Source organism: Piliocolobus tephrosceles, chromosome 3 (genome assembly GCF_002776525.5).
Source record: "Piliocolobus tephrosceles isolate RC106 chromosome 3, ASM277652v3, whole genome shotgun sequence".
Classification (NCBI taxonomy): domain Eukaryota; kingdom Metazoa; phylum Chordata; class Mammalia; order Primates; family Cercopithecidae; genus Piliocolobus; species Piliocolobus tephrosceles.
The window spans coordinates 175,708,533-175,779,600 of record NC_045436.1 but is presented as its reverse complement, the minus strand read 5'-3'; the positions used below and the strand labels follow the sequence as shown (position 1 = coordinate 175,779,600).

General features: G+C 51.6%; 1 protein-coding gene across 1 annotated transcript; it reads right to left on the bottom strand.

Annotated features, from left to right (window-relative positions):
* Positions 1-13,640: 13,640 nt before the first annotated feature.
* WDR1 (WD repeat domain 1) lies at positions 13,641-56,740 on the bottom strand. Its single transcript, XM_023206909.3, has 15 exons — positions 56,408-56,740; positions 55,868-55,989; positions 43,599-43,689; positions 38,180-38,327; positions 36,901-37,081; positions 27,637-27,714; positions 27,292-27,372; positions 26,712-26,945; positions 24,392-24,479; positions 23,004-23,160; positions 21,347-21,434; positions 18,129-18,239; positions 17,013-17,186; positions 16,563-16,707; positions 13,641-14,795 (listed from the first exon to the last, which is right to left on the bottom strand). The coding sequence occupies exons 1-15, from the start codon at positions 56,421-56,423 to the stop codon at positions 14,689-14,691; spliced, it is 1,821 nt and encodes a 606-aa protein (XP_023062677.1). The 5' UTR covers positions 56,424-56,740; the 3' UTR covers positions 13,641-14,688.
* Between the last annotated feature and the right edge of the window lie 14,328 nt (positions 56,741-71,068).

Genomic DNA, 71,068 nt, shown 5'->3' with positions numbered 1-71,068 from the left:
TTGGGGAGGTGAGCACGGGCTTTACAGGGAGGTGGGCTGGATTTGAGTCTCACTTCAAGTTAGTAATGGGATGCTGGGACTGCCATTTCGCCTCCCTGAAGCTTTTGATAAATAACATGCTGCCTAGAATGAGCCCAGAACTGTCCCCCCAGGAGGAAGGAGACCTGGAAGGTGTCATTGTCCTCTGCTGCCTGCTCCTGCCACCCAGCACGGTGTTAATAACTTGGGGGTCTCCTCCCTTTCATTTTTAAGTTCCTATTACAATATAACAATGATGTTGCTTTATCAATAAACGTATTGGGCTTTGAGTTGGACACTGTGCTAAAGCAGGTAGTCTTATTTAATCCTCACAATGACCCGATGAGGAAGATTCCATGATGGCTGCATGTTCCAAATGAGGAAACAGGCACAGAGAGGTTCAGCGACTGGCCTACAGTAGATGCTGACAGTCTGAGATGTTCGAGTCTGGCGGCTAAAGTTTTTTATGGAACTTGCTTCCCTGAGACGTAAATCAAGGTTATGGCCACTGAAATGGAGGAAACAAGAACTGGCATAGTTTCCAGATCTCGCCATTGTGTTCGTAGAAACCCTAAAAACAAAACAAAACAAAACAAAAAAACAAACTCTTGGAAAATTAATGGTAGTTTAGCACAGTGCCAAGATACTTGGTGCATATCCAAAACTTAGTCATGTTCCTGGTTAATAGCCCCAGTCCATGGAAATCTAAAAATAAAGAGCCCATTCACAATAGGAACAAAAATAAACATAGGAAAAATTTGGCATGAGAGGTGTAGCACGTGAATGAATAAAACTACTAAACTTTATTAAGGGGTCAAAGAAGATTCAACCTTTGGAGATATGGTCTGTGTACATCATAAATGTTATAAAAATTTTATTTCTTTTTAAATTACCTATAGATTAAAATAATTCCTCTTTTTTTTCCAAATCAAAGTTGGGCATGGTAGTAATTTCTAAACAATTTGAAAAATTCCAGGTACAATACAAAGAGTGCCTTCTGAGTTCATGGCAACTGCCAGTATCTCAGAAGTGAGGAATCAGTCATCCTGGGTACCTGAGTCAGTTCTAGATTTTATTTAAGACTCAGACATCGATGGTAGTGAGATCCTTTTTGTTTGATGTATGTGGGTGCACTCAGATCTAAATTAATCAGTTAAAATAATTATTTCACAGTTTTAAAATATCTAAATTGTGAAACCTATCATAGGTTTAGAAATGCCTATCAAATATATATACAATTAACAAATGAATAAACACATGTAAATGAGCACAGAGCCCCTGAAATCTGAAACTCTTGTGCTCTGGGATCCCCTGCCTGTGAGTGTGGGCGGAACATGTAGCCTGCCTCTAGTGATATGGGGGATGGTAAAGGTGAGGGGATGTAGGTATTCCACACATGTGATTATGTATTATGTTACATAAGATTGTAACATGAGTCTTGGCTGGGTACGCTGGCTCACATCTGTAATCCCATAACCACGGGAAGCTGAGGTGGGTGGATCACTTGAGTTCAGGAGTTCAAGACCAGCCTTACCAACATGGTAAAACCCCAACTGTACTAAAAAAAATACAAAAATTAGCCGAGCGAGGTGGTGCGCACCTGCAGTCCCAGCTAATTGGGAGGCTGAGGCAGGAGATTTGCTTGAACCTGGGAGGTGGAGGCTGCAGTGAGCCAAGATCATGCCACTGCATTCCAGCCTGAGAGACAGAGTGAGACTTAGTAAAAAAAAAAAAAAAAAATTGTAACATGAGTCTTGCTGGAGACTCTGTCCCTTGCTGGCTATAAAGAAGCAAGATACCATGTAAGTCTCCTTATGTGGTATCCATGTAGCAGGAAACTGAGGGGCAGCCTCCAGTCCTCAGCAGGCAAGAGACCAAATGGTGCTGACAATCACATGAGCTTGGAGGCTGATCCTTCCCCAGTTAAGTCTCAGATAAAACTGCAGCCCAACCAACCAACGTCTTGATCATAGCCTTGCAGGGTAATCAGCATATTCATCACCTCAAATATTATTTCTTTATGCTGGAAACATTCAGAATTCTCTCATATTTGAAACCATTATTGAAAACAAATTGTTAACTCAGGGCCATAGAGTGCTGCTATAGCTTACTCCTCCCATGTAGCTGTAACTCTGTATCAATTAACCAGCCTCTCCCTATCCTCCTCTCCCCATCATCCTTCCCAGCTTCTAGTAGCCACAGTTCTACTCTCTACCTTTTTTTTTCCTTTTTTTTTTCTTTTTGAGACAGAGTCTCGTTCTGTCACCCAGGCTGGAGTGCAGTGGCGCAATCTTGGCTCACTGCAAGCTCTGTCTCCCAGGTTCAAATGATTCTCCTACCTCAGCATCCTGAGTAGTTGGGACTACAGGTGCGTGCCACCACACCTGGCTAATTTTTTGTATTTTTAGTAGAGAAGGGGTTTCATTGTATTAGCCAGGATGGTCTCGATCTCCTGACCTCGTGATCCGCCAGCCTCGGCCTCCCAAAGTGCTGGGATTACAGGCATGAGCCACCGCGCCCAGCCTATTCCCTACTTTTATAGGCTCAATGTTTTTAGCTTCCACATATAAGTAAGAACATGTGGTATTTACCTTTCTGTGCCTGGCTTATTTCACTTACCATATGATCCAGTAATCCCACTACTGGGTATATATCCAAAGGAAAGGCAGGGAAATCCATTTTCCAAAGAGATATCTGCACTCCCATGTGTATTGCAGCACTGTTCACAATAGCCAAGATATGGAATCAACCTGTATCCATCAACAGATGAGTGGATGAAGAAAGTGTACCTACACCACGGAATACAAATCTGGCCATGAAAAAGAATACAATCCTGTCATTTGTGGCAATGTAGATGAGCTGAAGAAAATCCATATTTTTATAAGTAGTTACAGAGAGGGGTGGTCTTGGACCACACTTTGAGAAATGCTTCTTGGATAAAAGCGCTATTATATGGACAAATACATTTCCTTTAGTCCTCAGTTCAAGTAGAGAAGGGCTTGCTTTCACAGAGATACCAGCTAGGTGATTTGGGGAAGAGGAGAGAATGAGAAATCAACTGAGGGCCATCCATTAGCACCCCTTCCGAACAAATTATTGCAATTTACCTCTTTTGCCCAAGAGAAAGAAGCTGAGAACAGAGAAGCTTTGATAGGATTTGATAGGGAGAATGAGACGCCAGGCCACTGTGTCCAGTCAACCAAGCCTCCTCTCACCCTGGCCATGGGCTAGAATAATGCTCATTCATTTGCTGGTAAAAGGAGATGGCTTGGGGACCTGGGTTATCCCTGCAGGGAGCAACTATCTCCTCTGCTCATCTTAAACAAGATAATTGCAAAGCGGTTCCCTGCCAGCCCATCCTCTTAACAAAGAAGGTGAGATAAAAGAGATGGCATTCCTCCCGCTGGGCCCAGCAGGCTTGACAACCAGTGCCAGTTATGGGGAAAATGTCCCTTTCAGCCAACTCGAGATCTTTCAAAACAGACCCAGGCAGTTTCTTTGAGGGCTGAAAGCCAGGAAACAGGGGTTCCTGTTGGCTGAGGCTTGGAAGGAGGGCCTGCCTGGTCTGTTGGCCCATACCAGGCTTCCTTAGCACCTCTGCTGGGAGCCAGTTATCCTGCAGGCTGACTCAGCCTCTGCCCAGTCACGATCTGAAGCTGCTCTCTGCTGTTTTAAACTGAGCACTGCAACCGGTGACTTCAGACATCAGAGATAATGCAGGCATCCAGAAAGCGGGAGAAGGGCTTCTACATCAAGGCTGGCAGGAGGAATGGGAAACGGGCATTCAAGGACTTGGCAGTATGCCAGGCTCTGTACATCAGGACCTCGTGGAAACCAGAAAGGTAGGTTGATAATTCCTACCCACCCCAGGCTGGGCCTCATGTCCTTCATTGGGCTCCCACAGCTATGTGAGCATTCTTTACCAACACGGCACTTCTCTCCTGGAATCCCTTGTGTAACCTCTTCCCCACTGCTCTATGTGTGGCGGCTCCTACCTGTAGTCCCAGCACTTTGGGAGGCCGAGGTGGAAGGATCACTTGAGCCCAGGAGTTCAAGGGTGCAGTGAGCTATCATGGCACCACTGCACTCCAGCCCAGGTGACAGAGTGAGACCCTGTCTTTAAAAAATAAAATAAATGCAGGGACACAAGACAACCTATATCTGTTTTATTCTCAAAGCTGCGTGTGTCTCCAAAGTCAAGTGAGGTGTCTGGTACCTAGTTAATGACCAATGAACATTGGCTGTGAAGGAGTGAAATTACACCACTCGGGCGTATTGACACTAAGTTAAAGCCACCTGAAAAATAGCAGGTGCAAGAAGATCACTCTGACCTTCACGTCGTTTGTTAAAAGCAAAAGACAAGATCCCTACGTGAAAGATGCAACGGTCTTATTCTCAAGGCTGAGAAGTCGAGATGGAAAGAATTCTGTACCAACCTTGTGAAAATAACTCTTACCTTTTAAGCCTCCCCACATCATTTAGTTGCTTCTTCACAACTTACTATTATTGGTCCAATTCAGTATATCTGTAACTGACTACTTCTTGAGGACTTTATTTCCTTATGAGGGTGGCTGTGCTACATAAAACTTGTGTTTAAAAATGTGCATGCTTTCCTCCTGTTCATCTGTCTTATGTCAGTCAAATTCTCCAGCCCAGTCAGGACCCTAAGAGTATGGAAGTGGAAGTTTGCTGCCCCCACAGTTGATAACATGAGTGAATAAATGATTGAGTGAATTTTGAATTATAAAGAAGCTAAATATCTCAGTCATGGTTTTTCTTCCTAAGAAAAGTAATCTATTAAGATGTCAGAGTTGTAAAGCTCTTCTAACAACAGCAATGAAAACCTAGCTCTTTACAAATAAAAAGGAACTCTTTTCTGAATTAGCAGTGTCTGGAGAGATTTTTGGTTGTCACGACTGGGGCAGGGGGTGCTACTGGCATCTAGTGGAGGCCAGGGATGCTGCTGACACCCTGCAATGTACAGGACAGCCCCCACACAAGGAACTGTCCCACCCGAAATGTGAGTAGTTGGTTGTGCTGAGGTGGAGGAAGCCAGCTCAAGGAAGTCGTCTGCCAGAGGGATGCTGTCGACACTGCTTGCTACAGCAAAAGTTGCCGCTGAGAAATGTGCTCCAGTTGAAAGTAAAGATCGGAAAACTGCAGAGCTGGGCACGGTGGCTCACACTATCATCTCAGCACTTTGGGAGGCCAAGGCGGGCGGATCACTTGAGGCTAGGAGTTTGAGACCAGCCTGGCCAACATGGTGAAACCTGTCTCTACTAAAAACACAAAAATTAGCTGAACATGGTGGCATGTGCCTGTAATCCCAGCTACTGGCAAGGCTGAGGCACAAGAATTCCTTGAACCTGGGGGGTTCAAGCAAAGGTTGCAGTGAGCCAAGATTGCACCACTGCACTCCAGCCTGGACAACAGAGCGAGACTCCATCTCAAAAAAGAAAAGAAAACCTGAAAAGAGCCCCTTAGAACCCAGGCATGGTGGTGCGCACCTGTAGTCCCATCTACTCGAGAGGCTGAGATGTGATGATCCCTTGAGCCCAGGAGTTTGAAGCTGCAGAGAGCCATGATCACACCACCACACTCCAGCCTGGGCAACAGAGTGAGACCCATCAATTTTTTTAAACCACTTAGAGAAGGTTTTACAAGTTACATGAGGAAAAGCTAAATAACTAATACATCCATGTGCCAGAAAGTGAAGAAACGATGAGGTCTCTATGGGACATGTCAGCTAAACCCAAGAATGTGTTTGCTTCTTGTGGCTGAGACAATGATCAAGGCACCTTTCCTCCCAGGGCAAAGACTGTGGTTTGTTTGTGGCCATTTAATTTGGCCAAACCTGAGTTTTGATGAATAATACTTTGCAATCTGCAAATGATATTAATTTTGTTTCCAAATCCAATGAACCAGAGGCTGTAATTCAAAGAAGGAAGAAAGGGAGGGAGGTAGGAGACAGAAAGGAATAAAAAGAGGGAGGGCAGGAAGGCAGGCAAGAAAGAAGGCGTAGTTGCCAAAAATCCAAGTTATTTGAGGCATACTGCTTGACCTGACTTTATGCAATAGAAACAAAACCAGGGTAAGCTAGAATTCAGAAGACAAGGGTATCACTGTGTTTCTCCCTGGAGCGCTCTCAGAAGTGTGACCTTTTCTAATCCCAAACTGCTTAAAAAATGATGTCTTCTTGGGGTGCCATTTAATCTGTGACTGGACAAGCTAAGCTGATGATTCTAATACAATTGCCAGTGAGATGGTGTCTGTCTCCATCTGTAAACGTTCTCATTCTGCTCTCAATGGGGCCACATTGATGGTTGCAGCCAGCATTATCCCTTATAACCCTTTTAATTTTTCGGCTGCATGACATGATCTTCTGTGAAGGTAGAACTAGTTCAAAGTATTTCTTATACAAGAGCACAAGCCCTTGGTTATGTTCTTAAGAACTAATTCCTTGCCTGTGTGTCTAAACCGCCCTAGCTAATAAACTCCCCCCAAATGTGGCTTTCCTGCATTTCACCAGCCTGGTGGTGTATGTTGGGGTGGGGGTGTGTTATGCCATTTTATGCATGGGGGCTCAGGGTCTATGATTACCTTGTCCAAGTTTAATCAGTGGGTGAGAAGCAGGTGAAGAACCCTGGGCTATTCTTCTGTTCACAAGGGTAGTGCTTTTATCACCAGACAGCACACGCCTCTATGGCAGTGTGTTTGAGTCCAAACGGTGTCTAATGTAGAAGGTGGGTCCCCAAAGTGCACTTCAGTTTATACTGGCCACTCAGCCCGCATCTGCTTGCATCAAGCTTAAATGTGTCTGACTGCAGCCATCGTGGCTCCCTCAAGGCCACCAAAGCAAGTTCTGCAGTTGCTTCCTGTTGCTATTGTGAACAGAGTTGCTACTCTTCAGAGTCTACCTTGTCCTACTGCAGTACCAGTGAGGCCCATTCATCAGGGATGCTGGGCTATGAATTGGGCTTCTTGTCTTGCAGCCACTTCCATCATCCCAGGGATACAAGTTACTCCAAACCTAGCTTCCCTGCAACTCCATTTCCCATGCCAAAACATGGAAAGGATAATGCTGACATGCCACTAGGGCTGTGGGGACGACCGATTTTGCTGTATGACTGAACAGCTTTGCCCTCTTCAAGTCCCTATGAAGGCACAAACCTTGATAACCATTTATACATAAGACACTAGTATGATGAGCAAGGGGGTTTTTATCCTTCTTAAAAAAAAAAATTAGGGAGTGGAAGAGTAGAATGGTCATTGTACCAGATCAGGTTATAATCGCAAAATGCTGCAACAGAATCTAAGTGAAAAGACCCAGTTTAGGGTCCCTGGGGCTAGCCTGGCTCGTGGCACAAGAAAACGTGCCTTCTTAGCATAGGGTATCTAATGTCTTGGGACATCTCTGGAATATTTCATCTAAGATTCTTTTTGCCTTTTAAAATTAATTAGCTGATTAAGAATTAATCACATGAACTATGCAGATTGCTATTTAATAAAATATTAATAATTTATATAATAAATTGCTTGACTGATAGGTAATTAATAAATTCTGACTCACCCAGCAAGAACATTTTTGTGGCAACAAGGTAAAGAGTAGGATAATTGGATGGCCCAAAACTTAGACCTCAATAAGTGAAAAGTGTGTGTGTTGGTATCAATGCTCCTAACTTCTATCATTATCTAACAAGATTTTCCAGGCAGTGGCACCCTTAGAATCCTATCTTCTCTCAGTTTCCATTTCCTGGTAGCTGCCAATTAGGATGCCAACCATCCCTGATTTTATATAGGATGATGACAGCCAGGGCAAATGAGGAAACCGAAGACTCACAGAAATCCAGGACTCAATAAAAGAATTTTAAAAATTGGAGATTTTTATGGTAAAGAATGTGAGGTTTGTAGTTTTTTAATCTCCACAGGAGAAATGAACAAATGATTCCATGTAAGAACACTGGAAGATACCAAATTCCACCTTGACATTTTCCAGGAATGTCACATCCTTAGTCTTGGTTGACTTCCTGAAAGTGGCCTCTCTAGTCTTGAGAGACCTCCTGCTCCAGGAAGCCTGCCCTGATTTCCCAGCCAGAGATGGTCCTCTGAATTTCTCCTGGCCTTCAACTGGCTTCTCTAGGAGCACAGTCACAATTCATCGTATATTATCACTAATTAGATCCTTATTTCGTGTCCTGCGTTCACAGTGGTAACTAGCATGTATATACTTACAGTTTGATAACAGCCTTTCTTTCACGTCTACAAAAACAACACTAATGCCTAATATTAACTATATTTGCTGTGGGTCAAGCATTCATTTAGGGCTTTACTTGGAGTATTTCATGTAATCCCCATGCAGCCCTATATCTCTACTAAAACCAGGAAAAATTAGCTGGGTGTGGTGGCACCACCTGTATGCAGTTCCAGCTATTCAGGAGGCTGAGGTAGGAGAATTGCTTGAACCCGGGAGGCGGAGGTTGCAATGAGCCGAGATCATGCCACCGCACTCCAGCTCGGCTGACAGAGTCCGTCTTAAAAAAAAAAAAAAAAAAAAGCTTTGCTACTCTAAGCACTAACCCCTTCCTCCTCCACCTTCCGTTAGCTTCCTTCCCAGAATGCAGACGCCACCCTGGAGGGCGAGCTGCCAAAATGGATGTGGAGGCAGCAGCATGACGACAAAGGTGCAATCTGAAGCTGAGGGAGCCACAGGACGGGAGCCGGACAGTGAGGGCTTCATGGAGGCCGTGCACAGGACTGCCCCCATCTCAGGGACACTGTGGTTATTCAGCACTGCTGTGTACCTAAGGGCAGTTGCTAAGTGGTGGTAGCTACAGATCCGGGGAGGGGCTCTGTGAACCAGGGCCTCCTATGGCTCTTGTTGGGTTTGGCCCAATGGGAGGCTCCAAGATACACCCCAGCCTCTCATTCTTGGCTCCCATTCTTGGTGGGTACAGGTTCCCTCCCCTTGTGTCTGCAGGCCCAGCATTGGGAACAGCTTCCTTCTGAGCTACTTCCTGAGTGCTTCCGTCCCTTCCTGGCTTCCTTAATCCTACCTGCACCTCTGCAAAGGGTCCCTTCAATTATCTTCAGTTTAACCCTTTGAGCTGCCATCCATCTGCTGCACACAAACTACACAACTGCAGCTTGTCTTCCTACGTCTTCTGCATCTGAAATAACAAAGAACTTCCATCAGGGCTCAGAGTCAGGCAAATTTGAAGTCCCTGTTCTACTTCCTGCAGTTCAATCATTTGCCCAAAATTACCCAGCTGATAATTGTCTGTTTCATTGTCTGCTACATGGGGATAACATCTACTCCTCATAGAACGATTGTGAGAATAAAGTGGAGTAACAAGGTATGTAACGTTGACAGATTTGTTAAAAAAACAATACAGGATGCCCAGTTAAATTTAAATTTCAGATCAACAATGCTTTTAGTATGTCTGTGCAATATTTGGGATATACTTATACTAAAACATCATTTATCTGATATTCATATGTAACTGGAGGTCCTGTGTTTTATTACTTTATTTGCTTTTTTTGAGATGGAGGATCTCACTGTTACCCAGGCCGATCTCAAACTCCCGGGCTCAAGCAATCCTCCCACGTAGTTGGGATGACAGGTGTATGCCACTGCATCCAGCCTATCCTGTATTTTATCAGGTGAACCTAAGTACTTGTGAAGTGCATAGCACATCGTCTGCACATTACTTGCCTCTAGTGAATAGTAGCAGCTGATATTATTATAATTTGCAATTCCCATATTACTAGCCCCTAACCTAAAACAATACCTCACATAATGCTCAAGAAAACAGCAAAAATGAATAAAGAAATGAACAAATGGAGAAACTGAAAACCATAGAGGCATTTTGTCTGCAGCGAAAGATGCCCAGCTGACAATGGCAGAGAGTCTGGAATTTTTAAGTGTCCTTGATTCGAGCCTAGTCCTCCAAATTGCATTGGGAACAAAGTGAAAGGAACTGCCAGAAAAGGCGGGGGACCAAAACATGGGACCGAGTGGATCCCCAAAGTTGCTGAAAACACCTTTTATCTTTTACCCATCACAGTAATTTTGTCCTTATTTTTAAGTAAGTTTAGATTACAGATCGGGACTGAAGCTTCATATCATGGACATTTGCAGTTTTATATCAGTCTCAGCAATTTCATGTCAATCTCAGTAATCAAACATTTCTCCACTTTGTTTTTGCTGCAGAGTAACTGCATTGAGAAAATCTTGGTCAGGCAGATGGGCACTTGGAATTGATATTTTTTAAAATTCATCTTGCAATCCAAGGAAACTTAATAGAGATGTCAGGAAAAATTATATTCCCAGATCTTCTCCAAAACAACTCAAGCTTAGCAAGGCAAATTAATGTGTCAAGGATGTGTTACATTAGAATTTGGCTCATGAAGAGTGGGCTGGCTCTCTTCCCTCTCCCCTGGAGCAATGGAGTCATGGCTGGGCCTGGGGCCACCTAACCAGGGCTGCCAGCCTCCTAGCCCAGCCACCTGCCCCTCCAAGGTAGATATGCTCACCTAAGAGTTCCTCATAAAATGGGAGTGGACCTGAGTGTGCGGCCCTCAAGACTGCACCTGTGCCTCTGCCGCGCTTTCTGCCTCTTCTCAAACCAAAATGTAGCTGCAACTTCAGCCTGACAAATGAGACAGATAATGGGAAAGAACGAGGACAGACACACCCCAGGACCTGGAATATTCATTTGGAACTGCAAGTTGTGAGCCCAGTGGGATCCTAACAGTTAAATGATGTTTCTGTCGAGATTGGTGGTAACCTGTAGAAATGTTATTTTTAAAAATACTTTCTGAAATGTGTCCACATTTGAAAGATTAGCATAACTCAATGAATCACTTTTTTTCAAATAATCAAAGAATGGCACAAAATTGTGCACAGATAAAAGTTGTGTTCAAAGTGGATTCTGACAGGGCAGCTAAAGATTCATTGATAGGGTTTCAGATTTCACACTGCATGAACCTTTAAGAAATTTTCACTTGTTGGATTTTGGCATAGTGCCAAGGATGAAAATCCAGTTCTCTGAAAATGCTATTCAAGTTCTTATTCCTTTTCCAACTGTGAATCTGTGGGAGACCATTTTCTTTGTGTACTCCAAACAAAAACAACAACAAAATGTATTTCACACATTGAATGGAGAAGGTAGATGTGAAAGAGATTTTCCAAAACGTAAAACAATGTTACTCCTCTACTATTGTGTTGAAAAACATTTTTCTTTAAAGTTTGCTATGGTAACATGTAATGGGTTTATAATTGGCAGAGACATTAATAAACGTTTAAAATTTTTTGTCTTTCCATTTTTGGTAGGGTATATCTCCACATACTCGAAAGCTCTTTGGGGTGTTCAGTAACTTCCTAGTGTCAAGAGCACCACATTATGCTTTACAGCAGGCCCCCAGCTCTCAGAGGTCCAGATACAATGCATGAGGTTCTAAGAGGCTCAGGGTCAAACACTGGCCAGATTCCCATAAGGCTGAACCCAAGAGATCCTTTTGCTAACATAGTAATCATTTGAAGAAAAATTGTTATGCTAAACACTGTCAGTTTGGTGATCAATACATTTTTGTTAATGCTGTGATCAGCTGTAAAAGTGAAAACTTTGCAGCAGGGGTTCGATTCCACCATATCCTGTCAGTCTGCACATGTGCACACACACATACATTCACTTTTCAAAAACTGATTCAGTTGTTCAAATGCATGTTATCTACATGATCATTTCACAAGGGTAGTGCCCTAATGGAAGTAGACTTTGTTCTATATCCCCAAGAGGCTCTTAAAATCTCCATCTTCTAGTTCAGCTTCTTCTTACCAAGAGAGGTCAGTGTGTCAGAGCTGGAAACAGAATCCAACATTCCTTAGTTTGGCTTTCTTCTCACTGCACTGCTTCCTCCAGAGCGAGTGCCAGGTCTCCAAGTCCCTAAGCTGGCCGATGAGCATGGCAGGAGATGCCTGCACCCTACCCTACCCTCTCCATCCACAGGCGTTGATCCTTGCTGGTTATTGCTAATTGATCTCAGATCAATGTGTAGTTTCAGTGCAGCCCGAGGTCTTGGAATCCTGAACAGTGTTCCAGGTGGCCAAAGCTGGTCTGCAGAATGAAGCTGGTGTGCACAAAGGTATCATTCTGCCTTGAACGGAGCTGTGAGGATCGGCTCCATCTGGGTCACGCCTGCGATCCAGCTTCTCTCCTCCCCCAAAATGACTCCTATTTGAAGCTCAGCCTTGTGATCACGGATTCCCAACAAACGATTACCTTGAAAATGCTGCCTGCATTCTTTTCTCTCCAGGGATAAAAAGTGGCTTTAGTTTTCTCCTTTAAAGCTTATTTGTGAGTATAAAGATCTTCCTCCTTGAAACTGATGCAGATCCTGGGTAGAGATTTAAGTCTTTAATTTCACTGCATGAAGGAATAAGAGGTACCCTCCCTTCTGCCATGGATCTTCTAAGCCTCTGGGCCTTGCTTGTACCTTGAGTCTGTGGCCTTTTTTCACAAATGGAACCACACTATCTGCATTCTTCTGTAACTTAGTTTTTAATCATATATTTTGAAAACTTTCCCATGTATGGACATAATATCCATGAAAAAAATTTAACCTGTATTAAAGACGAAAAAATTTAACCTGTATTAAAGACAAATTATGTCAGGTGTTAAACACATCCTTTGGTCTAGTTACATGTTGAAAATTTTTGTGCCATTTGTCTTTTTTGATTTTGTGACTGGTGGTTTTTCCCCCTTCAACAGATTTCAAAAATATATAGTCAAAAGTATCACTTCTATTCTTTACCATTTTTGTCATTCTTAGAAATACTTGCGTTTGTGTGACTAAATTCAGTATTTTCTTGCCCTCCTACGGTTTTTGCTACAAGGACAAGGTAAGCAAGACTATTTTTATCACCCAGTTTTATCATCACCATTTACTGAATGATTCACCATTCCCATTGATGTGAAAAGTGCCTTGTGCCTAACCCAAAATACACATAGAAACAAAGTCACTTGTGGACTTTATTAAGATATGTAATAGTCTATAACTTCAGAAGTTATAGACTAACATTTTATCCTGACTTTTCTAAGAAGCAGTGTAATTATACTCTTTGAAGATTTTTTTTTTAAAACTGGGATTGCAAATTTAGACAACTTTACAATTGTTACAAAAGTACAAAAGGCACTTTCAAAGAACAGTGCCTTTCACTTTGCAATTAATTTGGATGTTTGGGAATTTGATTTTTAACATCTAAATGCATGCTATTTCTTACCTGAAAGCTATACAGGCTGCTAAGAATCTGAGAAGTAGATGGGATGTAGACATCATCTGGTCAGTGTTTTCAGTTGACAAACTTAGGCCCAGAGAAGGGCAGGGATGTGACCCAAGTCACAGGATGATCTGGCGGTACAGCTGGGAGCAGGAACTGAGGGTTCCAGCACCTTCTCTGGGGTTTCCCTTCCACCACACGATGGATCTGACAATCCTGGGTTCCAAATATTTCCTGCCTGAGGCTGCAGGCTGGTAAGACCCCTAAAGCCATGAAAATTCCACAAAGGTTCCTCCCCAACCAGCCGCCCCACGTATCCCCATCACACAAAGTCAGTGACCCACAATGAAGAGAAAAGATATTTAATTATTTCTCAGGCTAATCTCTTAAAGCGCTCAAAGTGTTTTCACAAGTGCAAGGGGAGGGATTGTTCTCAGCCAACATTTACCAGTGATTCCGACACACGCAAAAACACTCCCAATCACGGTGCTTTATACTTACTTTTAATTTCTGCACTGAAAAAGAAAAGGAAGGTAAAAACGATGACAGATTAGTTTACAGTGACTTCATCTTTGTCCTTAAATTAACCTTTGCTCCTGAGAGCAGAAGAGGGACAGAAAGACAGGGGAACATCAAAGCATGATGGTGAAACGGTGACTAGGACACCTCGGTCTGGCTAACAAGGGTTCTAAAAACCTGGACATGGTGCCGTCAACACACTAGTTTGTAAACACTGACAGGCAACAGTTAAGGTACATAAAAAAAAGAAACCAAAACAACCCACAATTCCATTCTTAAAATCAAGCACAAAATCTGACAAGGAAACATATCCAGGGGTTGTGTCCCCCGTCTGATCAGGAGGTGGCACTCTGAAGGCAGCCACACAGTGTGAGTCACACACTAGGGAGAGACAGACATCTGCTCAACACAGAATTCCGGCTTTGCTGAACTGCAATGCATATTCCCTCTTCTCACTAGTACAGAAATGTTCTGCAGGCAGGAACGTGAGCCCCCCCCGGCTCACTCACCTGTACAACCTCCCCTGACAGACAGTGAGAGCCACAGCGGGGCCAGGGGCTCTGTGTGCTTTGGAGGCTACTGCCTCTGGAATGTTCCGCATTCTCAAGGTTTGGTTGGGCTGTGGGTTTTAGTTACGCTCCACACATTGTTTAGGTGCTTGTTTTATTTTTCATGTGCAAACTGTTCCTGTCTAAAGCTTTCAGAAGAACGTGTACAGACACCCTGCAGAGACAAGGGTCATGACGGGGCCCTCCTGCCTCTTGCGGTGGGGCGGGGGCATGGGGGCGCGTCACAGAAATAGAGAAAGGACATGTTCCGCTGCAGTTAAACTCTAGTCCCTGATTCGGTCCATCCAGAGGCGGGGGTGGGGCTCCTCAGTAGGTGATTGTCCACTCCTTGACAGAGGCGTCATGGGAGGTTGTGACCAGTGTGTGCTCGTCCAGCCAGGCCAGGCTGCTGACATGGTGCAGCCGGTGTGCATCTGGGAAGAAAGGGTGTGATTTAACGAAAAGCCAAACTTCTCTGCGTCTATGTACATCTTGGACTAGGAAGATGGAACAACCTGGGCCCTCAAAACAATGGCCACGATCAATGTTAACTCAGGAGTCCGGCGCGGTGGCAGTGGGGCTGAATTCTCTGCGTGGCTCTCCTGAGCCCTGGGGCCGGGTACCTCTTTCTCATGTGCTGCAGGGTAATTAGCAGCATCCCTGGCTCCACCCACAGATACCAGTGGCTCCCTCTCTCCAAGTCTTGACAACCAAGTTCCAAGGGAGTGAAATAACAATGTCGTCTTCTGTATAAAAGCGATGACATGCAGACAACACACAAACAGCTACACCGTATGCATGCCCTATTAAAATGGGGCAGGCATGACAACCAGTAAGAGGCTGGAAAACACAGGACTGGGGGGGCCACTGACTTCCCCTCTGTGACAGTCACACTGTGGGTGACCAGATTCGATTCCCCATCATCTTGCCTCCACCCACCCGACAGTGAGATGGTGCCTGTGTGCTTATGGCTCCTCTGCAGCTGGCTCTGCCCATGATGCCCAGGGAGGCTCCCAGCTGCAGGCAAGGGGGTTCCCACCAGCTCTCTGCTCCCCAGGTCCGGGAGGCCCCCAGCCCCGCCTAGACAGGGTAAGATTCAGCCCCACCCCACCTGGCACGGCACACACCCTGACGCAGGAAGCCTTGGCCTATGGGTGGCCCAGGAGCGCCTTCAACCACCAAGCATGACTTGGCTGTAAAGCCAGGCTTTAGTGCTCTGTCCACATCGCCAGGCTGGCTCTTTTCCAGGTACAGAACTCAACTATCTGTACGACAGCCCGACACCAAGGTCACTTCATGTTTGGTGGCCTGTGATCCCATAGTGAAGACACAGACCCTGACCTCCTACTATCCGACTAGCTCTTGCTGTATTTTTTTCTGGATCCATTTCATTCATAAACTTGTTTGATTCTCACTACCAGACTGCCGACTACCTTATAAACCAGGACGGACACTGAAACCTGCTTTGTGTCTCCTCCCTTCCAGACCGGGCTGCCTTCCCTCTTTGCCTGCCCCGCACCCTGAAGCCTGCAGCTGGGGAATGGGCTCTGGGGGTGGGCTAAGACATTTTTAAATAGGAAAGGACCCCATTAATGTTTAACACAAAAGGATGTCTTTAAGGAGAATGGATGAGGGGACTTGACCACACACTAGGAGGAGAGTGGTAGGGGGGCACTTGGGGAGGGGAGGGTTTGGACAACACAGATGATGCCTCCACATACGTGCACGGCCATGCGAGGACATCATAACCCCCACAGGGAGAAAGATGACATGCAGGACTAAATAAAATTGACTGTTACAAATCATTTCACCTGTTTCCTTTTTAAATGTGGCTACCAGGAAATTTCAATGCTACATGAGGCTCACATTATACACTGGATGTGGCTGTCTTAGGGAGGGCGAGACTCTGGTTCCACGTGGGATTTAAGGGGTGGGTGGGGGAAGTGAAGACATCAAAAGTGAGACCTTCACTCAGCTCAGCAGGTGTCCTGTGCATGGGGCCCCCATGGTTCCTCAGTACAGCCAGCCGCGCAGCTGGTGTTTGCTGGAGGGAAAGAGACCCACACCTCTTCCAGGCCACCTGCCTAGAAGCACAGAGGCCACTTAGCCCTGGGGACCGCAGCCAGGGGATAGCCTGTGAAGTGGCCCGTGGAGCCCTGGACCATCGGTGGTCCCTGCCAAGGCCTGGGGGCGGAAGTTACCTTGGATCTTGACTCTGGTTTCCGGATCACTCAGGGTCCAAACATACACCATCATGTCCATGCCACCAGAGGCGAAGTGTTCATTGTCTGGGGACCAGGCCAGGCAGACGATTTTTGCATGGTGTCCGTAAAAAACATTGTTCTCCTAATGGCAGGTTGAAAACAAGAGAGGTGGCAGGTCAGGTTCAGGCCACAGTTGCCTGTATCACCTCGCTTATCCCTCAAGGCGACAATGGGGACCCAGGTTTCTCAGGCACTAACTCTACGCCAGCGACCCCTGCAAACCCAGCGACTCCTCAGAAGCATGGCACGAGGCACCTGCTACTTGTCGAGGCAAGAAAGCTACAGCTCAGACAGGCTCAGCTCAAGGTGACCAAGTCACGGATATTAACCTCCCACTGCCAACTGCACTGCCCAGCACGGGGACAGAGAAGCCCGCCACCCACTCACCGAGTAGCCGTCAGCAACGCTGAACACTGTGACCACCTTGCTGGCGTCACACACTGCGAGGAAGGCGCCGTCGTGGGAGTAGGCCACGTCGGTCACGGGGCCCTTTGCCTCTAGGAGCTTGCCCTCATCCTTCAGCGTGGTGCCCAGGATGGAGTACAGGCGGACGTTCCCATCCTACGGCAGGGACAGAGGGGAAGTGAGCCACCCCCGAACACACATACCACACTCACCCTTTGTGAAGGGAGGGGTTGAGGGCTTAAGAAAATGTGCTATTCCCGCTGACTGCTGCTCTGCTGGGCCCATGCCAGGCGCTGGGCATAGCTCTTCCCATGGATGGGCCTGAAACCTATGTAGCTCTATGAAAACGGCTGTTGGTACCTCAGGGCACTGCTGGTCTCCTGAAGCCCTTAAGCTGGCGGTGGAGGAAGCCACTCCATGCCCTGGTCACATCCGGCACCTGAAGGACCGGGCAGCAGGCAGACCCACCCGGCCCGTAGCACGGAGGGCACTGCCACGCCTGCTGCAGGACTGGGTTATCGGAGGGCTGCCCTCCAGGGCTGGGGAGCGGAAATGAGCTCTTCTACAAAGCACTCAGGACTTGGCCAGGCAGACTGTGACCGGGCCGCACCCACAAATTCAAGGGCGCCGAAGCCGAACTCAAGGGAAATTGTAAAATGCCTGGTTAGTACTGCACCTTGAAGATGCTGGGAAATTTCTGTCACTCTTCATTTAACCTATGAGCAGAGCCCAGACCCAGGGGATGCTGTTCCTTCATTTCCTGACCTGCTACCCTCTTGTGCTCCCCCCACCACTCATGGGGCTGGCTCTGACACCCAGCTGTCCCCTCCTCGGTACTCTCCTTACCTCACTGTCCAGTCTTGTGGGAATCCGGACAGTGAGGTGGGGGGAAGTGCCAAGGGGGGCAGGGGAAGGCTCCAGCTGTGGGTGGCAGGAGGTGGCTGGGCCCCAGAGCAAGTCCCTCGCCCCCCCCGCCCCCATCCTTCCCCTGACCCCTTGCCTTCCCTGAGACAGCCCTGGTACTCACACAGCTCAGACTGTCCCCAAATCACCCAGATACCAAGGACAGAGAGCATGGAGGAGAGGAAAGTGCCTTACCGCACCCCCAACCGCCACTGTGTCCCCGCCGGGGTGCACGGCCACAACTTCAGGCTCATAGCCGGGGTTGTCGATGCTGAAGCACTTCCTCTGATCCTTTAGCAGGACAATCTGCGGCACACACAGGCAGCTGGTCAGGTGGTCCAGCCCTTCGGGACAAAGCCCTCGGTGGCAGGAGGCGCGTGTCCCTGTCAGGGCTCACTGGAGTTGGGTTTGGCTCCGTCCCCAACCTCTTTGCAGGGCCACCTGGGGCTCTGAGCCACACCACCTGGACTCAGTCCCAGCCTTGTGACCCTGTCAGGTGGGGCAGGAAACACACCTAACTGTGACCTGTCATCACTACACTACTTCCACTGCAGTCACTACAGCACCACCTCTTGGAAAGTCAATTGGCCTCTGAAATTGAGTTCCTCCAGTCAGTGAGGGAAATAAGTGCACTCCACTGAACAGTGCTCCGAGGTGTCAGGAGGGCGGGAGCACCCAGGGCAACAAGACCCCAAAGCTACAGTGCAAAAGCAGATGGCACGCGGGATTCTAGGTTCTGGCTTCTTAGAACAAAAGAAAGAAACAAGAGTTGTTCAGCGCATGGTTCTCCTACAGCCCGGAGACAGGAGAACCTCGTGGCGCCCAGAAGACAAAACACGGGCACCCAGCTGTGCAGTGTGTGCCTCGGACTCCAGCAGACTGGCAGTGGAGCTGGAACGCTCCAGTCTGCAGACTCTGCTCCCCAGTCAAGCATGACTCGCAGGGGTAGAAGCGCAGATGGCAGCACAGCACAGTGGCCGGGAGACCGGTGCCTACTCCCTGGGTCAGGGTTGCTTCTCCTGATGCCCCAAGCCCACTGGGAAGCATGCACCCCCCATGGTGGCTGCCACACCAGCCCCGCACTGCCTTTACTCCTGACCTGCTTGGCGAGAGGACAGAAGACCGTCCTCAGTGTGGGCTGAGCCATGCTGCTCAGCCCTCAGAACTGCCAGGGTGCCAAGTACTCAGGTGTCTGGGCTGCAGTGGGGACGCCCACACGGCACACTGCTGACCAGGCAGGGCTCTAAGACTGACAGACCGAGGCTTGACCCCAGCACAGCTGCTTGCTGGATGAGGGGACAGCCCATAACCATCCTGGGCCTCAGCAGCCAGTGGTGCCTGGCTGTCATGAAGACAGGAGTCAATGTTTAGAGTAAGAAAGGTACTAACAACAGTAAACAAAAACAGCAACAGCCCCCGGGCATGTGCCAGCGCTCTGCTGTGAGCGTTCCAGCCCCACAAGGCAGGGATCGGGTTCCCCGTTTCAGAGGAGAAAATGGGGTACAGCACTTATGCTGCACACCCAAGGGTCCAGTTACCACGGGCTGAGCTGGGACTCGCCCAGAATCCAAGCCTCGGCACCCACACTGGGCCTTTGCCTCTGGTACGTGCAGCAGAGGCTCTGCAGCGGGGCCTTCCTTCTTCTGTCTCCCCTTCTTGTCAATTCTTCCGGTTCTAACTTACTCAACTGCTCCCAGACAGAGTGGCCTTCATCTCTTGAGTTTTGCCTTTATCCCAGTGTGCCCCTACCCAAGCCACCAGCTGTCACGAGGGCAGGCAGCTCCCGCCCCTACCCTTTGGGCTTCTGTTTCTGCATGGATTGTGGGTGGATTGGGATGAACGGTAGCAGCACCCTGACTAAAACCTACTACTGAAGACGCACCTCTGTCATCTGCTTGGCTCTGGGGGTGGCCTTACCTACTCACAGGCGAAGAATGAAGGCCTAAGCATTTGCCTGAAGCCTTGTCTAACATGAGACTTGAACCTGGTTGTTTCCTGATCTAAAATCCCAGGCCCCTCCTAACCCTTTGACTGGTGACAGGGAGCTCTGCAGAAAATTCTGACCCAGAGCAGGGGTTGCAGATGCCCTGGGAGGACTGGGTGATTAACAGCAGATCAGACAGAAAATGCCTCACAAGGAGGTGGAGGGACCTGTAGCCTGTCCCCCACACATTACAACCCTACTGAGGACCTTTCTAACCTCTTGGGTGGCAGGCGCCTGCTGGGTCCGTCTGACCATCCTCGTGGGATCCTTACTCTCAGCCTCAGGGGAAAGGATGGCCTAAGATGACCACAACTTTACAGATGAGGAAATCTGGGTCTGGAGACACAGGGCACTCTGCCCTAGGCCTCATCCCCTCACCCACAAAGCCCCATGTGCAGACCCCTTGGCTGGGAAGAGCCCTGCTGTACAGAGATAGGCCACCTGCCAGCCTTCTAGAACTCCGCTTTGTAGCGTTTCCCCCAGGCCCCGAGGCACTCCATGTGTGGATTCCCTTTGCACCTCCCCAGCCCCACTGGCTGTCCAGGCTGTTTGCAATAATTACTTGGCAGGGATTTCTTATTATCTAGGACACAGAGAAATCCACTCTCCCTAAAGCAATTAAGTTCACAAGGCAAAAGAGGGCTGGAGGGTCCTGAAAGCAGCTTTCTTTAGCAGGGCTCGCCACTCATGCCAACAGGTGCCCCTTGCCTTCCCCGGTCTACATGCCAGCAAGCCTAGGCTCGCCAACAGATAATATCTTCTGCAGAGCAGAATTCTGTATAAAGTGGGTCAGGCTTGGGTCTCAGGTGGCTTTGGTCCGGATATTCCAAAGGTGTGCAGGTGGCCCCGCTGTCTGGGGTGAGAAGCCAGACTGGGGAGTCAGGTGACACCCTTCTGCATGTGGGAAAGTACCAAGCTGCTCTAGGCCTCAGCCTCCTCATCTGTAAAAGGAACCAAGATGGCCTTACATGTACTTCCTCATAATCACCTGGATCTGGGAGTGCTGGGGATGGGAAACTAAGGCTCAGAGAGGGTGAGGTAAATGCTGGAAGTCACACAGCTACAACGCAGCAGGGCTGGGATGTGTACAGGAGCAAAGGCAGGCCCACCTCACAGAGTCTCTCATAGACCTTACAGGCTGATGGGCATGCAGAGTTGTCTGAGGCTAAGAGACAAATCCCAGCTCTGCCCTCTAACCAGCTGCGGCCTTGGACAACCAACTTATCCATTCTGTGCCTCCATTTCTTCATCTGTACAACTGACAGGATGGCGGTGAGGATTAAATTTGTGAGATCCCTTGGTGCACTGCAAATGAGCGCTCAACCAAAACACTGACTAGAGCAACTGTCAAACGGGACACAAGTCAAATTCAGCAAGCAGGCACCACACAGCTGCAGGCTCCGACCCAAACACTAAGCCAGGTCCCTACCTGCCCAATGCACACGACCACGGCGTATCCCCCGGGGCCGACAGCTACGCACTTTGGTTGAACATCAAGTTTCACAACTCCTTGTCCGCTGTTGGAGAGAAAGGAAGCACATTACTGTGACGCTGCAGCAGCTCAGTGTAGGTATGCATACGTAGTTACTGTTAAACCACAGCAATCTTGCTCCTTAGGAGAAGGCAATTCTACTGCCATCTATACTGGAGAGACCTGCTAAAATAAGGGGTGGTGGCAAAAAAATGACCCATGACTCTGGTGCAGAGATTATAAATCATAATGGGGGCGCGGGTGGGGGGTGGGAAGGAGTGGTGGGAGGCAGTGAAGGGGCATTGTTTATGCTCCTATTTATCTGTGGTAAACCCTCATTACACCCAGATGTGGCTTTTGTCCCCCTGTTGGCTAAAGACTCTGGAGTTTACTAAGCACAGACAGAATTGAGCTCTGCTCCCCAAACTGGATGGGTAACTTTTAAGAATCCATTACCTGTAACGGGTGAAAATCATGTTATCTTTAGCCTTGGCCAATGCTACCAAAATTTGTCCTAGAAAGACTCAAACACACAAACTTCTTGAAAACTGAGATAATCAAGAGAATTTCTGTGTCACTGGGCCAAGTGTGGCATCCCCAAAGGCTCTGCAGCAAGGTCACCAGGCCAAGGCTGGCTCTGTAAGGACCTTGCCTTGGGTTACCTGGCCCAGGGAAGATCTTCATGGGACGTGTTAAAGAGTGGGGTCACCACAGGGCACTAGAAAGAGGACCAGGGCCCAGATAGATGCCTGGGCTCTGGGGCCACTTCTGCCACTCATCGGAAGGCCCAATTTATCTACAGATGCCCAGTCCGCCAGGCAGCCAGGGTCTGTGCAACAAGGACAGCACATTTGATAGGAGCTGCGTGCTGTATCCTGTGCCAGGCTCCCATCAACAGGCCCCGGGAGTCCCCATCTCTCAGGCAACACGACTTAGGCAGGACTACTGGGTCACAGAGAGGTCTACACAAGAAATGTAGGGCCAGAGGAGGGGTCAGACCTGGGTGTGGGGACACTGGATGTGCAGTGGCCTTGTCAGGGCCTGGAACATTTCCCTTTCAAGTCTCTCCAACTGCATTTAGGACTTCAGATCACTTGCAAACTGCTACTCTCCTAGCTCCACTGACTGCCCATCAAAGGCCCAAGAGTAGCAACAAACAAGACATTGTCTTTTAACCAGATCACTGTGTGCCCATCTCACCCTTGAGCAGAAGGGGAATGCTGTCTTGTTCTCAGCACCTGCCCTATGCCAGGCTCACCTAACCCACAATGGCCTGAGGCAGGCTCCACTGTACCCGCCTTTACCGATGAGCAAAAGGGAGACAGGGAGACCGCAGCAGGCTCCTGAAGAACAGGGCTGTGATCTGCTGCCCCTGCTTCCAGGGCAGAGTCCACCCCTGGCCATCGTCTGTGGGCAAGAGCATTACCCAGACCACTTGGATCTGTAACACAGTGCTGGGCTCAGGGCCCAACAACAAGAGAGCAATGCTGGGGACAGGGCGGGAGAGATGAAAGAAGCAGGTGAGGCATCCTCCAGAACAGGAACTGCTGGTGGCACAAGCCTCAGCAGGGAGCTGAGGCTCATCTGGGACCCCCGCAGACCCGAGCACTCTCACCTGTAGTCCCGCAGCGTGAGGCTGGTGTACCGCACGGTGTCGTCCATGCTGCAGCTGATCAGCTGCCCCGACTCGTCCACGGTCATCCTGGACACCTGGTTCGTGTGGCCCTTCCCAGCGAAGGAGTCGTTCTCCCCCGTCTCTGAATCCCAGTAATGTACAGCAGGGTTAAGGAAAAGCCCAGCTCCCGGGACGGCTGGGTGTTCTCCAGTGTGGCTTCAGTCCTAAGATTCACCGTTTACATCAACAAATGAGAATGTCATTGCAAACGGATATAACCATTCCCCCCGGGAAGCCAGCAGTGTTCACTGTTGACATGTTCTTGGGAAGGGATAGCGAAGTGTGGGTGCACCACATAGGAACTGGGTTGAGGCAGAAAGGGAGCCATGTTGGAGGCTCACTGGGGACCAGAAAGCCGGGGAGACTCCAGGTTCCTCTGCCACTAGTTATCGGGCAGGCACACCCCTCTACCCCCACGTTTCTTTACATTTTGGGGGCAGAGGGTGGCATGTCTGCCCTCCTCTCCCAGCACTGGGGGGACCTCCTTGGGTCCTGGACAGTCCCTCTGGGAGGTACAGCACATGCAGACCAGAGCTGTCCACACAAAAGGCAGTCTCCAACATGGCACGGTGCCCGGGGGGGGGCAGCAGGACAACGCACAGCAGGTGCCTTCATCAGCAATTTGTGTGGGCCTCCCTGCCCAAGCAGTCTGCAGATGGTGGCTCCAAGATTCAAGACAGCCCAGTGAGCAGGGTTTCACTAGCTCCAGGCCATGCAGGAAAAACACAACAGAAGCCCCCATCATCAGGGAGAAATCAGGACTCGTTTAAAGAAACCAAGACAAGGACTTACAAAGGAGACACAAACACCTCCAGGGAACATCACCGAAGGGCCACAAAGCACTTCACAGGAGCTCCAGCCCTGGCTCTGCGGACCACAGGCTGCGTGACTCTGGGGAGGGCACGTCAGCTCTCTGGGCTCCAGTTTTCCTATTTTTTAAAAAAGGGGACCCAACGTAAGGGTGTCCAGGTGCCTGTGAATTCTAGAAATCAAGAATCCCACCGTGTGGAGTAGGGCCAAGGTTGGCGCCAGCTGCCGCTGGCAGGGAGAGTGGCAGCCCAAGCTCAGGGCCGTTAAGCCACACTCTCAGGGTTGCATGACAAGAAGGGACTGACCAGGTCGGAGCCGCCCGTGGAGCTCAAGCCCTGGAGCTGCCAGGGCCCCATGTGCAGACAGGCCACCCCCTAGAGGCCACACTGGTCAGAAGAGCATGTGGCTGTGGCTGCAGCTGGAGCCACCTGGCTGGCCTGGCCTCTGGCACCGTGGGAACAGGAAATTCTCCTCTAGAGCCAGTGGCTCCGGAGCCAGCTCTGTGAGTCAAAGGATATTAATGTGTCCGTCGTGGCTCCCAGAGTAAATGTAGGACTTGCCGCCGTTTTTATGCACCGTCAGACACTGGATGGATTTACTGTGGCCCTGTGGAGGAGATGCACCGGGCAGGTAAGCTGAGGACACACCGCCCTGCCCTCTGCCACCCACTTTCTACCAGCGAAGCTTCTGGGTAATAGAGGGGGCAGACGCCCCTCAACCCATGGCAGTGCAGATGTTCTGAGGCCCTAGTAGCCCCAGCTGCCTGAATGCATGGCCCACAAGCCCTAAGAAACCTTTCCAAAGCTACCCAGTCACCTACAGACCCTGCCCTTCATTCCCCTCCAAGGTACCTAACCCAGACCTGGGCCCAGACCTGCGTCTGACCAAGGCCCAGCACCTGAGCACCTAACGTGTGCAGACATGTGGCCTGCACCCAGCCGACTAGCACCCGTCAGGGTGGATGCCGCAAGGGGGTCAGTCCAGGAGGCCTTCAATGGCCACACTCGCTTCAGGCCCTGGTTTGTGAGGTTTCTTCTCTCTCCCTGCCCAGAAATGCTGGCCCTGCTGAGGGCAGGGGTCTCTCTGACCACTGCAAAAGCCCAAGGCTGTCTGTGAACACTGACGCTCTTACCCTGACCTCCCTGACTGCTACAGTGGAGGGCACACAAGGCTGGTGTACAACCAGACAGCTGCTTCCAGAGGGAGGCGTTTAGCCCTCCGTATCTAATCCTGGGACAAAAATAACGGCTGGGGTGCAGGCTCCTCATGCCTCTCCCCTGCAGAGGGAGGCCAGCCCCTTTCCTCTGAGCTCAGGGATTTTCCGCAGGAATTCTTGATCTCTGTGGTATGCCACATGTTGCCACAATATGGCATGGATCTTTGGAGGCAGGTCTCCTTGGAGACAGGTACACAAGAGTTACCAGTGGGACTGGAGAATGGGCAACGAATGCAGCTACTTCCGTCTTTTCCACAGAGATGTGGGGAAAAATCATCGCATGCCCCAGTAAGAGATGCTGAGCTGGGCTGCCTCCTTCCAATGTGGCGTCCCACCAGTCCGGCCCCTTACAGTGTGGACCTCAGACCAGCACAGCCCTCACCAGCAGGGCTCAGGCCCACCTTACTGCTGAATCAGAACATGCACTCGGCAAGAGGCCAGGAGACTTGTGTGCATGCTCAATGCCTGGAACTCACCAGAAACACTCCCAGCCCTGCCCAGATGCCCACAGGTGTTCCTTCTGGAGACCTCCCTGTAAACTGAGTGCCTCTGGGGCGTCAGCAGCCAGCGCTTTTTAGAGCTCCCAAGTGGTTCTAACATGCAGCCTGGGCTGAGACGGGCTGCTCAGCTCCACTGCAGCCCAGATCAGCGCCGAACACCAGCACCGGCATGACTCACACAGGTGTGGCATTTGAGAGTTGGGACATGGGGATTTTGATAACTGGCCCTTGGGGTTTTTTGGTGGAAGGGTGGGATGCTGGTTGCTTTTTTGGGACATGAGTTTAGCCACGGCGGCAGGCCAGGTGCACTGGCCACAGACAGTGGGCAGCAGTGGTATTAGAAGAGCGCTCTCAGGGCAGCCCCACCAACAGACACGGGATGGCAGACCTGGGGGCTGACACCTGGAGAACACCGTCGGGGATGGCCCACGGGAAACTGCTTTTCTGGGCAGTAGCGAAGCCTTACTCACTTGTGTACAACTTCTCACCATCCCGCTCAGAGGCCCACTGGAGCATGGTCGACAAGAGCCCTCAGCTCCCCCAGGCAACAACCTCCTCGCCCCATGCTGTGCACGCCTTCCTTTTTACACTCATCACCCTGGGCTGTGGGCCCAGCAAGGAGGCGCTCCCGAGGAACCTCCATCCTCAGGGTCTCATCTAGTGAGCCTTTATGGTTCAGCCTTTCCCATCTCAGCAATGCTGCTGCCCCCACTGCCCCGGCACAAAGGAACCGTGACTCTATGCGTGAATGCTGAGGTGACCTGGTCCTTAGGAGTCACACATTCAGGGATTGTGCACTCCCAATTCAGGGAAGGCCGAGCCCTGTGGGAAGTAACCGCTCTCAACAGCTGGGGGCGATGGCCACTGCTCCGAATCCCTAGGCTCCAGCTCTTACAGTAGCTCAAGGGGAGCTTGGCACCTGGCCCACCACCATGGCTAAACTCATGTCCCAAGAAAGCAACCAGCATCCCACCCTTCCACCAAAACCCCAAGGGCCAAGGAGGCTTGAGGACACCTCTCTAGCTTCCACCTGGCCTTCCCTCGGTTCCCCTTCCTTGCTGGGCACACTGGGCTCTTCCCTGCCCACCCAGGGGACGGAGCCTTCCCCAGGGCAGGCCTTACCTTGATGACGCGCAGGGGCTTGCTGGGGTTGTTTCTGTCCAGATAGTTGATGTACCCGGACAGGGAGACACTGAGCAGGTGGTCCTTCTGCCACAGGCAGCCCAGCTGCTGGTCCAGAACCGTGGAGCCCATGGGAAACGTGCTGACCACGGAGTTCACGTTGACGTCCCAAATCTTGGAAGTTTTGTCCCCAGAAGCAGAAAGCAAATGGGTGCTGTCGGGACTCCAGCTAATCTATTCAGAGAAAAGCCGTGTGTCATGTGCCAGAGGACTAGACTGGAGAGAGACCCCCAAAAGCAGCTTGTCCACTGCCACTGTTTCTGAGTGGGACAGAAGGAGCCCAGAGGAGGTAGGACATGAGTGAGGCAAGGACAAAACCTGCCTCCAGGTCTCCTGTTCCAGCCACTACCTTCTCTTCACCTCACTGCAACCTTAAAGCTTTTCTGGGCAGAGGCATAAAACCGCCGTGACTTGTAGCCCCTCATTTCAAGTTTCTGTCTAACTCCAGATTGAGTATGGATGGACTGACACATGGACTCGGCCAAATTCCCACTAGGCTGGGAAACACACTCATACTCACGGCGTAAATCCCACCGTCGTGGGCCTTGCTTCCGCCCAGCGCGCACACCTTCTCCCCAGTCTTCCCGTCATAGATGTATATCTTCCAAGAAATAAAAACATGTGGGTCACGTGTGTGTAAGCAGTTTCTCCATGGACTGTGGCTCTAGAAAACGAGGGCTAACAGACTGAGCTCCCAGTGTGGTTTAAAAGCAGACATGCGTTTACTGGGCTCTGACAACATGTCTGCAGAGAAGGGGAGGGCGACGTCTAAGTTCTGCATGTCAGGACTAGCCTGTGGCTCTCAGCGGTCACGGGAGCAGGCAGACAAGCCAATCCCCGCCCTAAAACCCATCCCAGGTCTTACCTGGCCGTCAGCACTGGCTGTGGCAAATCTGTTGCCATCAGGAGAGAATCGCACACAGTTGACAAAGCGGCTGTGGTCCTGCAGGAAAACAATTACCTGCCGGGTGAGGGGCCACAGGCCTGACTCTAGGTTCAAGAATGCTCTATATGAAATAGTCTGCTTGTAGCTCCAGCTGTTCATCAGTGTGAACTGTTAGTCCACTGGAAAATGTTCAGAGCTTAAAAAAAGGTCCCGGGCAGTCCCTCAGTGGAGGGGTAGGAGTCTGCTCCAGCCTCTCTGCCATGCTGACCGCTCTACCTGCTGGGAAAGCCGATCAGCCCGAGCCAAGGCAGACCGCCTCCAACTATGCACCCCTCAATGAGGTGTCCCCAGCAGCCACCCTCTTCCCTCTGGGCTCTGAAAGAGCTCAAGCCCCGATCCTTAAGCTTCACGATGGCTGAGACCAGGAGGCCTCTTCCTGGAGGCCCCAGCCCTGTCTTGCTCTGTTGCTCAGGCTGGAATGCATTGGCTCAATCTCAGCTCACTGCAAGCTCCGCCTCCCGGGTTCATGCCATTCTCCTGCCTCAGCCTCCTGAGTAGCTGGAACTGCAGGCGCCCGCCACCACGCCCGGCTAATTTTTGTATTTTTAGTAGAGACGGGGTTTCACCGTGTTAGCCAGGATGGTCTCGATCTCCTGATCTTGTGATCCGCCCGCCTTGGCCTCCCAAAGTGCTGGGATTACAGGTGTGAGCCACTGCGCCCGGCCAATAATTGACTTTTAAAAAAAGTTAAACAATGATTATGACCCTCATTGAGAACAAGAGCCTAAATGACAAAGGGGAAATGACATGACTTCCAGGGGCAACTCTGTTACTCGAATGAGGAAATGAATGCATTCTTTCCTCAGTCAACAAGAATCTGTATCAGAGAATGATCCTCTAAACAAGCAGTCGCAAAACTGCCAACACCTGCCCCGCCCTCTTGCCGCCCACCTGCAGGCGGCGCTAACCCAGCAAGTGCACATCCAGTGCTACCAACGCTCAGCACAGGAAGGGCTTGCTGCTCAGTGGGTACGGACACTAACCTTCAGGAAAAGCAATGCAACACAAGGTGGATAACAGCGGATAACCTGCCCCATGCTCTAAGTAAATCATGGACTTAATTTTAAAGCATGAGCTACCTGCGTGGGGGAACTGCATGTGTTTGATTGTGTAATGTTTTCTCTGGGACCCCGTGAGACCTTATTCAGAAACAGGGTCTTTGCAGATGCAATCCAGTTAAGATGAGGTCAATAGGGCGAGCTGTAAATCCAGCAGGGTTTGGTGTCCTTGTAAGAGGGGAATCTGGACACAGATACAGAGTTGGAGTGAAGCTGGAGGCAGAGATGGGAGTTCTGCTCACAAAGGTAACCCCCAGGGCTGTCAGTATCTGAGAAAGACAAGGACTCGGAGGGAGCGCGTCCCTGCCCACACCTTGACTACAGACTTCTGACTTCCAGAGAATAAATTTCCATTATTTAAGGCACCCAATCTGTGGCTTAACAAACTTTGTTATGGCAGCTGCAGCAGACTAACACATGTAATCAATGCTGCCTCTGACACTCATGTAATAACCCACCAAGGTGAGCTGTGCTCATTTCACCAATGAGGAAACGTAGGCCCAGAAAGAGGAATCAGGCGCTGGGATTCCCGAGGGTCACTCTCAAGGAAATCGATGTCCCCACAAAGTCCGTCAGAGTCAGCAGAAGATACAGACCCGGTTCAGCCCGGCAGGGCAGGCAGCTCTCATGGAGAGGCCCACTCCCAGCCCCAAAAATCTCTCTAGGCCCAAGAGTGATGCGACCCCAGAGCTGTGGTCCAAAGCAACCCTGGGCTTCCTGCACTTCTAAGATTAAACCATTTCCTTCGGCCGACAACCCAGACTTGCTTCCCTCTGGTGAGCCCTCCCCACTGGTCTTGGTGAGCCCTCCCCACTGGTCTTGGTGAGCTGCCAAGACCTGCTCACGGCTGGGGTCAGCAGGCCTCGGCCCTGCACCTGAACCAGGACCTCCCACCGCACTGACCTGTGTTTTAACCAAGATGAAGGCCCGAGAAATCCCACATTCTGACAAGGGGAGTCCCAGTGCTCCTCGGGAGCTACTGAGGGTGACAACAGTCACATTTCCATCCCAGTGGATGAGCAGATTGTCCTCCCTGCCTCATTTCAGGGAGCGCTGTTGTGGGGCTTGTATTCTGTTCTATGACTGAAGGGCTCGTCCTCTGTAGGTTGTGGTCACTGCCCACGAGGAACAGGGATGGAAGCAGCAGGCTGGCTCATTCTGAACTTGGGCTCAGGTCTGTGATCAGCTCAAGAGCAATGGGGCTGGCAAGCCCTTTGCCTGCCCCCAGCACCTAGGTGCTGAGAGGCTTGGCCGGGTAATGCAGTGCAGAACTACAAGGCATGCAATACCCAGGCAGGCCCAGGGCTAACTAGGAGATGGAACGGGGGACACGAGACTGCACGGTCGTCTCTGGCTCTGGTGCTAGAGGTCACCCTTCCTTGTGTTTAAGTGCAGTTTCTGCATTTTGCATCTTTAGTTCCTTTTGTACCTTTTCCCCTAGTTCTAAGGCTGGCCTTCTTTGCTTCAACGGTCTGTGTTGTAAGTTTTCTAGCATTTCCAGGTAAGTGAAGTTGGGGAAAGCAGTTTCCCCAGAAGGCCCAATCCATTCAGCTGCTGAGAATGAAAACCAACTTTCCAGATGGGGCTCTGGGGCCCTCCAGAGATGCTTTACCCCCGAGGGGCCACGGAGAGCCTGCGGGCAAATTCTTCACAAGAGAACATCAGGTCCAGAGCGGCGGGTAACTCAAGCCACATCACTTGCACGAATCTGGTCTGCGGTTTCCTGTCCAGAGCTCTCATCTTAGCTGCGCTGGCCCCTGGGCCTTGGGCAGGTGCTCGGCAAGCCTAGGGGTGCTCCAACCCAGAGCCATCCCAGAGGTCAGATCCCTAACTCCGCGGGCCCATTTGCAACCCCCTTTCTGTTACCCGCCATCAGGGAGCCATCAGCGCTGAGGGCCGGTTCCCGGTGGGGTTGGCCGATGGGGCCCACCTCCTATCTGTGTCAGCACGGCCCACGGTCCCTTGTCCATGTCAGCCCATAGGGTCCACATTCCCTGTGTCAAAGGGCCTCACAGGGCAGTCCCTAAGAGGGCTGCAGGAAGGAGCCGGCTGGGGTGAAGGCAGTGGTGGGGGGGCCTGAGGCAAAGCCCTTCCAGACCCCCTGTGGGTGGGGTGCACAGGGGTGTATGCACCACTACTCCTTCCAGATGAGGTCACACAACCCTGACCACAACATAACCACAGCTCGAATCCTAGACCTCTGACCGGCACATTGAGTTCTCTCGCTGCCCAACTGTGCTTCCTCCGCCAGCACAGCCCCGCCTTGCCGCTGACTTCGCACTGGCTCCTCCACGCCAGCCTGAGCTTCCTTGAGGTGCAGTGGGCCAGGGAGATGGCTGGGCCTGGCTAACCCCCTGGGTCCTTCTGACTGAATGAGTTAAGAACTGAGAAAAGAGCTCACTCCAAATGCCCGAATCACCCTAACCCAGATGAGTGGGTGGGACAGTGGATGCTGATGGCTCTTGCTACAAACTGGAGAAAACTATTCAGCCACTGTTCAATTCCAACCTGTAACAAGTGCCAATTTCAGTGGCTCCCTGAGGTTAAAACATGGACATTCCTACTCCAGTTCCAGGTCACAGAAGCGAGGACACTCCTGCTTCCCCAAACCCCAGGACCTCAAATCCGCGTCTGCGGTTCACCTCTGCCAGCGCCTCCCACAGGCTCTAGTAGGGTGGTGTCATGTGTCCCTCCCTTGCCCTAGAACCCAACAGGGGCAGGGGAGGGGCCTGGCAGTCCAGGGACGCAGATGCCCCTTGAGTAGCTCATCCTTATCACCTTTTCCTGCACCTCGAGCCAAGGAGTCCAAATGCAGAGACTGATGTCTGCTCCTGAAATAGCCCCTTCAAAGGGAGAAGCTGCAAAAAGCCCATTAACCAAAAAAAGCGAGGGCTAAAAATAGCCCTCTCCACAGGGAGGCCAGGCCAGTGAACAAAGAGGGAGAGGGTTTGGGGAACCTCCCAGGGAGTTCAGGGAGGTTCTGCCTGTCCCACCCCAGCCAACCAGCGGGGCTGCAGCAGTCTCACAGTCCAGCCTCATCCCTGGTGGACACCCCACGGTGTCCGGTCCACACACTCTTGCCTGTCCTCCCTTGTAGCCAAACACACAGCCAAGGCTGACCCGTAACAACGAGCCCCCCTCCCCACAATCCTCACTTCCTCCCACCCATATGTTCCCTTTCACCACTGAGAACACGGAGGCTTGAAGCACTCAGGTCATAATTAAGTGCCACACCCATGTCCACATCAGAGGCACAGAGCACTACAGGCCCCAGCTGGCCTGTCTCTAGCACACACAGGCTCATTACCTGCCTGGTCAGCGCAGGAACCCTCTGGGAGCCCACCCCATTGCCCCCAGCCTCAGCTGACCCTGTACACAAGAGGACCACAAGCCCACCCTTAGGCTGTTCACATGCCTATGAGCTGGTAGAAGCCATGCCTATGAGCTCTCGGTCCCCATGCCCACCCCCACTCCACACAAGCCCAGCACAGGGCCTCCATGGCCCTTGGTCAGTGGGTGTTCCCAAAACACCTTTACACGGTGACCTGTGAAGCTGGCTCTGGCCCCCATCCTTCAGCCCACCCATCCCTCCAAGCAGACTTCCCTGCAAAGTGCCCTGGGGCAGCCCTGCAGCCCCAGCCCACTTAGCTGGGCTCAGGGGCACAAAGCAGGTCCCCCCCACCCGCCTGCCTCTCCCATCACCCAACATGGGTCAGTTCAGTCACCATGTTCCCTGGAGAACAAGGATCAGGTGAAGGGACAAGAAGCTCATCCTAACTAACCGTCCTTGAGCCACCTACTGGCCATGTGACCTGGGCCAGGTCACCCTCCCTGCTGTCAGCCCCCAGTTCTCAGGAGTCAGCCAACGGCCCAGTGAAGAGCAAGGCCAGCCGACAGGAGGGGTGGCGCATGCTGAGGACAAGGGAGGGGGTCCTGCGTACCCATCACAGGGGCATGGCCCAGGCAGCCACCATACACGCCAGAAAGGCTGAAACATCTGTTCTCTGCCCTGTCTTGAGTAAGGAAATAGGAAAAAGAAAAACCACCAGAAACCTTGCCTGTTTAGAGCTCAAATTTTCCTTATCTATCAGTAAGGCAGCACTTCCGATAACAGCCACAGCTGAGGTTTCCTGCCCTGCTTGGCTCCAGCCTCAAGTAAGAGAACTACGTGAGACGCCAGGCCCCCACAGGGCAGAGGCGATGGACAGAGGGAGCAGCAGAGGTGACGGAAGAGAGGGAGCAGTGGCACCCTAGCGAGGGAACCCAGGAGTCCTCCGTGCTGAACATTTTCTCACCTAGCATCACAGCTTGTTAGATCTGGCAGTGAGTTCTCAGTTCCACAGCATAAGGCTGAGCCCCCAGGCCGACATGCTGCTCTAAGTAACCATTTCATGAGACACAAACTATCCGGTGTACCAGCAACTCCTGGGACCTGGGACATGGACACAGCTGTGGGCCACACTCCAGAGGGGGCGTGTGGTCATCCTAGACCACCAACTGCTCACCCCACTGGAGGAAGCAGACAGCCAGAGAGGCAAAGAACCTGGCCCAAGTAATGCGCATGGCGAAGGCAGACAACAGAGAGAAATTCAGTGGGGCCTTGAAACCCATCCAGGAGTACCTATCCCAGGAGCCTGCCTAGCATGAAGACTTCCCCATGGGTAAGATGGGGGAGGCAGGGAGATGGTCTCGCCACCCTCCCTTTTTCAGGCCATGGTCAGACCCTCCGAGGGGAACCTACCCCTGGGTTCACAGAACGCCAGCGCTGGAGACCAAGACTGCTGTGCCCAGTCTCGGTCTCTTTTCAGAAATGTTCTCCTGAGATCCCGGGAGTTACTTCTGCAGGTCACCCACCGAATCTTCAATGTCACTGGGTAGGGATGAGCCGGCACCCGGGCCTATTCCAGGTCAAATGTTCCTCCACCCCCATCTTCCTGGAGCCTCATTCAGGTTCAGGCAAATGAAGACCAAAGCTGGGCTACGGTCCCTCAGGACGAGGGACACACAGGGGAGCCTGGCTCGAGCTGGGCCGGGAGTCCACACTTGCTCTGCACAATGGGCTCTTCAACAAAAAAGAAAAGCCATGTGACCCCCGAACACGGGCCAGCGAGATGAAGGTGGCCTCCCGGACGCCACAGGCAGGGCCCCTCGTTTTCCTCGGAAATGACTCCACTGGAAGGGTCCCTCATTTTCCTTGCGAATAACTGCTTGCGTTTCAGCTCAGGCACAGCGTCACGGGAGTTCTGCTTCAGCTTCTACTGAAACACCTTCAGAACATGCCTTGTTCCTTTTCAAGGCAGCAGCTCCAACTCGACCCAGCTGGTCCCTCCACAGTCGCATGCCAGTCCCTCTCCCACCCAGGTGACTAGGGAAGCACCTACCACCCCACCTCTGCACCCCCAAGCTCAGGCCAGTTTCCTGGTCCCGGCCACATGGGGCCTCTGCAGGGAGTGGGTGGGGAAGGCGCAGATGAAGACAGGCCCGAGCTGCCGCCACAGCCCAGCGGCTCATTCTCTGGAGGGGAGGGGCAGCAGGCAAGGCCACCACAGCCCGAGCGCTGGTGCCGAGGCAAAGGCAGCCCAGACCCAGTCGTCATGAGCTGCAGAATGAGAGATCTGGGTTTTGAAAAGAGACACACTGCTGTGTGGATTCCACAATAAGTAGAACTTAATTCCCTCTAAAATAAAAAATGCCCACATATACTTGAGTTTTAAAAATCTTTTACTATAAAAGGCTCAATTAATTCCTGAGAACTTCCACATCCCAGGCTTTCCGACCGCATCAGAAGAGCCCACATACGGAAGGAAGCCCAGCGATGCTCAGCCCACCATGTCCTCAACACCGGCTGTGGCTGGGCCTCATGTTAACTCACGCCTCCTCTCACTCCCCCCAGCCTGGACGTGCTCCCTTTCTCTGGGGTTGGTCGTGGAGGGCACGACCACAGCTTTCCTCTGGGGTCCGGAGGGCTTAAGTGCAGACACACACCAAAGTGTATCAGCAACTCAGAAGGTATTTGGGGGCAGGTGTGGGGTCCCTGAGCACCCTTCCTGTCCTTCCTATGCGTGGGCAGTTGAGTCCGCACATGTCTCCTGAGCATGTGGATGGTCACTGCTGCCTCTCACACCCTCCCTGCGGCTGAGGGTGCAGCATGGAAGGGTCACTGTCACCGTTTCCGGGAGGGCCCAGAGGCATGACTCGCCCGAGGGGGGCAGAGCCAGCTAGCTCTGTGCCAGGCCACAGCCCTTTCTATTTCTCCCAGGTCCTCAGGCAGGGCCATGGTTGTGGGTTCCACAAAAGACTTCAAGACACATGGTGGTATCCACCCTGGAGCTGGGCTAGCTGGGGAGACATTTCTATCCAACACCCCTGGGCCAGGGCTGTGGGGTGAAGTCCTTTCTGAAGGTAGAAAGGACAACTAAAGAGAAAGAGTGTTCTGGCCAAGCACCCAAGCAAGCACACAGCAGCACAGCGGCCTGGTGAAGAAGGCAGGCTCCAGCCCACCCTGGAACAAACCTGAGCCCCCGACCCCGCAGAGCACCCTGTGCTGGGTTTAATGCACCACTGCAGAGTGGAAATGATCCCTCCCAGGGCAGGTAAAGGAGCCCCCACCCGCAGCTGGCTTCCGGCTACCACAGCAGCCTCTGAGCTGCTTCCTCCCGCCCTGGGCTGAGATGGGGTGTGCAGCTGACTCAGCGTTACTCACCCTACTCTGCAGTGCCTCCACCCCAGTGAAGAAACATGGCCTGAAGCCACAGCCTTCAATACAGCTCCCAAAATAGCCAGGTCTCCGCTACCTACCCATTAGGCGGTAGCCACAAGAGTAGGGTCTGAGAGCTGCCGCGTGTTCAGCTGTATACAGGGAGCCTCCCTATGCTTTCACCTGCCCGGCTAGGCCCAGCTCAGCCTGCGGCTCTGCAACAAAATGAAGCCTGTTTCACTACGAACCAGGCATCCTTGGAAAGCCCTCCTGTACCCTAAGCTAAGAACAGTCTCGGGAAATTCTGCCCACTTTGTGGGTCCTGTCCTCACCCTTTCCAGCTGCACTGTGCAGGCTATTATGATGTCACTACAATAGTGCTCCTCACTGAGCCACTTTAAGGACATGATCTCATTAGTCCTCCATGAGGCAGACAGTGAAACTACTGACGGTCCCAAGAGAAGGAGTCCCCAGACCTTGGTCCAATCTGCAAACACAACCTCCTCCAAGGATGTAAAAAAACAAAAAAACAAAAAAACAAAAAGCGCATTTCTGGGTCCGTTGTTCTCGTCCATCCTTAGCACAAGCACAAGCGGGATGGGGAAAGCCGGGGCAGAGCCGTGGGGCTGTGCTTGAGACCGGCTGCTGGGCTCCTCCCCTCACTCCTACAAGGCTGGGGCAGGAAAATGGGCATCACAGATGCTCCAGACCTGCCAGGTGGCTCTCCTACTTCAAATTCATAGTCAAAACCCTCAGATGCTGCTGGCCCCCGTACACCCCCATCTTGCAGCGCAGAAGGGAGAAGTGAGGAGGCTTGGCGAGGCCTGGGTGCCTGTCTGAGGCGGGGTGGATGCACAGCGTGGGCCTGGGATGCTGCCAGCTACACCCAAAGCCTGCAGCACTCCAATGCCACATTTCTGGCACATTTCTTCCACACAGTATCTTTTAGTCTTCTGACCGTTTGTCACTTTGCAGGCGTATCACTGCCCTCGCTGTCTCTAGGGGAGGCCCCCCGAGAGACCAATCTGGATGTCCCGCAAGCTCCTTTCCTCTGCCACTTTGGTGGCCCAGCTCACAGCAGGCCCCACAGGCTCCCCTCTCTAACGAACACCTCCAGCCCCAGATGCTCGCCTGGTTACGCAGCCTCAGGGACGTCCCTGCCCCAACCCCTGACATGCGCACATTGTCACAGGGCAGGGCCCTTCCTTGTGGGAACCATCCATGCCCAGCTAAGGGCCTGGGGAGGACGAGTGCTGGGTGGGGGAGCCCTCCCTCTCTCTGCACACCCCTGGGAGCCCACTTCTATCTGTGTATCATGGCATACGTGGCATGTGCTGTGGTCTCTGCCATCAGCACCTAAACAGGCTCAGCCTCTGCCAGCCTCATATACAAACCATAAATTTCACCCAGAAAGTGAAGTTCACTTACGCCAATTGTGAACTTGAACTTGAATGGGGGTCCCTCAAAGAATGCAGCGCAGTTATCATCGCTTCCCGTGGCCAGCCGGTATGGCCGGCTCTGCTTGATGTCCACACTGTTGATGACTTTGTTGTGTCCTGTGATCTCACCCACAGAAGAGCCACTATCCCACAGGAAGACTGCTCCAAACCTTGACCCAAAGAGAAGGATGGAAGACAAAAAAAAAAAAAAAAAAATCAATCCCAGAAGATTGGTAAGCAATCTGACAGCTGAGCTGCCAGTGCACAGAGGATGGAGCGACTGTCAGCAGGCAGCTCAGAATGCCACAGGGACAAACGAAGGAAGCACCAGGGTTCTGGCTCCACGAGGCATTTGTCCAAAGGACCCAAGAACAAAAGGGAGCAAGCCAGCACCTTCGGGAAGGGATTGCGTGTGTGTGTCTGTGGGGCCCCACGCCACAGGGCCTGGGGCTAGCTTTATGGCTTCGCTGCTCTCCTTACAGTTCTGTTGGGAGGGAACAGTTACCATTCCCTACAGGAATGAGATGCCCTATTCTTGGCTGACATTCAACAAAAACACTGTTTTAGTTACTATTTGCTACTGAATAAAGGAATTAAGACCAACAGGAACGACTTGAAAAGCCATGGAAAAACACCTACCGGAACACGTACGAGAAAGTGCCTTGCAGTGAAGAACAGACATGCCACTGTCAAGTTCAAGGGCTTATGGCCAGCCATGGTGCTGCAGGGGGAATCTGACTCTCTTGAAGTAAAAAAACCTGAGTTCCAGCACTGACCTCACCAGTTGCTAGGCCCCTGAGGTCAGTAGCCACCAAGTGCCACCCAGCCAGCAGCCACTGCCTCTCCCTCCTCCATCAGGGACCCTTGGGGGAGGTGCCCAGCTGGAACAAACAGTTCAGCCTCCCTGGCAGCTTCATGGGGCAGCTGCTGTGAGGGACCCCAACGGAAGCGGTGTTGCTCTTTCACTCCGTCCCCTTCTTGCTGCCTGCAGGTGGGCATGACAGCTGGGGTTCTAGGAGGCAAGGGACTCAGGACGTCAGAGAGATACACAAGTGCTGGGCCCTGGTGGCAAACCCACTGTGATGTGGAGTTCTGCCTTACCTGTGGCCGCAGCCAGTCCTGACAGGGCCCGGCACCTACCGGGAGCTCAACCCTCACGAGTCCAAGTTAGTACCGACATTAGCGCATCCCCCTCCCACCAGGGTCATGGCACGTGGATGCATGAGCCACGGGAACAGGGCAGGGAGGGGCTGAGAGTAGTGACTCACTTCTCTCTTCCTTCCCCGACCACGGCGATCCTCTTACTGTCTTCAGTCCAAGCAACGTCTTTGATCTTCCCAGCGAAAGGCTGGTACTCGTACTTCAACAGGTGCTCCTTCTGCGTGGTATCCCAGATCCTGAGCTTCCCAGACACATCTGTGGGGCACAGTGAGGGGCGGTGGGGTGAGAGCCACACGTCACTGCCAGGCCAGGGCCACGTGGCCATAGGCCCACTCAGCATGTCTGGTTGCTTAGGCTTTCTAGAGGAAAAACCCTAGTGAAGAGAACGTGTCTTAGGGCTACGATATTCAGCCACTCTTAAGTCAGAGCCCGTGGCCTCCAGAGGCCTGCCATTCGGGGCCTCTGCATTTTGCCAGAGATCATCTGGATAACAAACCCGGCCTCAGGGACACATGATGGCAAACTCCCATATGCCAGGAAGTGGTTGAATTTTCTCACTGTTTCTTTTCTTGTAGGGGCATCAGAATTGACGTGTGGGCCTCAGGCCACCTTTGTGGAATGGGACGACACTGGCTACACCTGTCTCTCCTGTGCAGTTGCTGCAGTGACTTCTGGAAACGAGGTGCACAGCTGTGAGGGTGCAGCGTGCTGCCCAGTGCGATGCCTCAGCATGGTCTGGCGGCCTCCACCCGGGCCTGCAGACCCGGCTCCCTGTGCAGCTTCCCACAGCGTGCTGCTGCCTGGCAAATCAGCAGCCTCACTCACACACCGAGCAGTTCCGCAACTCACAGGAATGCAAGCGTAAGATTCTTTTGTGAGACTAGCAGGTGGGTGTTGCGGGGGAAGGAGAACTATACACAGAACTTGATGCTGATTCTCTCCTCACCGGAGCGTGGGCAGCCAATTGTAACAGAAGCAACACTAGGGGCCACATACCCCCAAACCCCCACCACGATCCTGTCACCAAGTACCAATCCCAATCCTGACACACCCTCTCCAAATGAGCACTGTGTTGGTGTGAAGAAATGGGAGCATTCTAGACTATCTCAAGGCTTCACGGCTTAAAACCTTAGCCCCATCCGCTAAGCAGGTAAGGGCGCCTTTTTAAGAGGATCTTCAGGCCACGTTAACACCCACCACAACTCTACAGCAGCTTCCAGTGAAAAGAGCTTTTGTTTTCTTGATGGAGCTGAGCAGCTCAAGAGAGGGCAGCAGCTAAGAGCCAGGCCTTCGGAGCAGGGGCCCTGGGTTCAAATCCAGCCTCTGCCACATACAGGCTTTGTGGGGCTCAGCAAGCAATGTGGCCTGTGTCCTTATCCAGAAGAGGGGAAATAACAGAGTCACTCACAGGGCTGCCACAGGTTTCATGAGTTAAGATGTGCAGTCTCCTAGTCCTCAGTGCACAGCAAGAGCTCGTTACAAGTCAGGTGGAACTAGTCCACGAATTAACTGAGGCTCTGCACAGGCCACAAAGATGCCTTGCTTGCGGGCTTGTCGGACACACAGCCCGAGCCGCGAATGAGCCAGGCCCTGAGATGCAGGAGATGCACCTAACTGTCCCGCTCTCAGTCCAGCTGCGGGGACAGGCAAGAGGAGATGCCAAATCCAGTGAACAGCACTAACTAAGGGGAGTCCCAGAAGGGCCCAGTCCTCTGCGTGAGGTCCAGGAAGACCACCTGCTGTGCTGCCCGAGGTGAGCTCCAAAGGGGACCTGAAGATCGGCTTAGTGAAGTCCTTTCACTGATAAAACAGGCTGCAGGGGAAGAAGAGGTCAGAAGAGGAAGTCACCACAGGCTGGCAGCATTGGAGGGGAGTACTGTGTGTACAGGAAGGACACGCATATACACTCAGGAGCATACATACCCACACATGTACACATGACCACACACGCACACATATGCACACATTCACACATGCACATGTGACCGCGTGGTCTGCTGTGCTCAGGCCCGCCCAGGCCCATGCTGCCCCAGGGAGAAGACAACGCTCTCCAGGACAAGGCAGAGGGCATCCCACCCTCTCACACAGGTCAGCCCAGCCGTCCCACCTCCCCGGGCTCAGCAAGCCACTGCCTGCTCTGCCCATCAGCTCAGATTCCATCCCAGGCCTGGTTTCCCAGCTGTTTTCCTCCTGCCTCCCCTACCAGAGCATCAGCCCCTCCCCCACTGGATCCTGCTTATTTTTCTAATTCTTCTCAGAAGCAGCTGGGGTAGGAAAGAGACAGTGGGACCTAGGGAGCGACTGCTCAGACCCCAATCTAATGAGGACAACCCTGATGCAGCTGCCAAACACTGACTGAGGGCCAGCTGGGTGTCAAATGCCATGCCGGAGGCAGAGCAGTGAGCCCAACAGGCCAAGTGCCTGCCCTGCTAAGAGTCCACAGGGGACGTGAAAATAGAGGCACACCTTCAGTTGTTAGTCACCAGCAGTGCAGGGGACAGAGTGAGGATGGGGAGGGCTCCCTCTCTCCGTAAACTCACGGAGACAAGGGACTGCACCAAGAAGAGCCACTGTGCTCGGGCCCTGGGCTCAGGCGTAATCCACGAGCTAAGCTATCTCTGGTGGGCCACCTCTAATGGCCCCTTCCTCCAGGAAGCCTGTCCTGGGCCTACGGCCAAACCACACGCCTGTCACAGGGCCCTCGCTGACTCCCAAGGGCAGCCTGGAACCACGGCCCCAGCGCCAAGGCAGACAGAACAGTAGCATGGAAATAACCTCAGGAAAAGGAGACCTAGGTCTGCCCCAGAAATGACCCCTGCACTCTGAGGACTGCCCTGTGGGAATGCGGGCTCCCAGAGGGCAGACTGACCATTGTGTTCAGTGCCAGAGGCTCGCAGATGCAGAGTCCTTCCCAAGGTTCAATCCTTCAGCAGTCAGGAACCAGCCAGACTGACAGGGTCTACAGATCCCGCAGAGGGTTGGGGCCAGCTGCCAGATAACCCACTTAGTGAGCCAGCACAGCTCTTTCTCAGACCCCTCCCTCCAAATCACCCCCCTACCACACTATTTTTAGTGCCACTTCATCTCTGCAGCAAACGTTCCAATGTAAGCCTTAACAATTGCTTTGCTCTATTCAAAGAAATGTATTAGAAACATAAAATGTGATCTCGCCCAAGAACACCTGGACCTGAGGATGGCCCAAAAACTCCCTTGGCTCTTCCACAAAATCAGGGAACTTTTCAGGGAGGACAGCGTCCCATGATGGCCACTTATTTATGTGGTTTTTGTCCTTTGCAACAGTCTCCGCAACAGCCTTCCATTGATTTCTGTCTCACTGGACACCCTTCTGGGACTGGAGAGAGGGCAGGCCTGGGCCCGCAGGCTCTCAGCTTGCAGCTGACAGGGCAGGGACACTGTGCCAGGCAGGGGCGGAGGCCCTCGCCAACTGCATTCCTCTCCTGAGAAGACACTTCTCAGAGCACTCGGCTCTGTGTTAAACATGTAGAGACATTCGGGCCAAATCTTGGGGCTTTAAATGAAGAGACTTTTGCTGGCAAGCAGGGCTTGGGGAAAAAATAAATCACGGAGCTAAATAAATCATGGGATATAAACGAGAACGTGTTTTACAGATGGAGCTAGAGAAGATCTAAACACAAAACCATTAAATGCCTATTATGAGCCAGACTGTGGGCCCAACCCTTCACCGTGAGCACGGCCGACCGCCAACAGCAGCCAGCCAGCTCACGCAGCGGCCTGGCTTGGTCAGAACAGAGCCTCAGTTTTGTGACAGGTAATGGGTCACCCAGGGGGTAAGTACCCATTAGTGCAAGAGCCATGCTGGGCACGTCCACGCCTTACTGGCTCCTTCACCACACCCTACGAGGCAGGCACTAGCAGCCCCAGTTTGGAGGAGAAAATTATTCAGGCCCAGGAAGGTGAGTTACTCAACTAAGGCTATGCAGCCAGTAAGAGGCTGCCATGGTCTGAATGTGCCCCCTCCAAAAGCATGTACTGGAAACGTAATCCCCAATGCACCAGTGTTTGCAGATGGGGCCTATGGAGAGGTAATAAGGCCAGGAGGGCTCTGTCCTCAGGAATGGGTGTTATGACACAAGTGGCTTCCTGATAAAAGGACAAGCCCAGCCCCTCTTGTCTCTCTCTTTGCTCTTCCGCCATGGAATGACTCAGCAGAAGGCTACCGACAGATACTGGCCCCTGCTGTCCAACTGCCCAGCCCCAAGAACTGTGAGCCAATACATTTCTGTTAGTTGTAAATTACCTAGTCTGTGGTATTCTGTTATAACAGCACAAAGCAGACTAAGACGAAGCCAAACCCAGGTCTTCCCCAACCCCAAGGCCCACCATCTCCCACACACCCTTCAAGACAGGCTGCTGTGCACACACAGGGTGGTACAGGCAGAGGGCCATGGTATGCGTGAATCCTGCCCTCCCCTACTGGCTGCTTAGCTCTCTCAGCAATCCGGTCACAGTCGTCACTCTCCAGAGAGGCTGACGAGGCCCACATCAGCTTACTCACTTGGCCTCCCTGGGCTGCAGATGGCTAGGCAAGGCAGGCAGTAAGTATCTGTTGAGCTTATGAATGAATGAGCGAGTGAATGAATGAGGGGGCCACCACTCTAGAAGGGGTACCACTCTTACTCCTGTGCCTCTTATTCCCATCTGTATACAGGAAAAGCTCTACGTCAAAGAACTAAGTAAATAAAAAAACATCCTTCAAGAGGAAAGATCTCTCCACCCCCGCCTCTGCCTAGCCTCCCACTGAGCCACACAAAAGCCCAGGCTGCAGAGAGCAAAGGCCCAGTCCACAAATAAAAGGTGAGCACTGGCTTGGAGGCCAGCATTGTGCTAGCACTGGGGAAGGAGCAGCGGGTAAGGATGACACAAAACAAAACATCAGTTCTCTCTCTCACACACACACACACACCCCACACGGGCTCCAACATACTATGCCATGGCTTCCTGCAAAAGGTCCCTGGCCAACCTCATGGTGGTACTTCTGCTGACCTCCAAGCTGGAACTATGTGGAACACTATAAACTAGAAAGTGTACTTTCTGTTCTAGAACTAAGGCCAGTTTTGAAAAGGGGCATTTTGGTAGCTTATACCAGGGGTGTCCAATCTTTTGGCTTCCCTGGGCCACAGATACAATATACTAATACTAATGATAGCTGATAAGCTTGAAAAGAGAAGAGCAAAGCAAAGCAAAAACACCTCATGTTTTAAAAAGTTTACGAATTTGTGTTGGGCTTCATTCAAAGCCGTCCTGGGCCACATGCAGCTCGTGGGCCGCCGGTTGGACAAGCCCGGCTTACACGTTCCCCGTCAGCCTCAGCTGAAACTAATTACACTGGCTCCCCTCAACTAATCCACCACCCCCCGCCTGCTCCCCCCCCCCCCCCACCTCCCTCCTCCCACTCTCCCAAGGCCAGAAGCCCAGCTTCGCCCTGGGCCCTGAGCGCCACCCAGGCTTCCACAGGTATCCACGAGCCTTGCCCCCGTACAGTACCTCCAGAGGCAATGTAGAATCCGCTGGGCGCATACTTGGCCACCACCACCTGATGGGCGTGCTCCGTGTAGATGTCAGCAAGGGCTGGGTTCTGCAGGAGGAGACCCCGGAATGAACAGAAGGAATGGAGAAGCAGTCAAGCTTCCAGCTCTCCACATCAACAGATTTGGGGTGAAAGGGGTGTACAAAGAAACACTGAAGCTAAAACCTTCATGAAGAAAATCGCAGAAGCATACCACTTGCCTACATACCTAATGCCTGCCCAGCTATCTCTGGGTGATAGAATTTTATGTTACTTTATTTTCTTTAGTCTATGATTGTACAAGGTGATTTCTTTCCTTTTCTGTACTTTCCATAATACAAAACAAGTGTATCAGTGAATCACATACACAAACCAAAAGTTGGATTAGAGCAAGAAGCACTGGTTCTCATCCCAAGCTGTATTCATTCCAGTGCTCTGTTATCTTCCCTGTTCAGGACCAGCTCTCCTGGCTGCCAGTCAATGTTGGACCCCAAACACCGCACCTGGCTGTGCTGCACAGGAGCAGAGAAGGACAAGCTGTGGGAGCCCTCCCTATCAAAAACCTGGGTTTGGAAAGGAAAGTCGATTCCCCACTCCCTTTCACAGCACAGATCAAAGGCTGGGTGGACTTTGTGGCAAAAATGGGGCCAACATTTGAGACTAGAAGCGTCTTCAGCAATGAGGTTTTAACATGTAATGTGCTAAAAGTAGATCCCTGTGCCTCCTTCCCCGCATGCACACACACGCGAGGCCTCAGTGCAATAGAAATACACACACACACTGGGCTGTTCTCAATCTGTCTCCACAGTGAAGCTTTCTTTCAGGAGGGAATAAAGACGTGGCCATCTAATCTCTGATACCTGCTGTCAGCTTTTTACAAACCAAGTACTCTTTGAAAGAGGCAGCTTCCTGCTGGCTTGAGGCTTAGGACACATCAGATTCCCGTGAGGCTGCCCGGGCACCCCTAGCATGACCCCACCTGCTGCCACCCCACCCCTCATCTCCCTTAGACCCCTCCTCCAAGCCCCGAGGGGCCTCCAGGTCACAAGATCCCCACACTGCCCCCATCTCACGAGACTGAGACCACAGAAGTATACACCCTGATTCCTGCCCACCTTCTGCCATCCTGTTTAAGCTCCACGTCTCTGTGTAGTCTGTGCCCTCGGCCAGCACCTCTCCTTGCCTGCGGACACCCACTCACCCATTAGGCCTAACGGAAGTGTTCCCTCCTCCATGAAGCCTCCGAGTACGGCCCAAGCTACCCATAACACTCTTCTGCGCTTCCAGATCATTTCACATGTCCCCAGGGATGGCACAACACACATCATAGTCCCTAGCATTCCGGTCCATCTTCGCCAACTCTGCTGTGACGTGCTTCACATGAGCTTTATCTCACTAGCCATCTCAATAAGTGGTTTTGGGGAGAAAAACAGAAGTTTACACAGACCTTCTCTTTCATCCCTAAGACTTAACACAGCATTATGTGATGTAATAGATACTTGTCATAAATTAATCCATTTTGGGATACTCATTCGCCAGTGAAATTAGAATGTATCAAGGTGTCTATCCAAAGAAGATATTATGAACAAGTAAGCACATGAAAAAGCACTCAGTGTCATTAGTCTTGGGAAATGCAAGACAAAACTACAACGGAATCCAACTCCCCACTCCATACTCACTAGAATCAATAAAAAGAAAAGACTGACATGACCAAGAGCTGGCAAGGGTAGAGCGGTGGCGACACTGGAATGTTCACACTGCTGGTGGACATGCAAAATGGTACAGTAGGAAAAGAGTTGGGCAGGTTATTTATAAACCTAAACAGACACTACTCACACCAAACACCAGCAACCCCACTCCTAGGTATCTGCCCTGGAGAAATGCAAGCACATGTCCACCAAAAGACATGTGAACAATGCTCACAGAAGCTTTGCAATGGCCAAAAACTGGAAACACCCAAATATCCATCAACAGGTGAAGAGAGAAACATGCAACACACTGCACTGCTTAGTGATAAAAAGGAACAAAGTGCAAATGCACTCAACACCAGCTATCAATCTCCAACACATTATACAAAGTGAAAAAGCCAGACAGAAAAGACTACATGTTGCCTCTTACTTCATATGAAAGATTTTAGAAAAGGCAACCCCAATGACAGAAAGCAGATAAGCAGCTGCTGGGGGCCAGGGTGGAAGGGGTCGGGGGGGCACCTTCTGGAGTGACTGGAACGTTCTGTCATGACTGGGGTGGTGGTTATGGGACTATATAGGTATCTGCCAAGATCCAAGCCACACACTGAACACTGACAAATTCTACTGTATCTAAATTACACCTCAATAAAACTAAGATGCTGGCTATTAAATGTCTGCCCAATCCAACCCTGTCCCACTCCAATTAGTCCTTCATATTCTGACATTGACAAATCCCTACCCAAAACACCTGGCAAAAAAACGATCCAGTTAATGGGCAGCCACTCCAAGACCCTGTTGGGTGTCCACTCACAGCTGACTGGAGGTGGGGGAGGACTCACGCTCACATACGTGGCACCTGCCCATCCCCCCAGACAGATGGCCTCATGGGCTCTCCCAGCCTGGGCAACCTCCTCCCCAGGCCACACTGCCGTAAAGGGTGGGGCTCTCACGCGCCTTCGGCAGGGGAGGGCATCCAGAGATGGAAGATGACTAGGCAGGGGCATGGGAGGAAGTTCTGCCCCTAAAAATTCCTTCCCCTAAATGGTCAGGGCTGTGTGTAAAAACCCCAAAGGGCACCAGAATACTGCCAGCTGATGAATCACTCACTCTCGTTTGTATTCTAAATACAACTGGGTCAGCGGTGGGGGCTGAGATACTCCAAACTGCAGATAATGACTTACATCTGAGTCAGAGCAGCCTCCTCCCCAGCTCCTCAGCTCGCGGAGGGAGGCTGCTTACTACAGCCAGAAAGATACCTCCCACCCCCACATGTCACTCGGCCTGTGAGGCTCTGTCCCCATCAGCTGGGTCGAGATGGCACCTTGACACCCTCCGAGTGCCCCTCTCTCCCCAGCCTCCTCCCTCTCCTGCCATCTTGGGGAAGAAGAATGAGATTGGGAGTTGAGAAGCTTATTTGGGGAAAAACTCTGGAATAGGGAAAACGAAACAGGGAGGGCAGGAAGCCAATTCCAGGAGCCCCAGTGCTGCTGTGGGGCAAAAGTGCCGTCTCCCCATCTCCCTAGGGAGCTGGGGGAGACTGCCATGAGGAGCCTTGGAGTTGCCCACTCAGGGACACCCCTCCTCCCAGGCTTTCTTCTCGTGCTGCTGCAGGCTGGGCCAGCTCTGGCAGTGGGAGGCTGCCGTTCAGTCCTCACCCCAGGCCTGCCCAGCTTTCCTTGCCAACTCCCAACCCACCTTCTCTTTCACCTCCACCATTGTCAATGCAGTCTTCCTGTTCCTCCTGGGAAGAGCGATAACCGCTCTGGAATTCATCTCCACCCTCCACCAAGCCAGTAGTCTTCAAATCCCGACCCTGAGGTTATCAGGCTTGCAATCCACCCTTCCTGAGCTCCCTCCAGGCTTCAGCCTACTCGTCGCTGCCCTGCTGCTGCCTTGATGTTGTCAGTCACTCCTTGGGCCGACTACCCCAACCCACGGCCCCTCACCCCCACTCTTGAGGACAGAGCAGGTGCATCCCCTCTACTGTGCTGGCCCCAGACCCCTTTCCCAGTGGCCTCCACACCTGGGGGTCAGGGCCTGTGAGGGCCAGAGCTGGGGCTGGGACGAGATCTCGAGACAAGCCCCAGAATTCTGCCACCACCCCTGGAGGAGGCCAGGGGGCCTCTGAGAACATGAAGGACACCAGCCAGCAATCAAGGAGTCACACACGTGATGCAGACCCAGGACCTACGGACTTCAGCACGTGACAGCACCCAGCCCTGCCAACACAGGGCCTGGTTCAAGGCCCAGTGGTGCCCTTTTGAAGCAGTAGCTTTGGACTTGACCCCGGAAGGCCATTCTACTGTGTCACACCATGCTCAGGTCCCACCCACCAGCCCCTGCCTCCCACCTGCACACTGAAGTATCCTGCCCAGGAATAGCTGGTCTTTTTCTGAGAATCCTGTTGAATGGAAAACCTAAACAAACTCCACCCCAGCACCTGTCCAATTTCTGTCCCGCCTTTGAGACTCTAATACACAGGTCATGCAAACAAGCGCACAGAAGCGACATTTACTTAACTCTGCTGTGCCCAGGCAGCATCACTTACAATTAGCGAGCCCCCCAGAGCTCTCTTACTTTCCTATGTCCTCCCAGTCTCAGGTGGTGACGGAGGAGTCAGAGGTCACTACTCCAATTTATAGGTAGGCTGTGATGACCCTGGGTCCTGGGGCTTGGGTCTCAAGGCTTGGCACTGGTATCTCAGCTCCTGGCCCACAGTGAACCTGATGGAACATGCTAGAAGGTTGGAGATACCTGCCCAAGCAAAAAACATTTCAGCAGTCAACGACACAACACTGACAAAGGGGCCTCCTGTGCTCTCCTTTCGCTGCCGACTGTCCCCGGGAACCCCAGAGAAAGTCTCAGGCATCCTCCATGGTACACCCAGGCCGAGTGAGCGTGAGTTTCCAGTCAGGGCACTGGCTTTGTAAATACTCCAAGCTCCTGCAAACAACAGAGGCTGAAAGCCGTTACTGCTGTAACTGACCTGCATAAACACAACTGGCCAGGGCCATTCTGTTCACGGGTGACTACAACTAAGGGCAAGGCTGAATGACAGCAAAAAACCTCAGCTCCAAAGCAGGAATGCAAACTTCTGCAACACAATGCCTTCTCTTAATTATCTTCTAAGGCCCAGACAAAGGCCATCTCCTCCAAGAAGCCTTCCCTGATGCTCCAAGCTAGAAATGATCTCTCCCACCCTGAACCCCATCTTCCCTGACTCCCACCCCACTGCCCGCACTACTTTTCACCTTGGAGCACACATCATTTGTGCCCCACCTGCCTTCTGCACCACAGTGTGGAGGGTTCACACCTGATTCACCACCGCAGCTGCCAAATACCCACAAAGACCAGAACTTGGCTGCAGCCTGGTAGCTGTTTATGAAGAAACAAATCCCCACCGGCCACTTACTATTCACTCTCAGGCCCTGGGTGGGCCCTCAGTGGATTCTCTTTGAAACCTCACAACACCTGCTGTAAGGAAGGTAACCTCATCATCTCACATGATGAAAAAACCAAGGTGGACACCGGGCGATGTGCCCCAGGCCACCCAGCTGGTAAGTGGCAGCGCCAGACCTGAACTCAGGGCCAGTTGCTCCTGACTCATCATGGGTTATGAGCACATAACTACCACCACAGTGAGTCAAGGGAGGTACCGAATGCTTGCCACCTTCATGCCATCCGAGGTCATGCCACTGCAAATCAGGGACCATCTGTGGTGGCCTTTACTCCTCCCTGCGGTTTTGTTCTGTTTCTTACGGTTGGTCCCAATGTTAGTGTGATTCTTTAACGCAGAGAATAAAGTCTGCACTGGCCAATCAGCTGTGTGCTTCTGAACAGTGTACAGGCCGCTCCTTGAGCTGGCTGTGGACAGGGGTGGTTACTCACAGGTCGCCATGTCCTGAACGACTTTCCCTTCCTGCCTCCCAGCTCAGCCTCAGATGCTTTGAAACAGGCCTGGGGGGACTCACCATGTGGCCCTGCACAGCAGCAGCCCTCACTGGACTACATGTGAGCAGGTCACCGCCACCTCCCTTTTCAGTCTTCCCTTCGCCTATTACTCCCCACCCAGGGCCCACTAGGGCCTTAACTGATGAGTGGAAAAAGTAGACCTGGGCGTGGCTGCCAGGGTTCAAATCCCAGCACCTTCCAGAAGTTCAGCATCCTCACCTCTCAAAGGAGAGATGAGGGAATCCACCCAGCAGGGCAGTCACGAAGATAAAAGCAGAGATCCCCACCAGGGCCCAGAGAACCTTCTGAAGACGCTTTACTAATTAGCTCAGTTAAACCTTACACTGATCCCATGATAACATTCCTCCCACTCTCGCAGGCGTGGAAACAGAAGTGGCAAGCACACCAAGTGTCAGCCACAGACCAGCACGACATATACTCAGCAAAGAACAGAGAGGTGCTCAGGGGTATGCACTGGATTGGACAGTGGGGCAGGGGTAGGGGTGGGCTGCTGGCCTTTCTCTGGGTAAGGCCCTGGAGAGCAGGCAGGACCCATATGTAGAAGTGACAAGCAAGGTGACCAAAGCTGAGGACCCACAGGTCTAAGGAGCAGGCACATCAGCAGGGCTGGGAGTGCCCGCCCATCACTGAGAGATGGTGAAGAGGCCCTTTCCTGTGTCCACAGCTGTTCCTAACGAGGGCCTTGCAGAAGGTGGAGGTCACGCTCCAAAGAACCATCTCCAACCACTCTTGGGCAAGGCCATCTCTCCACTAGTCTTAAGCATAAGGCTAAACCTTTTCTCTTACCTCAAAGATGGCTTCGGTATCCCTCCCCTTACCTCCAATAGGGCAAGAAATGTACCAAAAGCAACCTACAGGAGGCCACAGTGGGGCTGAAGGACCCAGGTGCACATGCTGTTTTCTGCCTGGTCTCGCCCCACCTCTGCCATGTGTCTCAACACTCCTCCTGGAGAACTCTTACTCCTTCAATACCCAACTCAAATGTGCCACTTCTCCAGCAGCTGTCCCTGCTACTCTGTGGCATGCCATGTATCTCAACGCTCCTCCTGGAGAACTCTTATTCATCCTTCAAGACCCAATTCAAATGTGCCACTTCTCCAGCAGCTGTCCCCACTACTCTGTAGCACAGCTGGCTCCTTCCTCACACTCCCAAAGCACCCAGGGCATTGTTCTTTTGAAGCACTTAACCTGGCGCCTTCTAAGGTTCTTTACCAGTTTTCAACCTTGGTACCACTGGCATTTGGGGATGGACAGTTATTTGCGGAAGGATGGCCATGTACCTTGTAGAATGTTTGGCCACATCCCTGACTTCAGATACCAGTGGCACAAAAATGTCTACAAACATTGCCAGATATCCCTCAGGGGAATGAGGTGGGGGAAAATCGCCCCTCTCTGAAAATCACTGATTTTAATCCTGGTGCTCTGTGGCTTAGGGTAAGGACTACCAAGACAAGGGCTTAGTAAATGTGTGCGGGAAACATGAGAGCCAGAGATGGCTGCACCACCCAACAAGAACCCACGTTGACGCCTTCTTCATCTTTGAGCAGCTTCCTAATTGGCCTCAGATCTTAAGATACAGAACTTCTCCTTACCGTAGGCTTGATCTGATGACTTGTCTGTGAGACGTCTGAATGGCTCCAGTGGCCTTCAGAGCAGGGCTGGGCTATGGTAGGGTTGCGTGAGCCACCTGCCACCAAGGAACACCAGGACCTCCCAGCCTGGGTCCTGTCCACTCCCCTCACGCTCAGTGGCAGTCACAGCCCATAAGCACCGGGCCCTTCGGGCCTCCCAGATGTAGTCCCATGCGCAGGAGCCCAGTGTTCTGACTGGCATCTGCAGCCACTCAGATTCTGCTGAGATGAAGGCCCCCCACTGCCCTCTGCTTCCCAGGCCATCAGGTGGTCAGACTGAAGGCCTAGAGGTTCCTGGCTCTGCACCTGGCAGGCGCTGCTGCCAGGTCGTTTGCGCCCAGGTGATAATCCAACCCACCACTTCCTTCTGCCACCTAGAGTTTATTTCACTCCCACCCAGGACAGTGAGCTCTATGCGGGTAGGGCCTCCATTCTGCACCCCCACAGGCCAATGGCCATCTAGATACACGCAGGGACTCAGTAGGCGTGCAATTCCAGAAAAGCAGCTATGTCAGTCCTCAAGCCGTCTGTTGTGCCGCCATTACCCCCAATCTGCAGGAAACACAGGGGAGTCCTCTGCATGTGAATGGTGGCAGATCGCACCAAGGGAAACCAAGAGTGAGCCCAATACCCCCCCCACCACTTGGTCTGCCCCCTGTTCAAGGAGAAAAGTCCACTGACACTGTGCCGGGGTTCCCAGCAGTGCTAAATTGCTACAAACCTTGCACTCCCGGAAACTCAATTTTATAAACATCACTTTTCCAAATGTGTATTTTAGTTCTGGTATCTAGGAACTGGATACTTTAAAAAGCAGGCCCCAAACTTGCCTGCATAGCAAATCTGCCGGCTGGCTGGCACAGCACAAGAGAGACTCTGTTGTGAGGCAAAAGCTGTTTGTTTTTTTTTTTTTTCTAAACAGGGACTACTGGCACTACTGGCATTTTAGGCTGGGTACTTCTTTATTGTAGGATGGTCCCGTGCCTTGTTTAGAATCACCAACAGGTTCGTTCACAGCCACTAGTGGTGACCCTTCCCAGTCTTTGCACAGAGGTCATAAGAGGCAGAGGTGATGCAGGTAGGGTAAGGAAACCTAGAAGGAACCACCCCAGACCTGAGGAGGTACCAGCACCTGAAGAAAGCCTTCCTTACACCCCCGAAGCACAGACTACCCATCCCTTCTCCGTGGGGTGCTACCGTCCCTCAAACACAGTGTACACATGGTTCACTGGAATCCCCTTCTCAGAGCTCTCTCCTTCTGGAATATTAGTTTCTAGATGGCCATGACAGTCTTTTCACTCTACAAAGAAGAGTTGCCTTTCCAGGTGAGGCAATGGCATGTGTTGAAAGAAATAGACAAGAAACACCCTTTTTCTACAAGTTTAAGAAGTGCCATCATGCTGGGTTCATAACACAGCTTTTAAGTCAACAAATGACAGAGGGGGCTCCAAGTGCAAAGCTGGCAAGGGTGCTTGCCTCTTAGGTTTGAAAGGCGGATCCCACAAAATTTAGGTCTGACAATTTACACTGAGCTGAGCTTTCCTTATTCTCTTGCAGTAAGATCTCAGTGGCTGCCTATCATCTTCACGACACAGCCTGGTTTTCCAGGCTTTTTAATCAATGAGTAACTCAATGAACACCTACTGTGTGCCAGACACTTTTAGGCGAGGACATGGCAGCGACTGAAACAGGGGAAAGCTCTGCTTGCCTGGAGCTGCCGCAGTTAGCAGCACAGGCAGATCCCTATGCACTTGTAAGCAGCAGTAGCCTGCTGCTTGTTAGCTTGCTTCCTACTTATTGTCAGCAATGAGAAAGAGAGAAGGCTGAGAAGGGAAAATTCTTTTCCAGGGATGCCCCTCTATTAAGGTGAGGACATCTAAGTACAAACCAAGGGAAAAGGCCCGGCATGGTGGCTCGCACCTATATTCCAGTACTTTGGGAGGCCAAGGCGGGCGAGCGGAACCCTTGAGGTCGGCAGTTCAAGATCAGCCTGGCCAACACAGTGAAACCCCGTTGTCTACTAAAAAATACAAAAATTAACCGGATGTATTGGCACGTACCTGTAGTCCCCCCTACTCGGGAGGCTGAGGCAGGAGATTCGCCTGAACCCGGCAGGTGGAGGTTGCAGTGAGCCAAGATCACACCACTGCATTCCAGCCTGGGTGACGGAGTGAGCCTCTACCTCAAATTACAAAATAAAAAGAAACCGAAGGGAAGACAAGGAGCAGGCCTCGCAGCTATCTGAAAGAATGTCCAGGCAAAGGCAATAACTAGCAGGTGCCAAGACAGATGTGTGGAAAGCTCCAGAAGCAGCAAGGAGGCAAGAATGCTGGAGCCCAGGCCTTGGTAAGGACTCTGGCTTTCACCAAGGTGGGAAGCCACTAGAGGCCTGTCTTGTGTTTCAGCCACTCCAGTAGCAGTGTTGTGAACAGACCCCAGGGCAGCAAGGGTCAAAGCAGGGAGGCCTGTTTGGTTTTGAGGAGTTTGCGGGGGCAATAATTCAGGTGGGGGAAGACAGCTCAGTTGGGGATGGAGACAGAGGAAGCAGGGGACATCTGTTAGATTCTGAAGACATTTGAATGTGGAGTCAGAAGGATTTGTTAAAATTAAATGTGGCACAGAAGCGAAGCAGCGAGTGAAAAAGGAGTCCAAGGTCTGGGGCCTGAATAGCTGGAGGAACGGTGTTCCCTTTTAGGGGAAGAGCACATGAGAAACCCCAATTTGGCTTGGGGTATGTATGTTGAGTCTGAGATGTCAATGAGACATCTGTTAGATCTTCCATGATCTGGTCCTAATCTCCATTTCTTCCCTCTTTCCTCTCTGAGCCTGCATTCCAACCAGACCATCTTTTTTCCTCAATGGTCATGCTAATTCATGTCACTTTTTTTTCCCAAGAGTATTTTGCCCTACAAAAAAATCTTACCCACCTTTACTTGAGTACCCAGTCCACCCATCCAACTAACAAGAGCCTCAGTGCCTGATCTACATCCAGCCCAGGGAGGGCTATATTAGTAGCATCTCGTGCTGACCTGGCATCGCAAAAACTTAAAAATAGATGAGAAGGGAAAGAGGGTAACCCCTGAGGAGAAAACGGAAAACCATGGGGAAGGAATAAGAATACAGGTCTCAGAAACAGGCAGAATGGGTTTCACAAGCCGGGAAATGCTTTCTGCAAAGGGATGCCTGTCCCTGTATGACCTCTCCATTAGAAGCAGCTCCAGTTACTGGCCTGCCTCACCTTGCTAAGTCTGACTCCTCTTTAGAGTAACAGGCCCATGTGGGGTGGAAAGAGATGCTGCAGTTTAAGAAGCCACCATAGGGCCAGATGCACAACAGGTACTTTATGTGAGGCCCCCTCCCTGGAAGTGAACGTGGACTGCAATGACAGGGAAGGCCTGGCTAGGGGCAAAACCAAATATCCTACTGCTCTGTATCCGAAGATGTGTTAGTGGATTTTAATTGCCAAACTACTAAGTATCTCTTTAGGGGTGTCTCAATTTTTATTTTCTCAAAAACTTCAGGACCTGACTTTGGAGACTTCCAGATCATTACCATTAGATCCCTGGTGACATTTCTCCGGTTCTAACCAAGGCCGTTTCGGCTTTCTAGGAATCTGACTAGCAAGTTGTTAGCACCTTCAAAGCACACTCACACCCACCCACCCCCTCATCTGAGGTGCCCAGCAATCCTGGGCAGGTAGAGCTCTGTCTTCCAGCAGAGGAACAGCAGCAACTGGCAGGCTTAAGGAGACGGATGGGGGCAGTGCCAGCAGCTCTTCAGACCAAGAGGCTTCTCCTTTCACAGCAAAGGAAACTGAGGCCCAAAGACCCCTTCCTTCCCTCAGTCAGTTGCTGGCCTCCTGGAGGACAACTGTGTCTGATCAACAGTCCCAACCTACCAAGGGAAATCAGGCTAACTTTAAGTTGACAACCCTTGTATGCCTATGGCCTATAGAATCAATCAATTCATACACCTTTGTGCCAGCCGCCCACTAAGCACAGCATGGGAGATATCACCCAATGGCCGGGTGGGCACCTCCAACTCCCCCGACAATTCTATCACTCAGGCTGAGGAAGGGAGAAGCAAAATTTAAGTGTGTAACCCAGGAAGGGACGGAGGCTGATAGACTGGGTCACCCCAACAATTACAGAGGGACTTGCAAGGATTACAATGAACTTGCAAGGATTTCCCAAGGAGCTGGCTCTAGAAGCCTTTTCAGCCTGGGTACTGGAGGCCTGCAGAGCATGATTCACGGGAACACATTGCTTCCTGTTTTTGTTTTGGGGCTTAGATCCATGGCGGCGGATCAGGCTGGCCCAGAGACGTGGGTGTTTGTCCGGGCTCTGCCACACTGGAAGACCAGGGTATTAACAGCGAGTTAGCTGAGTGCCATCCAGCAAGGGCTCAACGTGCACCAGGCACCGCTGGGCATGTGGGACGCCATCAGCTCATTCATTCCATCCGCCCAGCCAGCAGGGGAAGTGGAAGTGGTCATCATCTCATCATGTTTTACAGATGAGGAAATTTGGGCTCAGAGAGGCCCAAATCGCCAATCTTCTCAAGGTCATGCAGCGGCCAACTGGGTCAGTCTGATCTCTCAAATCCGGAGCCCTTGCTTTTAAGGAATGAACTAATCTAATCTCCCATCCACGTAGTAACCAGGACTGACCCCGCTTAGCTTCCGAGATCAGAGGCGATCCGGCGCTTTCAGGGTGCTATGACCATAGACAGAAACAAACTAAGCTTCAGTTTCCTCATCAAGAAAGAGGAGAAAGGGACCTGGGTGAATCTAAAGCCGGCTTCCGGGGCTCCTAGGTGTGGCTACCCGTAGAGGGGGCGTGGCGCCTTCACCCTCCCCGGCCAATGGGCAGGAGGTGAGAGGTGAAGGGGAAGGCGAATTCCCCCATCCCAAGGTGGCTCCGGAGCAGAACCGCGCCCGGGGCAGGGGGTACTCACGTCGATGTTCCTTAGGATGACGCACTTTCCATTGGTGTACAGAAAATTGTTGCCCTTAGGGTCGCCGCCGATGATCTTGGAGACGCCCCTCTCCACCTGGGGGAGGCTGGCGAACACCTTCTCTGCAGAGACACAAATGCGGCGCGGCACCTCAGGGCAGGGCGGGGACGGCGGGGACAGAAGGGAGAAGGGGACCCGGACCGGTCTCAGCCGGTCACCTGTTGACTGCGCCAGGAGGGCGGCCTCCACTTTCCACGAGCTCCGGGGACCGTACGACTTCCTCCTCCGCGCCCAGGGCCAGGCCTTTCGGGGACAGCGGGGCTCCTTCGACTCGGCCCACGGCGCCAACTTGGGGGCGCCCCCCTTCGGCGGGGGTCACGCCCCGCACCCCAGAGGGCGGCTCCGCCACGCCTCCGGCCGGCGCCCGCACCCCTCCCCCGCGCCGAGGACCCCCCCCACCACCACCACCGCACCGCGCGGAGGGCTCTGGGGCCGGGGCAGCACAGCGGCCGCTCGGGGACCCCGCGCCGCGGCACTTACTGATCTCGTACGGCATCCTCGCCCACTTGTTACCGCGCCGCGCTCGCCGAGAGCCTCCGAGGCCGGCCCGCGCTGCGAATTACACCTTGCCGAGGCCGAGCCCGGGGACTGGAGCCGGAAGGTGGCACCGGGCGTGCCGGGCGTGGAGGGGGCGGTCCGAAGCCGGGGCTCCGAGGCCAGCTCGCGCCTACCCTGCGCGCTGCCGCTGCGGACGCCCCGAACCCGGAAGCGCGGCCCCGCGCGCGGCTCGCCCCCAGCTTTGACCATATATAGTCAAGCACTCAGCTCGGCGGCTGCAGTGCCGGCGAGCCTGCGCGGATCTGGCGCTCCCCTCCCCCGCCGGCCCCGCCCCTGCCCTGCCTGCCCCGCCCCGGAAGTGACGTACAGCACGCCCGCGGACCCTTGAAAAGGCGGCGCAGGCGGCCGGTAGCCTCAGAAGGCTCCTTGGGATAGGGAGAGTACGTCTTAAGTTGCTTGGGGGTATGCGGGAGAGGCTGGGTTGCGGGAAACTTCTTTGCGGAGTCCTATAGGCGCTGAAAGCACGGGTGGGCTTCGGTGGGGCCCTGGAAAACCTTTTCCATACCTGTGACTGCTTGGCGGGTGCTCCCCGGGCTCTCCTTAGGGACTGGCTCCGGGCGTTCACGAGCCGCCAGCCCTCCTACTGCTCGAGTTTTGTGAGGAGGAGAGGGATGTTTTTTTCTTTTTCTTTCTTAAAAGCATGGTTAAGTGCCCTTCCTTGAAGTAGTTGCTGGTAACAAGAATGTAGGGGTTGCTCTTTGTTAGGCCTGAATTCGTGCTGTTCCTCTCAAAAGTTAAGCTTTTGAAAGGCAAAGGCGTTGGGGGGGAGGCGGGGGAGCTGCCACTTTTAAGGAAGCTAAGGGTTATTTCCTAAGACAGCAAAACAATGAGCCCCACTTCTAAAACCAGGGCAGTGGCTCAGTTGCTGGGGGAGAGCAGAAGCTGTGAAGCGTCCGAGCTTCAAGTCGCACCTTTCAGTGGGGTGGGTACAAGTTTTTTCTCGGGGCTGTGGGGGCTAGGAGGGCTGTAAAAACAGGAGAAAGCAAAGCACTTTGGGCGTAGCTAAATGTTGTGAAACCCACGCTGAGCGGTTCCTGCTTTCCTCGACTCTGGAAGGTATGTTCTGCTCAGGGTTGTATCCAGGTCTATTGCTACCTAGTTTTGTGGAATAATTCTTGTGGCTCACCTGGGTTAGTGGCCGTGTTGCTCTGTCTCCTATTCTCACACCTGTTCTCCAGGTAGCCGAGTGATCCTTTCAAAGTAGAAAAATCTTCCTCAGCTTGTCTGTAGGGGCTCCAAGTTTCATGAAGTAGAAATTAGTCTTGATAAACGGCCCATTAGGCTCCTGGGTGATAGTCTCAGGGTCACTTGAGTCCCTACACCCCCCGACCCCCTCAATCTGTATCTTTGCCTTGGGTACTGGCCTCGGAGGCTGTTTTCCTGAAACTATCTTTCCGGAGATTTACTTAGCTGACTCCTATGTACTTCGAGAGGTATTACTCAAATGGTCACTCGATAAGTGTCACTTGTCTTCTAAATCGCAGCTTCAATCCTTTGCAAACACTGCTGCTCCTTCCCCGTTCCTATGATACTGATTGTTTCAATAACTGACACCTGGGAGATGCTCTAAGGGGTGACCCCACTCCCCACCCACAACTGTTAATCAGGAAGTAAATAGGGAAGTAAGGGATATGAAGGTAGCTTTGTGAACTTGAGGGACCGTGCAGAATGTTGTCTTTGTACAAAAGATTCCTAAAAGCAGACGTAGCGGCCTACAAGCCAGGACTGTATCTGCTCCGATAACTTAAAACTTGCTAAACCACCTTGATGAGACCCTTAGAACAAGTGATAACTGCAGTCACCGCTAGTGCATTCTTGTAATAAGGCCGTTAGGAAAACTAAGGACCAACTTCAAGCTCTTGCAAGTTGGTAATCTTTAACACCTGTGCATAAAGCCTTGCCAGAGTTCACACTGAAGATGAGTCGAACTTGAGTAAAACATTCCCAAGCCACCAGCTGCTGGGCTCTACAGCTTATTTTTTGGCTTGAAAGGAAGTTAAGTGTTGGAGCTGCAGAGGTTTTAGAGTGGGGGGTGGGGGAGCTGTTCGCTCTTTGTCATTTGAGTCTATGAACGTGGCAGAAAATACGAAGAATTTGAAGGGAAATGGGAAACAGGTATGTTCCAGGCTTTTCCTTGTGGGACGAGTTCAGTTTGGTGGTCTCAGCTGTGTAGGAGCTCTAACATTTGAACCATGTTTCTTGTGGGTCCAGCCCTATTCCTTGGGCTCACCTAGTCCCCACTCATGCTTTTGTGTAGTGTACGCTGTTGTGCTGTGCCCCAACTGAATTCAATAGGGATGGCACCATGTTCCACAGGCTGAAGAGACTCAGAGCCAACACATACGGTGTATGGAGGGGACTTGCATACAGGGTGGTCCAGAGCAGTCGGCTGGACAGAACTGCTCTTCATAAAGCAGTTGATATAGATCAGGTGTGCCTGCATTCCCAGGGTGTGGGCTAAGCTGCTGTCAGGTGTATAGCGTAAGGGTCGCTGCCAGGATAGGTTTGAGTTGCTCTCAGATACCTGCCATTAACTCCCTAATAGGATGGAGGATCCTAATCTGTCTATGCCAGTGGTTCACATCTCTGGGGACCCAGCTACTTCTCTGGCCCCTTCTGGGACTAGCTGTCTCCTGGGAAGCTCCATTGGAAGGTCTGAAAGGCACCTACTCACATCAAACCACAGCCAGAATAAGACCTCTTTGCTTTCCCCTCCCCTGCCGACTTACCTGAGGTGTGCCCCTTCTGACAGTGACCAGCGTCCTTGCATCTCCAGCTGCCCTGACCAGAAATCTCACCCACCTCCCCGATTTATGTTAAAGCCTTCACCAAATCTAGTTGCTTTAGAAACCTCTGCATCTATGGAATGTTTCTCTAGCACAGAGCTGCTCAGTGCTTTTTTCACCTGGGTTATCCTAACCACTTCCTGACCAGTTGATCTGCATCTGCTTGGAGCCCCTCACTGCAGCCAGGGTAACTTTAAAAGCCTGCTGAGCCTTGGTAGCCTGGATCTCAAGATAGAGACCGAACAATCCCCTCTGGGCTTCTGAGACTGGTGTGCCGAGGCCCTGCCTGGCTCAAGGAGCCAGTCTCCCTGGGTCATTCTGGTACCTTGTCTCTGGGTCTTCACTGATAACCTCAGTTTAAGGCCCGTCCACCCTCAAGCTTATACTCGGTTACTGGTTTACTTGACTGCAGGGTTCATCAGTGTCTCGACTCTCCCCTTTCTGCCCGAGATGAGAGCAGGGACCCTATTTCTTAAGCAGTTGGTGCAGGGCCCACCCAGACAATTTGAAACAATGCAGGTGTGCCTGATGAACGGCGTGCTTTTCAGACAGTGGCAATTCTTTCTCCGTTGTTGTGAGTGAGCCACACAAGCATCACCTGAAATTGTACTTAATTCTAAAGTGGCAGCAATATGCTCTTGAAACTTACAGCAGCAGCTACGATACTTGAACTTTTTGACTACCTTTGGGGTAAACTAGCTCCAGCTGAATTGGGTAATTCAGGCAAACCGCTAATTGGTCTCAGGTGCTCAGGAGCTGTTTGACAGCTTCCCCTCGGAGGGAAAACAAGTTCCGAGTTGGTTCCTTGAAGGCTTTTATGTAAGACAAACACTGGGGGCGTGTGGCTTCCTGGAATGCACCTTGTCCTCTGAGCACGCTCTGAGTCCTGGCTTATAGAGCCGTAAACTGCGAATACATTAGAGATGTGTGAGGCTCCTCCTGGAAGCTTCAGGGAGGAACAAAGCCGCAGGACAGCTCTGAACTTCCCTACAAAGCCTGTCAGGCTATTTCCTCACTTTCAACCCTCATGTTCTGTCCAGGCTCGGAGGAAAAGGTTTTTCTGTTCAACTGTATCAACCTCCTAGGAAGGGCCCTGTGCAAGGGTAGTGCTGCTTCTCTCTAGCTCACTCTGCGGACTGAACCTCCCACCCTACTAAGGACTGTTGGGTATGGGGGTGGGGGAAGCCTGTCTCTGATCTTTCTTTGCAGCCTTGCCCCTCTAGGAATTTCAGTCCCTTTCCCAGGCCTGTCCCTGCTACTTTATAAGCTCCAAGTCATAGCTTCTCCAGAGTGTCCCTGGAGTAAATCATTCTTCTCTACCACCTTAAGCCAGTCTCACCACCTCCACCTCCTGTCTGCACAGGGAGTGGAGTGGTTGCCAGTTGAGGCCTCTATAGAGGGTCTGAAACATGGTAGGAAGTGACTGCCCACTGCCTGAGTTAATGTTGTAACGCTTTTGGCTACGCAGTCAGGCTTTCAGATCTTAATTCTCAAATCACTGCTTGGATCAAGAGTCCATAGTCTGTTACTAGCTGAAACTAGGGAGGTTGGTGAAATGCAGGGTGAAAGCTACTGGTACCCACCTTTGACCTGGAAATCTGGGGTGGGGTCTGGGCTGTCCCTCCAGAGTTGAACTGGAAATTGGGCTACCTTGCCAGAAGTGCTAGATGTCTTTGTCAGAGGACCGATAACAAAGCCCTTAACCTGCCAGTATAAATCTTATGCAAAAGTGTTAACCTGTTAACTTACTTTGTGCCTTGGCAGAATTATCTCCAACCCTGAGTGAACTCGTTACTTGGATGCCTTCTTGGGGCCTATCTGTAAATACCTTTGTTTCCAGTTGAGCAGCCCTATTGGAAAGCGGGTTTTGCAAATAAGCCAAATACCTAACACCTGTAAGCTGCGGCAGCAGCTTTAAATCCCTGCAAGTCGTGGAAGCTTGGGCATAGCTTTTCAGTTTTGAGGTTACTGAAGATGTACTTCTAAACACCTAATAAGCAGCATAACTTTAACATAGTACACGGAATATATATCCTACTTGAGTCACTCTCATTTCTTAACCATACGTTCAGGCAGTGAAAACTTGTCTGATCAAGATCCTGGTGAGGGGTAACTGGCTGAAGTTCAGCCTTGAGACTTGGCGGCCTTTAAGGCCATGTCCTGTATTTTTTCGAAGCTCCTGTAGCTGCAAGGGACTCTGGGCCAGTTGCACAATTCCTCTGTCCCATTCTGTCCTCTTGAACTCCTGTGAGTGATAGAACACAGTCGTTTCTCCTGTCTCCCTGCTGCCTGAGACTCGGTGTGGTGCTATTGTGAGGCCTGGTGTCGGGAGCTCCAGCCTGTCCTTTCCCGGGACCCTTTCTTGGAAGTTTCCTCACCCTCATACTTGCAAGCACTTCCTGTGAGCCAGACACTGGGTTTGTGGGCCCTTGGCCTTCATCTTACATCAGGGAAGGGAACTTGTGTTGGAACTTCGCTGAGTTGAAAAGCAAGTGATGCAATGAGGAGCTAAACAGATGAGGTCTTTTCAGAGTCTAAGTTGTCCCTCACATGCGAAAGGGCTGAAACCGGGGATAGATCAGATAAGTAAGTTTTAATTGTGTTCGTAAATAAGCAACTTTTCCAGTGAAGGTGGTATCCAGTGGCATGCTCTCGGCCAAGTTCAAGGACAGCATCAGTTGCTCTCCAGTTGAAAGCTCTTTGGGGCAGCTACTTAGACTCCTACTGTTTTCTGCCTTTTCCCTCTGATTTGGGCCACAGTGCCTGGGTCTTTGTTGGCCTCCAGTTGTGTGGTCAGAGGTAACGTGCTTGGCTGTTGAGCACTGGTGTCTGGCTTGGTTGTGCTCATGGTGCAGGGGCTTGGCTATGTGGTCACTGGGCATCCTGGGGTGCCGTGGGGGTCTGGGCTGAGGGTTGTGCCAGTGCCTGTTGCTAACATGGAACTTCTCGTCAATGAGGCTCTGCTTTCTGCAGCGAGTCTCCTTGTGCAGAGCCCCCTGGCCTTTGACCGTTGGCCTGAGTGCTTGGGTCCTTCCTCTGCTCCGTGGGCAAAGAAACTCGATCTCCACACCGTGTCAGTGTTCAAGACTGTTACGCACAACTGGATCACAGCCGTCTTTCCAGGGAGTGCTGAGGGTCTTTGAGCCCTGACGCAGCCACAGATCATCCCAGCTCCTGCCAGCACCTCCCAGTGCTGCCCCTGGTCCCTTGGCGGCGGTGGCGGCGGCCTCTGGCCGTTTCCAAACACTTTTCTATTAGCTGCCTTTATAATCTGCTTACCCCAACACGTGGACAAAGGGTCAACTCCTATGCAAAACACAGGATGGGACATATATTAGTGGAGAGGGCTCTTGCACTTGTTGCCATGGAGAGAGTGACCCAGCTGGATGCCCTGCCTCTCCATTCTCGTGCCTCCCTGTGGGGGGCGGGGGATCCGACTACAGATGGGTCTAGGGAACTTGGACATTCGTTGTTTAGCTCTTTCCTCCTTTGGACTCGGGCAGTACAGGTGCTGTGGTGCCTGTGGCGAACAGGTGCTCTGATCTGCTTCCAAGTGGGTGGTGTTTCTGGGTAGACATTGCCCATCCCAGCAGTGGGGATCTGTGTGGTCATCCAGGTCTGCTTGTGGCTGGGAAGCTGTACTGCTCTGCTAGGGCTGGCATAACAAAAGTGCTATGAACTCGGTGGTTTAAGCAAATTTTGTTCTAGAAAGCCAGGAAATCCGAGATGAAGGTGGGATTGGCTCCTACCCAGGCTGTGAGGGAGAATGTTTCAGGCCCTCCGGCTTCTGGTACTCTGCTGGCATCTCTGCTCCTTGGCCTATGGGACCACCATCCCATCCCTGCTTTCATCATCACATGCTTTCTGTGTGCCTGTCTCCGCTTTCCTGTTGATAAAGGACGCTGGTCCTATCAGTAGGGGGCCCACTCTGTTCGTGTTTTACTTCATCTTAACTGCATCAGCAGCCACCCTGTTCCTAAACAAGGTCATGCACTGAGAAAATAGAGGACTTTGAGATAATGAAACTCCGCCCCTACAGTGAAAGCAGGGACTTGCCTCTCATCCTCCCACTCCTAAAGCCCCAACAAGCAGCCTCTCAGTGCCTTAGGGAGAAGGTAGAGGTAGTCGAGTTGCGGTGACCCACATTGACAGTGGGTGGTGATGGTCACACTATAAAGTGTTGCCGCCCATTCTGGGGCACTTAGCCCTTGGAAAAACTATGGACTAGGGCACAACCTGGATCAACAGGCCAGGTGCCTGCACTACATCTGCCAGGCAGAGGAATCGCCGAGGAAAGTGACTGAAAAACTCTTCCATGTCCCTGGTTCTGGCTTTCATCCTAATAATGCTCCTAATGCAGCAGCCTTAAAACACATGGCTGCCTTAACCACTGGAGCATTTCAGGAGTTGCTTGACATCTTCCCCTGCCTTTGGGGGGACTCTGGGACCAGTTCCTTAGCTCAGCTGCTGTGGCCATAAAAGTACTTCTGCTTCTAGGCATGACTAGGAGGATGGTGGTAGCCACAAACCAGGAGTATGCTGTCTCAATGTCCCTGGCTTGGGCCTAGGTGTCTAGACAAAGACCCGGGCCCCCTTTGTTCCTGTCTGGGTGGGCTCCAGTCATTCCCGATGGCATTGCTGGGATTTGGATAGTAAAGGCCTCCCGTACACAGGCAACTCAGGCTCATGTAAAGTGAGGCTCCTCAATAAGAGAAGACATCAAAGGGGAAGTTGGACGAGTGAGCTCAGACTCAGATGAGGCTGATAGACCAAGTAGCACATTCTGGAATATCTGGCAGCTGGCATGGACTTGTAAAAGGATTTTAATCTGTTCACTTTTCGAGGTACATTTGGGCACAGCTGTTAAATTGGTAGTTATGTCCTATTGGGAAAGATGCTGCAGTTGTGGCCACCATGGAGGCTTCTAGACACGTGGGACAGGGAGGGTGGACCCTGAAAGACCTGGCCCTGTGGATGAGATGACTGGGGCAGTATAGTGTCGGCAGGTCGGCCACATACCTAGTGCTTGCCTGGCACACTGGATGTTACATAAACGATTCTCAATCCCATTTTAGGTGGTATTAGGAAAGTGGTCTCATTGTTCCCCAAATTGTAGGAATGGTCTTTCAATGCTGAGTATAGTGAAATTAACGTTCGGTGTTCCTTGTAACACCTGAAACTTGGAAACTGCAAGTGCTCGGTCATAAGAGCTGATGCTGTCAGCCACTCTGTCTTTTTGGTTCACAAAGCTTATTTCAGCCCTCCCAATGTTCTCCCACTCCACATCACTACCCAGGATCAAAAGGAGGCCTCCAGTCAAATGGTCTGAGTATCACCCTTGACCATGGAGGAATTGTGAAGCCAACATAGGACACATTGATCATGTTGGAGTATCACAACCTGTGGGATTGTGTGAACATCTGAAGTCATGTATACCTCATGTGTCTACCGAGCGTCTATCAAACCCCAAAGGGTCAGACACGAATGCAGTATTCTGGAGCTTGGTGCTAGTAACCTATTCCCCTCTGTGAAATCGGTATGTTACAAGGAAAAGCACAGGCTGTTAAGGCCTGGTTGTATTGGAAGTGCTCGAATGTCATGTACATGCCAGGTGGCTGGAGGCACTGTGGAAACTGGGAACACGTTGACCCTCCTGTGAGAAGACCAGGGAGACTCTTGTAGGAGTCTAAAGTTGATACGTGTGAAGGATGTGAAGAGTATAGGGTATGTGATACGCTTGGCAAAGGAATGGAGTCTCCCTGAATACCTATGTGGAATGGAAGTAGGGCTGGAAATGGGAGCCAGGGAGAGTGACACGGGCTGCTTCATGGGAGGGTCTCCAGTGCCCTCATGATCAGATGCCATCAGGATGTGTCGAGCATGATGTGGATCAGATTGACTTGTTGGGGTCACTACTTTGACCTTAACTGTGGAGGGTGGGGTTAAATGGAGCAGCTGGGACACTGGAGTTGGGCCAGTGTGAGTGGTGGCCTTTGGAGGGTAGCAAGCTTGAGACGTGCAGGCAGGGGATACAGCACTACCCTTGGATGTCAGAGGAAAGGAGCCCAGGGATGAGCCTATGGTTTGGACAGGGTGAGTGGTGGGTGATACCAGTTACTTAAACAAAGCCACCAAAGTACCAAGGGATCTGACTGCCTCCTTTGCATGTACCATGAGAATTGATCCTTCTGTATCAACAACCTGATATTCCTGGAAACCCTATCCCACTGTGAAACATCTGGGTGTAGCTGGTGGCTTCAGGTGGTACTTGAGTTGTAACTTTCCCAGACACTTTGCATGTTAAACAGTGATGCTCTCAACTTACGTGCAAGTTGGCCCATTATTTGAGAGAGTTCTGCAGTCAAGGCTTTCCTAAACAGATCCATTGCATTTCAAGCTCCTCTGTAGAGTCACAAGTACTGAAGATGTGTGGGTTCATGGTCACCTTGCTGCAGATCTAGCTGCAGATATCAGGGTGATGGCACGATCCGGGTGTACTATGTTGGAATCTGTCATCCTAACGAGTCTCAGCAGCTAGACCACTTAAGCTGTCACAAGGTGGGCCCTGATTGTCTCCTTGGAACCATGTCCCGTGTCTCCTGCTTTTTCCCTACTCAGCACAAACATCTGGATTTAGGACATACAACTTGCTATCTTTAATTCCACATGAATGAAAACTGACGTCCTTATTTTAATGTTGAGGCATTAGTCCCAAAGTTAATTCCCATAGTGCTGTATCTGACTAGGTAGCAAACCCATTCCCTCTGGCTTAAGGATAATGAGCTAAGTTATGCTTTGTGTCAAAGGGAATTGGCTGAACTAACAGGGCTAAGATAGTATATAAACTTGATTGTTGGTAAATTAGGTCTAGGCTTAAGTGGGGGGGGGGGGGGGGTGTCTTGGCCTTGAAGATACAAATTTCCATTCTAACAGTCACTAACGTGATCAAAACTGGTTTGACAGGATACCAGATAAAACACTTGAGGTAGCGACTCTTGATAATCAACTGCTTGAAGTCACTTATGCACGTAGTCTTTGAAATTTAAGTAGACTTGGCCTTTTCTGTCCTTTTGAGCTGATCTGGAACAAGCTTTCAATCTAGTCTTGCAGATGGAAAGCTCTTTACCCAGATGCACACAGGGTATAAATGTGGGTAAGTCTTGCACCTATCAGTCTTAACAAGACACCAAGGTATCGATTGCTCTAGCTTTGCTCAACACCGGAGTCTACCTCACTTATAAAAACCAGACAATTGGCAGGACTGGCTTTTGAGACTTGGAAATAGATCAAGGTGCTTTGCAAACAATGTTCTCCAGGTGTGGGACAAATCAACATGTCTATTAAATTCTTACTATGTTGTAGATATTACAGTACACAACTACCCAAGATGTCTCAGCTGAAAGGCCAAGGTGGACTAAGACCCAGGAATACTAGGTGCCCGAGTCCACAGAAAAGCAGAACTATTCTGCTCTGTGTAGAGAATCATATGGCCTAGTGCAAGACCTCAAATCGCTAAGTGAGGCCCTACTTGTAGGGAGATGAAACGGTAGTAATCTTGAGCCAACTAGAGAATGTGGGTAAGCTCAGATGCAAGAGGGGCGCTTCCTTACCCCTTATGACCTGGAAGGACTTGGTAGAAGTGGCATTTTGGAGCTCCATCTTACATTGAAGGGATGGAAAAAAAAAACCTTGTAGGGGAAGTCTGCAGACCACAGGTGGAACAGATCACTACTCTGTAGGTACAAGGTGTGTGCAAGCTTAGTTATCGGGGTCTTCTAGAGGGACAGAATATACGATAGTTAAGTACTAACTTACATGATCACAAGGTCCTACAATAGGCTGTCTGCAAGCTGAGGAGCCGAGGAGAGCCAGTCCGATGGCTCTGAAACCTTGGCGAAAACTGAAGAACTTAGAGTCCAATGTTTGAGGGCAGGAAGCATCTAGCACAGTACAAAAATGTAGCTGGGAGGCTAGGCCAGTCTCCTTTTCACGTTTTTCTGCCTCCTTTTATATTAACTGGCAGCTGATTCGATTGTGTGCACCAGATGTGAAGGGTGGATCTTCTTCCCCAGCCCACTGACTCAAATGTTCTTTTGGCAACACCCTCAGACACACCCAGGATCAATACTTTGTATTCTTCAATCCAGTCGACACTTGGGACCGTCACACCCAGTGAACCACTCAGTGCCAGGGGCTATCAGGGGACTTACTAGAGAGGGCTGGCTGTCAAAGCATAGCCCACAGGGTTGCGGGGGGGATGCGCAATTTGGGGCCTTCAAGACTAGAGGCATTACAGCTCCCTGACAGTGTCCTTGGGAAGCCTTTTGAGATGTCTTGGCAAGGAAAGGTCACCAGAGACTTAAAGGTTTGGCTCATGTGTCATCCAGTCCCACAGACTGGAAAAGAGCTTGGGGAATGGGTGTTCTCCCAGGACATCCAGCTGGTAGCTGTGCTAATGTGGGCTATGCGGATGGAGCAGCAGGGATCCAGGGGAGTCACTGCCAGTGAATCTGCAGGAAAACTCTAGTTGGCCCGGAGTCCAAGAGGGATGACTTCTGTTCTGCCATGGTGACTGCCACACTCAAGTTGGCAGATCTAGGGACTTCTCCGGAGAACTGTGGGCATAATTTCTCATGCTTCTCAGGCTAATTGTAAGTACTTGGGTTGAATGAGTGACTACTGGGCAGTTTGAATTTTATCCTCTTAACCACTGATTCCAATGTAGAGATGAGAAAAACCAGCCAGTGTGTGAGTGCTTCACTCCCGTAAAACCATAGATCCTACATGGAAAAGATGACTGAATTACTGCATTTAAAACCACAAGTCAAGAGCATTTAAGAACTTAAACCCTTAACTTCAGGAGGTCTTTTTACTAGATTTTCTCATAGTTCTTGTTTACTGAATCATAGCTCTCTACTTCGTGTGAAGATCAAATCTCTGCCAAACTTGGTAATCACTGTTCGTTTTTAGAAAGCCTAGCTGTTTCTGGCATTCTTTTAATGCTGACACTTCTCAGCACAACTGTGCTGGCTTTTGAGAATTAAGATGCTTCTTGATTGACCAATAGGACAAGCTGTTTCTGGATGTGTTTTGGAAATCTGGTGCCAGAGTCTGGGTGGTGTGTACTTGGCCCTAGGAAAAGCTGCTGGGTTTCTGTTAAGGGGAAATTACTCAGGGATGTTAGGGTGAAGGGATAAGTATACTCACCTCTTCCACGGGGGGTGGACTGTCCACTCACCCTTCTGGCGGGGGAGCTGTGTTGACCTTAGACTTTGCCCTCTTAATCCTGTTCTCAGGAGGAAGTAAAAGCTAGCCTGGGTAGTGAAGGCAGTTCCTACCTGTCCTAGCTTCTGTCTTGGCGCTGGGTCTGCGTGGCTGCCCTGAAACGGTGCCCTGCAGTGTACTTCCTCACGTGCACTCCCCTGTGCGGAGCTTCCCTGCTTGTGTTGGAGGGTTGGTGCTTCATCTCCCTCCCCTTGACGTCTTGGTGGGGAGAACCCCGTTCCGGCTGAAATTCCTAGCTGCGCAGAGGCTTTCCTACTTGGCCCCCACAGCATTGTTTTTATGATCTCGCAGCAGGAGGCAAACATGTTGGGAGAGGAAGCCTCCTGGGCTGGCTAGAGTAGTGTCTGCTGATCTGTTCTGGCAGATGTGGGCTGCACAAACTCCTGGGGCTGAGTTGGCTGAAGGTGTCACCTGTTACAGCCATGATGGACTCTCCCCAACAGCTGGAGTAGCAAACATTGCTCTGGCTGGAGACCTCTCAGGTCCAAGGCTGCAGCAGGACTTAAAAAGGGGTTCCTTAGATGTTAAAACAGACTGGTCCAAACCCTGTCTCAGCAGACGTCAGAATTTTCTAAAGAGGCTTAATGGGAGGAGGCAGGGAAGCCAGGACACACACCTAGAGCTAGTGGTGCAGAGAGGAGCCACACTGCCCTTAGGCAGGGGTTGTGCTTGGGAAGGGCAGTTCAGACTTGATAAGAGGGCATGAGTGTGGGCACAGGAGCACAGTGTGGCTGCAGGGTGACCTCTTGGAGAGCACACAGATGGGTGCAGGAATGCAGTGTGGCTGCAGGGTGACATCCAGGAGAGTGCTCAGGAGGCTGATCCTAGTGACATGGACTCTGACCCGAGGATGGCATTTACCCAGAAAACCTGCTCCGCCATAAGGCTGGCTAACTCTTCTGGATGCTGCGCTCTGAGCAGATTGAATCTGTACACCTCATCCTCGAGCCTTGGCCTTGCTGGAGTCTGGGACTTCTGGGTGTTCTGTCCTGTCAAGCACAGTGAGGGGAGCTGACTTTTGGTTGTCTCAGGACCCTACTTGTCATTCTGAGCAGCCGCTATTTCATTCCCTTCTGTGGGTATATCTAGACCCTGCCTGTCAGTAAGCCTCCATCACACAGGGATGCTGGACTGTTGATCAGCTGGTTACAAGAATCAATAGCCTTTTGTGGGGTAGTGGCTGTGGAATTCAAAGGGCAGGGCTTTGCTGGGCCTTTCTCCATGTAATCCATAGACATTTGAGCCTCCAGAATGGAGTTCTTGGTTGGGGGCTCAATGAGACAGACCAAGTCTGACCCTCACCCCCCGTGCCGTGAGCCAGACCAGGAAAGGATCCTTATAGTTCCTGAGACTCCAGTAGTTTATCCTATAATCGGAGTTGCCGCTACTGAGAGAGATTCTTGAATGTCCTCAGTGTGAACAGCCTTCAGTGAACACTCATCTCGAGACATCCTAGGGGATGCAGATGGAGAGAGAAAACATGGGAGAATGTGGAATGGGGCTGCCGTGGGGGACAAACTCCAGAGGCCAGGACGGACTGCAGGACTTGGAATGGTCCCATCCCTTCAGAGATGGCTATCCAGTATGAAGATCCTTATGGAAAAGCTGCCTGCTGCTGTTCTGAGGGAAAACCTGAGCTCCCACCCAATAAAACTCTCCCCATGCAATACGTGGTAAACATGAGTGAACTCTCACCATGAACCCTCACCAGAGGGCAACATGGAAGGCAAGCCACGTGGAATTGCTCTCTACCTTTCAGTTTGGACTATGAGTAGATCCTGCTGGGGTTTAACATGTTCACCTCTTGTTTGCTGTCAGTTGGATCGGATTTAGTTCTTCCTGCATGATGGCAGTGAAGATCCCATTAGATCGATTGCCTCTGAAAGCTATGCCTCACTGGGAGGAATCTTCATCCTTCACGGCCCCTTAGATGGGCTAAGAATCCTCATTCAGGGCACTGCACTCGCTCTGCAGCCGGTCTTACAGAAGAGGGGAACACAGTTGGGACCCTGTGTGGGAGCTGGATGTGGGCAGCCTTGGGACTTAGTGGTCAGGTCTGTGACTTACGGGGACAGTGGTTGTGCTGGTGAGACTGAGGCAGTGCTCTCTTTGGTTTAAGCTCCAATTCTTTGCCAGTCCTTTGCAAGACTATATCTCAGGAATGTTGGTTAAAAAGCTGTGCTGCAAGGAGATGGTCTGGGAAGGGGTGTGGGGATGGACACAGGTGGCCTTGGAAGTGCAGGGACGTGCCCCAGCTTTCCTCCTTACTCAGGATACATGGTTTGCTTGTCTGCCAGTATCCTTGTTCCAAATGTGACCTGATGTTGGCAGGTCCAAAGAAGTGGTGGGAAAGCAAGAGATCCAGAAACACAAGTCAACTGCAGGCATCTGGATCCTACCAGCTTTTGAAGGGCTTGAGTTGAAATGCTCAGCCTCAATGAGATGTAAAATGAATGTAGTTCGAGGTAAGTTCAAGAAAACCAGAAGGAATGCCTCCAAGAGGGGAAGGGTA

What these genes read in the sequence shown, in the direction of transcription:
- WDR1 (XM_023206909.3), bottom strand. An exon ending in ACGACGGTGGGATTTACGCC is followed by an intron (nt 26,946 to 27,291) that starts GTGAGTATGAGT and finishes TTCTCTGAATAG; the next exon opens with ATTAGCTGGAGTCCCGACAG. An exon ending in CTCACGCTGCGGGACTACAG is followed by an intron (nt 21,435 to 23,003) that starts GTGAGAGTGCTC and finishes TCTCTCCAACAG; the next exon opens with CGGACAAGGAGTTGTGAAAC.